General features: G+C 49.8%; 1 protein-coding gene across 7 annotated transcripts; it reads left to right on the forward strand.

Annotated features, from left to right (window-relative positions):
• The first annotated feature begins 14504 nt into the window (after positions 1–14504).
• Positions 14505–54427, forward strand: CHST3 (carbohydrate sulfotransferase 3). 7 transcript variants are annotated; one of them, XM_066348606.1, is made up of 3 exons: positions 14508–14771; positions 46956–47180; positions 48378–54427. In XM_066348606.1, the coding sequence occupies exons 2-3, from the start codon at positions 47041–47043 to the stop codon at positions 49654–49656; spliced, it is 1419 nt and encodes a 472-aa protein (XP_066204703.1). In that variant the 5' UTR covers positions 14508–14771; positions 46956–47040; the 3' UTR covers positions 49657–54427. The 7 variants fall into 7 exon arrangements, with proteins under 7 accessions (XP_066204709.1, XP_066204703.1, XP_066204705.1 ...); XM_066348608.1 differs by lacking the exon at positions 14508–14771 and adding an exon at positions 15400–15568; XM_066348611.1 differs by lacking the exon at positions 14508–14771 and adding an exon at positions 18807–18852.
• Positions 54428–55020: the final 593 nt, after the last annotated feature.

Below are 55020 nucleotides of genomic sequence, written 5' to 3' on the forward strand. Positions count from 1 at the left end.
GACTTTAACTCTTTCGCCCCGGGCCATTTAAATGCAATGCTAGATATCGGTGCCAAATTTAACAAAAAATGCAATTCTTAAATAATTGTGGTAAATAATTATTAAGTATAATTTCATTTGACGAGACCAAAATATCAACTGGGTGATTGGGGTCGTCAAGTAAACTTCGTCCTGGGTTCACCGCGGAGCGTGCCGTCTGCCGCGGGGAACCCCGGACGTTTTAAAAACTCGCTAAACAACGCAGTTATTCTCACCTAATTGGCCCATCGCAACTTGCAGGGGTCCCCAAACTTTTTACACAAGGGGCCAGTTCACTGTCCCTCAGACCGTTGGAGGGCCGCCACATACAGTGCTCCTCTCACTGACCACCAATGAAAGTGGTGCCCCTTCCGGAAGTGCGGTGGGGGCTGGATAAATGGCCTCAGGGGGCTGCATGCGGCCCCGGGCCTTAGTTTGGGGACGCCTGTTAGTGTTTCACATCATTCAGTTGGTGTTAATTTGAAATAAGTGTCAGTCAAAACTGTTGTAAAAACTCGTTGATTTAATAAATATACATATATATATTGTATAGATATAATTGGTAAGTATTTGATTTTATTTTTATCAATATTAAACTCTTTATTAAGTACTTCTTGCATCGGGGCTAGAAAGCAATAATATTTTATAAATATTATTGGGGCTATAATAGTGCATGCACGACAATTTTAATTTTAGAAGCATAACTTTCCAGAAAATTTTGTCAAGTGGAAAAAATATAGATACCTTTTGATTTGCGGTGGTAGTGTAGTAAATGTGTTATATACATGTAAATAAATATGAATTTTTAGTATACGTTTACTCTATGTCACACTGAATATATTTTAACACATATTTTAATATTAGTTTTTAATTGATCTTATTTTTATTTCTTATAGCCCATAGTAAAATGAGTGGTGCAAGCAAGAAAAAAACTCATCAATATTCGGAGGAATATTTAAAATTTGGGTTCATACCCGCTGTTCACGATGAGCAGGTTCCTTTTTGTCTTTTATGCCAGCAATGCTTGACCAACGAATCAATGAAATGAGGTCGTCTTGAGGCGCATTTGAAGGCAAAACATAGCGCTCATATTAATTCAGATTTGAGTTACTTTAAAACTTTAAAGAAAAATTTTGAAAAAAGAACAACATTAAAGTCTCTATTTACTGCTCATACTTCAACTAATAATTGTGTTCTTGAGGCGAGTTATCAAATTTCTTTATTCATCGCTAAAACTGGAGAAAATCACACTATAGAAGAGAATTTAATAAAACCGTCAATATCAGCATTTCTTAAAATGGTTCTTGAAAAAGATGACAAAGATTTAAAAGCTATGCCACTCAGTGACAATACTGTTAGCAGAAGAATAGATGAAATGAGTGAGGATATTGAAAAACAACTTATTGAAAAGCTGAAAACAAGAAAATTCTCCTTGCAAATGGATGAATCAACTTTGAGAGAAAGGCAGTATTGATAACTTACGTAAGATATATTGATAAAGGACATTTTGCTGAAGAAATGTTGTTCTCCTCATACACTGTTGTAAAGTAGTACAACCACTATGGAGGAAAGTATGGTGGTTCCTCAAAAAACTGCAAATAGAACTACCTTATGACCCAGCAATCCCTCTACTGGGTATATACCCCAAAACCTCGGAATCATTGATACGTAAAGACACATGTAGCCCCATGTTCATAGCAGCACTGTTCACAGTGGCCAAGACATGGAAACAACCAAAAAGCCCTTCAATAGAAGATTGGATAAAGAAGATGTGGCACATATACACTATGGAATACTACTCAGCCATAAGAAATGATGACATTAGATCATTTACAGCAAAATGGTGGGATCTTGATAACATTATACGGAGTGAAATAAGTAAATCAGAAAAAAACAAGAACTACATGATTCCATACATTGGTGGAACATAAAAACGAGACTAAGAGACATGAACAAGAGTGTGGTGGTTACCAGGGGTGGGGGGAGGGAGGATGCAGGAGGGAGGGAGGGAGAGAGTTAGGGGGAGGGGGAGGGGCACAGAGAAAACTAGATAGAGGGTGACGGAGGACAATCTGACTCTGGGCGAGGGGTATGCAACATAATTTAATGACAAGATAACCTAGACATGTTTTCTTTGAATATATGTACCCTGAATTATTAATGTCATCCCATTAACATTAATAAAAATTTATAAAAAAAGAAATGTTCTGTAAAAGATTAGAAAGCACCACTACCTCCAAAGATATATATAATAAGCTAAAAAACTACTTAGATGTCAATGATATACCAATGAAAAATATAACATCTTGTGCTGCAGATGGTGTTCCCAATATGATGGGCAAGAAAAATGGCTGCTTAAAATTGATGAAAGATGCGAATCCAGAAATGATTCTTGTGCATTGTGTTATTCATGATAAAGCATTTGTGAGTTATTTAGCCGATATCTTTGAAAAACTAAATATATTAAATAAGCAACTTCAAGGAACAAATAAAACTCTTGTCGATGCAAAAGCAAAGATATTTGGTTTCATTACCAATCTTGAGTTATGTCAGAAACATATTAACAACAAAAACTTTAAACAGTTTCATTGGCTCCAAAAATGTGAAGTAACTGATACCGCTTTACTTGTTATTGTCAATCATTTGAATATTCCATCGGCTGATTTAAAAGAAAGATTTTCTGATTTAAAACAAATTGATTTCCCAACATGGATGATGCAGCCAATGTTAGTGGATTTGTCTGATATATCAAATATGCAGTATCAAGAAGAACTTGCAGAATTGCAAAATAATGAGTCAGTTAAAGCTTTATTTAATATCAAAGGAGCGATGGCATGGCTTTCTGAGGAAACAGAAATCAAATACCCAAATTCAACCAAATGTGCAAGAAAACTATTGCTACCATTTCCATCTTCATTTTTAGCTGAATGTGGATTTAGTACTGTAAATGATTTACTGGTAAAAAAAAGAAATCTGCTGGATATAACACAACGTGGAGACTTGAGACTAAAGCTAACCAAATTGGAACCTAATATAAAATCTCTGTGCAGCAAGCATCAAGCGCAAGGATCACACTAAATTAAAATAATAAATTAATATAGAAAAATCTGTATTAAAATTATTTGTAATTTAAATTTCTGTTTTTCATTATATGTTTTGAAATTTTACTTACTGTGTTTTGTTAACAATTTCATAGTGATTTCTTCCTAGAACCTATCATTTATGTTTATTAAGTGAACAAATCAATTTTTTAATGTTAAAAATTATGTATGTTACATAGGGGGGGACATAAAAATTTTAGAAAGGTTAAGGTGGGGCATGGCACAAAAAAGGTTGGGAAACACTGCTTTAATCATTAAATGTGCCATCAGTGTTCACATTCCGCCAATTATTTTATAATTTTTTTTGAAAAAGTTTGTTTGAATCAGGATCCAAATAAAGTTCATATATTGTATTTGATTAATATGCCTTAGACTTTTTTTCAAAAAAAAATTTTATTTTTTTTTTGATGTGCACACATGAGAGAAACAGAGAAAGAGAGGGAGAGGGAGAGAGAGCAAAAGACAGGCAGGAAGGGAAAGAGATGAGAAGCATTAATTCATAGCTGTAGCACCCTACATATTCATGGATTGCTTTCTCATATGTGCCTTCATGGGGGTTGGGGGCTGCAGCTAAGCCAGTGACCCCTTGCTCAAGCCAGCAACTTTGGACTCAAGCCAGTGACCTTGGGGTCATGTCTATGATCCCACGCTCAAGCCAGCGACCCTGAGCTCAAGCTTGTGAGCCCCCACTCAAGCTGGTAACCTCGGGGTTTCAAATCTGGGTCCACAGCATTCCAGGCCAATACTCTATCCACTGTGCCACCACCTGGTCAGGCTTTTTTCAATTTTTAAAATTTGTTTTCCTTCCATCTCTTTTTTTTTTCCTTGCAATTTTTATTTGATTTTTGTTGAAAAACTTGAGTCTTTAATTTTTTTTTAATAGGGACAGAGAGAGAGACAGATAGAGGGATAGATAGGGACAGACAGACAGGAACGGAGAGAGACAAGAAGCATCAATCATCAGTTTTTCGTTGCGACACCGTAGTTGTTCATTGATTGCTTTCTCATATGTGCCTTGACTGCGGGCCTTCAGCAGACTGAGTAACCCCTTGCTCGAGCCAGTGACCTTGGGTCCAAGCTAGTGAGTTTTTCTTTTTTACTCAAGCCAGATGAGCCCGCGCTCAAGCTGGCAACCCCGTAGTCTCGAACCTGGGTCCTTCCGCATCCCAGTCCGACGCTCTATCCACTGCGCCACTGCCTGGTCAGGCAAACTTGAGTCTTTAGAGTGTAGAATTATTCATGATCTGGATTATGTCAGTCTTGATTATATCATTTTAACAATGTTTTTGTCCCTTAAATTAGAAATTACATTATAGGCTTGATCAGATTCGAGTTCATTTTCCCTCTTCCCTCTCCTCTTCCCCTTGCTTCTGCTTCTTTTTGGCCAGACTATTTAATAGGTAATATTTGTTCTTGATCAGAAAATGCACAGTCTGATGATCTCCCTTGTTGTGATATTAGCAGCCACAGGTGATCATTGCCTGGATTGTTTAACTAAGGATGCAAAATGGTGACATTTTGATTCTATGATTCTTTCTTTGTTTATTAGCTGGGATATTTCACAAGACGTAATGTCAATCATTCCCCAACCTTCTTGGTTTTCTGATGCCTGTTATCCAGTGGATTATCCAAAAAGAGGTCAAGGGAACAATATTTCTTGGGTTTTTCCCTGTTCACAACAGTTTGACTTTTATGCGTAAAGATCAGTTTCACTCAGTATAAAATCCTGAAATATGTCATTATTGTCTTCTGGCACAAAATGCTGCCGAAAAGTCAGATGACAGTTTGGTTTTGCTTCCTTATAAGTGACCTGGTCTTTTTGTTTGGCTTTCTTTGCTCTTCTGCTTCCTCTTTAAAGCCCGACAGTGTTCCTAGTCTTAAGTCTCAGGGTTGATTTGCCCAGGTATACACTTTGCCTCCTCAGTGTGAAATCTTAGGCCATGCTCTCTGTGATAAACATTTTCTTGAATTATAGTTTTTTTGAATTTGTTCTATTTCATGGTTTTGGGTTTTTTCAGGGTTCTTCGTGGATCCCTGTTACATGGATGATGAATCTTGCTTTCCTTTGTGCTGGATCAATCATTTACTACTAATCTTTTTCTTTCTGTATTTTATTTCTATATGTTAAAAGTTCCTCCTTTCTATCTTATTCTTCTCTTAAAATATTATCTATTGTGGTTATTCTCTCTTCTGTTTCTTCTTTTTTCATTTTCATTTCTGAAATGATTTCTTATTCTGTTTTTATTGATTTTTTTAAGCCACAGAGAGAAGAAGGAAGAAAGAGAGAAAGAGAGAGAGAGAAAGAAAAGCATTCTTTTTTTTTCTTAAGCATTCGTTTTTTTGTTCCATTTAGTTGTATGTTCATTGGTTGCTTCCTGTATGTACCCTCACTGGGGATTGAACTCACTACCTTGGTGTTCAGGATGAAGCTCTAACCAACTGAGCTAACTGGCCAGGGCTCTTATTCTTTTATATTTAGTTATTTTATAACTTTTATCATCATTCTTTTCAAAACTCCCCCCCATCAATTAACTTCTGAGCTCATCTAATTTTTATTTATGTCACTTCATAACTTCTATGATTTTTAAATTTTCTCTAATATTGTTTTTGAAATATCAAGCTAAAATTTTCATCTCTTTTGTGTACAGGCTTTTCTGGCAGGCCTTTATTATTTGTTATTTTGCTACTTATTCTCCCTTTTCTAATAATTTGACACAGGATTCAGCCTTGATGCTTTTCTGATGCTCCTTTTTAAAGTAAAATAAAATTTTCAGTACATGGGGTGAGTAAAGTAGTTTTTTTGTTTTATTTTGTTTTAATCAAGTGAGAGGCAGGGAGGCAGAGAAACAGGCTCCCTCATGTGCCCCGACCAGGATCCACTCGGCAACCTCTGTCTGTGGATGATGTTCTGCCCATCTGGGGTCTCCACTTCGTCGTTTGGCAACTGAGCTATTTTAGTGCCTGAGGAAAGGCCATGGAGCCATCCTCAGTGCCTGGGACCAACTTGCTCATTCAAGCTATGGCTGTGGGGAAGACGGAGAAAGAGAGAAGGGGTTGTGGGGTGGAGAAGCAGATGATTGCTTCTCCTGTGTGCCCTGACCAGGAATTGAACCCAGGACTTCCACACACCAGACTGACTCTCTACCGCTGAGCCAACTGGCCAGGGTCAAGATAGTTTTACAGCTTCATGGATCTTGGGCTCCTGATTTTGTTGAGTCTACAAAGTAGTTCTTCTAATTTTGTCGCTACATAACAAATCACCCCAAATTTAGCATAAACAACAGACATTTGTGTTCACAGGTTCCGTGGGTTGGAAATCTGAAACAAGCACTGTGAGGATGGCATGTTTGCATCGTGATGCCTGGTCTCTCGGCTGGCAGACTGAGTGCAGGGGACTTGAGAGGTAGGGGTTGGGGTCATCTGGAGGCTCAGTCACTCATATGTCTAGTGGTGGATGCTGGCTGTTTGATTGAATGCCTACATGTGATCTCTCCATGTGGCTTGTTGGGCTTCCTCACAGCAACGTGGTTGATTTCCAAGAGGAAATATCTTAAGAAAAAAAGATGGACATGCATGGCATTTGAATAGTCTTGGAAGTGAATGGCCTTTACTTCCACTGTATGCTACTGGTCAAGCCAGTCATAAAGGTCCAGACAGGGACATAGATCCCAATATTTAAAGGGACAAATATCAAGGCCACATTATAAGAACATCATGTGGGATGAGGAAATAAATTTTTCAGCCATCTTTGCAAAACAAAATCTGCCTCAATGAGATACACACACACACGTCTGTGTATGTTAATTTTATATAATATCTATATACACACACATAGCTTGTACTTTCTGAGATCCTTGATCCTTCATCCTCCAACTCTACTCTTATCTGGAGCTTCTCTTTGTCCCTAATGTGCCTGTTCTGGTCAGTTTGGTTTCTAACCTCAAAGTCCTACTGTGAGACTTTGTCATTAAAGGGAACTTCAGATAATCAGTTTCAAGAGTTTATAGGGGAAACAAAAGTGAGCTTATAGAGCCCAGATGACTCCCACACCATCAGACCTCACTGCGCAGCAGTCCCTTGGTACTCACAGGCAAATTGCTTTCTACCGCATTATTTCCCAGACTCAGCTGCTATTGTACTGGCCTACCATATTTTGAGTGCTAGTTAGCGAGTGGGGCAGCTACCTGTTCTCAGGGCCATCCGAAGTTCAGTTCTCTTCCTTCTGCTTCCTTTCACATAGATACTGAGCTTTCATGAGGGCACTCACTGCCTGTGGGTTGTCCCTACCCCCGCTGTATTCTGAGCTTGTGGGTTTAATTTGTCACCCAGTTTTGCTGTAGGCATTGTCTGTGGCTCTTCTGATTTTTTTATCCTAATTGTTTTGGGTTTTTTTTGGGTGGTGGTGGTGCATTAGTCTATTAGGGCTGTCTAACAAAATACCACTGAATGGGCAGCTTAAAAGCAGAAATTCATTTTCTCATGGTTCTGGAGGCTGGAAGTCCAAGATCAAGGTGCTGTCAGGGTTAGCATCTAGTGAGGCCTCTTTTTTTAATTTATTTTTCAAATACAGTTTCCATTTAATACATAAATGGAAACTGTGAGCAAGCAAGAGAGAGACAGAAAAAGAGAGAGAAACAGGGAGATAGATGAGAAACATCAACTTGTAGTTGTGGCACTTTAGCTGTTCATTGATTGCTTTCTCATATGTGCCTTGACTGGGGGGCTTAAGCCGAGCCAGTGACCCCTTGCTCAAGCCAGTGACCCTTTGCTCAAGCCAGTGACCTTGGGCTTCATGTCAGCAACCTTTGGGCTCAAGCCAGCAACCATGGGGTCATGTCTATGATACCATACTCAAGCTGGTGACTCCGGGGTCTCGAACCTGGGACCTCAGCGTCCCAGTCCAATGCTCCATCCGTTGTGCCACCACTGGTCAGGCTACATTTAATATTATTTTGTACTAGTTTCAGGTGTATAGCATATATTAGGTTAAACAAATATATACTTTACAAAGTGTCCCCCAATATTTAAAGTACCTACCTGGCACCATACATAGTTATGACAATATTATTTGCTATAATATGCTGTACTTTATATCCCTGTGACTATTATGTAACTGCCAATTTGTACTTCTTTATTCCATCACCTTTTTCACTCAGCCCCAACCCACCTCCCCTCTGGTGACATCTTTCTTTCTGGCTTGCAGCCAGCCACCTTCTCACTGCATCCTCACGTGGCCTTTCCTCTGTGCGCGCGAGCGCACACACACACACACACACACACACACACACACACGGACGAGGTCAGGGGAAGGATACCTGGTGTCTCTTCCTCTTCTTCTAACAGCACCTGTCTTGTCAGATTAGGACCCCATTATGACCTCATTTAACCTACATTACACCCTTAAAGGCTCTCTTTCCAAATACAGTCACTTTTGAGGTATGGCTTCAACATAGGAATTTTGGCAGGACATAGTTCAGTCCATAAAAGGGAATTTGGGGAAGGCAAAAACTATATACTGCCATCTTCCCAGAATAAGAGAGGCTTTGGCTACAGTTCATACAGGCCCGCCACCCAGGATGGGGAGCAGAGTGGGAAGGAGTGGAGAGTGCTCTGGGGCGTGAGAGGAAAGTGTCCAGCACGTGACAAGGCCCTCGGTGGCTGAGCTCCTCCCTACTTCTCCCTCTCACCGCCTCCTGACACCTGCTGCCTTACCGGTTATGCTCTGGGGACAGAAAATGGCTTCTCAGTTTCCATGAACACACTATCCTATTTCTGGTCCCCTCCCCTTTGCTCACACAGTCATGACTGCCTACAATGCCTATCCTCGCTTCCTACCCTCTTCTATCTATTTCAACCAGGAGTGCCTATTTAGCCTATCCTTTAACATTTACCCGGGCAATTTTCTTCTCTAGAAAGTCTAGGTGGCTGCAGGGACTCACCTTCATGCTCCAGTAGCGTGCATGCATATGCACGCACACACGCACACTGTCTTGCCACCCACCTATGCCTCCTAATTGCACTTACCTCACTGCATTGTAACTTTTTTTTTTTTTTTTTTTTTACAGAGACAGAGAGAGTCAGAGAGAGGGATAGACAGGGACAGACAGAGAGGAATGGAGAGATGAGAAGCATCAATCATTAGTTTTTTGTTGCGCATTGTGACACCTTAGTTGTTCATTGATTGCTTTTTCATATGTGTCTTGACCGCGGACCTTCAGCAGACCTAGTAAACCCTTGCTTGAGCCAGAGATCTTGGGTCCAAGCTGTTGAGTTTATTTTTGCTCAAACCAGAAGAGCCCGCGCTCAAGCTGGCGACCTTGAGGCTCGAACCTGGATCCTCGGCATCCCAGTCCGACGCTCTATTCACTGCGCCACCGCCTGGTCAGGCTGTAATTGTGTCTTTATGAGTGCCCCCGCTAGACTGAGAGCTCCCTAAGGGCAGGCCTATATCTGTGTCACCTGTGGCAGCTTGGATCCCTGCTCTCAAGTCTTCATTGCTCTTGTCACAGAATTTGTTATCTATGCCATCAGCATGGCATAGATAGACTTAGAATAGACTTCTCTGCTTAATGACTGTAGGTTGGGCATGGGATTTCTTTGGCCAGTGATGTCAGCAGAGCCTTTAAAGTGCTTGGGTGGTCTGACTTATCTCTTGAGCTCCCTTGAGAAGAATGTGTCCTGGGTAGTCACTGGTCCAAAGAGAATGTAGAAATATGAAGGGTAGACCTGAACCCAACCCGAAGTCTGGACGCAAGCCCAGCCAACCTGTGACCTGAAGCAGAATCGCTGCTGGCCCACTGACCTGTGAATGAGGAAAATAAATACTGGTTGTTGTAGGTCGCGGAGCTTTGGAGGATGTTGGTTTTGCAGCATTATTGCAGCAATAGTTGACTGTGACATCATCTATCCTTGTTTTCCCACGCCTAGCACAGTCCTGGGCCAAAAAGAAAAGTCTGTTAAGTAAAGAAACAAATAGATTCTTTGATCCAATACCTTTGCAGTATGGATCTGCTCAGGTCACCACTACCTCTGTTTCAAAGGGGATACTAATGGTTTCTTTGTAGGGTTGGGTGAGGATTAAGTGAAATAAGGTGGGTAAAGCTCCTGGTACTTTGTGCTAAGCAAGTGACTCTCTTTGTCTTTCTCTCTTTTACCCCTTAACATCTTCAAGGGGCTAAAATGATCAGAGGCAGAGGCAGCAAAGATGGGGTGGGTAATGGGGAGAGGGGTGAACTTACTGTAGGCTCTTCAGCCTCTCAGCCCTTTAACTCCCATGAGGGGACCCCATGATAGTCTTCCTCTTCCCCTCCTCCTTTGCCCCCCAGGATTCTTCCCTGAGTCACTGCCAAGAAAGTCTTCCTGGACCAGAGAAGAGGATTTGCCCCACCCCAGGTCCCAAGAAGCACTCAGCAAGTCTGTGGCCTGGCCTGCAGCAAGGCAGCCTTGGAGCAGGGAGCTCGCACTTCCTCTCTCGGAAGCTAACTGCTACACGAGAGGTGTGGCTCCTCCGCAACGACCATGCTGCATTGGAGCCCAAGCTGGCCACATGGGAGAGGAAGGACATGTTGAGGAGCATGAAGGTGCTACACATGGGACTAAAGTCCTCTTGGGCTTCCCAGCCAGCCCAATGGCCCGCTGAGCGCAGCACAGTGTCTTAGCTGACACCATAGAGAGCAGAGAAGCCTTTCAGACCTATCCAACCAGCCCACAAAATTATAAAAAGTACACATTTGTTGTTTTAAGTCATTACGTTTTGCAGTGGTTTGTTACACAATAGGTAAATGGAACTCTTTGAACCATTTAAGAGGAAGTGTCAGAAATCATAACCCTACATATTGCAGTGTGTATCTGTAATGAACCAAACATCATCTTACAAAACAGGACCAAACTCAGGAAATTTGACATCGGCTATATTTAGTCCCTATTTATATTTTGTCAATTATCTAAATAATGGCTTTTGTAGTAATATCTTATTTTACAGTTCCAGGATCCAGTTCAGAATTATTCATTGCATATAGTGGTTGATTTAGTTAAATGAGGCTATATAAGAAGTCACCCCAAAACTTAGTAGCTTAAAATAACAACCTTTATCATCTCACAGTTTCTGTGGGTCAGGAGCCCAGATATGGCTTAGCTGGACTCTTTGACTCAGGGTCCCCCAAGGCTACAATCGGATATCGGCCAGGGTGACAGTGATTTCAAGGTTCAACTGGGACGGGATCTGCATCCAGGCTCACTCGTGATTGTTGGCAGGATTCAGGTCATTGCAGACTGTTGGACTGAAGCCCCCAGATTTTTGCTGACTGTTGGCTAGAGTTCTCGCTCTCTTAGTTCCTTGAAACATGGGCCTCTCCGTAGAGCAGCTCATAGTTTGGCAACTTGCTTCATGCAATCAAGAGAATTGAGAAAAACCAGAGAGATAGTCAGAAGTCACAGTCTTTTGTAACCTAAATTGGAGTCTTTTGTAATCTCAGAAGTGATGTCCCATCACCTTTACTGTAGTCTACTCATTAAAATCAGGTCACTGGGTCCAGGTACAGTCAAGGTTGAGGGGGGGTGGATTTCACAAGGATTGTGAACACCAGGAGAAGATGGTCCTTGGGGACCATCTTAGCACCTGTCTACCACAGCACTCTTGTCTCTTTAGTTTCTACTCACCTGGAATGATTTTTTTTAGCCTTTTTGTTGTCTTTCACTTTGGTGACATTTTAAATATTATAGGCAAATTGCTTTGTAAATGTCCCTTCGTTTGTGTTTGCCTGATGCTTCCTCGTGTTTAGATCCAGGTGATGTCGTTGTGGACAGCATACTTCATCCTCAACGTCGGGTTCTTCTCAGCGCATCAGCTCAGGAGTCACATGGTGTCCACGTGTCCTATTCTTAGTGACTTTACCTTGGGTTCCTTTGTTAAAATGGTGCTCAGTCTCCCACATTCTCAACCACGGTGCCATTCCGCCTCTGGCCTGGAAATTTGAATTTTTCAAATAGGGTTAAAACAAACAAACAAAAAACAGAGACCAATTCTCTTGGCAGAATAATCATGGGAAGAAGTTAAGCCTAGAAACTATTTTAGGGTGAAAATCTCCACTGTGTGAGATCAGACCTTTACCCTTATAGCTCTCATTTGTACCCAAGATGCTCTCACTGAAGGCCGGAGTGTTGGCTGTCATGCCAGCCTGACGCTGGGAGAAGGAATCCCCTCTCACACTCCTGTTTCATTACTCGTCCCTTCACCTAGAAAGTCCTGTCCCACCTCTTTCTTTTTCTTTTTCCTGCAGAACTTGGTTATCTCTTGAGCTTAGGCCTGAGGTCTTCAGCTTCAGGAATAAGGCTGCGGCATTGCACAATTCCAGGGGCCAACAGTCCCATCCCATCCCACGTGCCTGGTGCCCCCTGCGGTCTTGTTCTGAAGAAACTCCCACTGCAGCGCAGCCTCAGCTCACATAGCACAGTGCTCACTAGTGTTTATGGAGACATAGGCTTGTCTTCTCGTGACAGAATTTGGGACTAAAGGTTGTTTACCTCTGTGGGCCCCGATATTCAATGTGTGCTTAACAAGCACTGGGCGAGCGCAGGGATTTCCTAGGGCCCACTAATGCTCCCCTGCCCCATCCCTCCCTCAGCAGCAGAGTCCCGTTCTCTATAGTGTGGTGGTGACACAGGTGTAGGTCTCAGCCTTTGTAACCCCTGAGATGCATCACAAAGTTCTGGCAATCAAATCCAAGACTCCATTCTATTCCACAGGAAGGCCTCCCTTATAAGGCCAGCAGGTGCAGTTAAATGTAGCTTCATGACATATTTGTGAGGCAGAAATGGAGACCTTCCCTTCTGAGCAGAGGTGCCGGAGGCTGGAGAAACCCCTGTGTCAAGATACGTGCTCTGAAAACCAGCTGAAAGGTACAGGCTACTTCGAGGGCAGGGGCCGGTCCCTATGAGATGATCCGAGGGAAGCCAGGAGAGCTGGTGAGAGGGGATCAGGGAGCTTCTCCAGGACGGGAGCTGAGGTCTAAATTCTCACCAAATCTCTGTCCCCTACAGCAGGTCACAGAACTGTTCTTAGTAGAATCTAAGGAATAGTCAGGTTTTCCTGCTGAAAGAGACACCAAGGTCTCAGCTCACAGTCCGGAGCATGTGGCCCACATGCCCTCCAGCTCACAGCCTGGTGCAAGCCTGGGCTGGGCTGGACCCAGATGATGAACAGGGACCTCTGGCTTCGCCCACCTGTGAGGACTGGCTCCAGGAAGCCTGTGGGGATGTGCTCAGTTCTATTTGGGTTTCTCATCAACAAATGTTGAGAATGACAGAGGGAGTCCAGGTACAGATGTTGAGGTTTTGCTTTCTTGGATTTTACCATTTCTCCTTTACAGGAAATGACTATTGTGTCTAAACCCTATTAAATGCCAGGACCACTGGTCCTAGAGAGGCCTGAATTTATTAGCTCATGTTCTAATTGTTATTAACTCAGGAGAAAAGCCTCGCCAGCGGGAATCAAAGCCTGGGAGGCCCCAGCATCACCAGGGTTCAGACAAGTAAGAGGGAGGCTTGGTTTGTGTGCCAATGCGGAGCCGTTTACCACACTCTTGGAGAAGCTAGCCTAGTTAGTACCCCAGAGCTAGTGCTGCTCAGCTGGGCACTAGTCCACCCACAGAAGGCGACCAAGTCCCCACTTGTCCAGCAACCCCACCAGCTGCCCCGAAGGTCTGAAGATAATGTGAAGTGGTCCCAGCTGGCCCATATGGACCCTACTTCCTTCTCACTTCCCCGGATGTCATAGAAGGTGCATTAGTCTTTGGAAGCCTGGGGGACCATCATTTGACCCTCTGGCCTTCCCACCCCCAGCCCCGGCAGAGAGGACGGAGAACCCGTGCAGCCAGAGGGGTCTCTGAGGAAGGACAGCAGGGGAGGCTGATAATGGCCTGGGGCTATATCTGGCCAGAGTGCAGCCTAGAAGATCACTATACCGCCTCTCCCCCACCTACCCACCCAGGGCCCAGCACAGCAACTCCTCCCAGCCTCTCTGGGAGGGGGTGGGGATCCGAGCGGCCCCAAACGAGTCCCCCGGGAGGGGCGGGCCGAGGTGCAGTGCCTGGAACAAAGGCCCATAGAGGGGTCCCGGAGAGCAAGATTCCCCCGGGGCGGGGGCGGACCCCCTCCCCACTCAGCTCCTCCCTCTCCTCCCCTTCTTCCACCCGGAGGCCCGGCCCGCATGAAGCCTGAGCTGCGCCAAGTTCGCCAACGGTTCCCAAGTTGTCGGCACGCAGGGGTGGGAGCTGGGTGGGGTGAGGAAGAAGAGGAGGAGGAGGAGGGCTCCCCAAGCGCCTTGGACGCGGTTCAGGAATCCGCCGCCGCCGCTAGCCGCTCGCCCGCTCGGGCTCGAGCGGGGAGGGCGCCAGGCAGCACCGATCACTCGCTCTCTAGCTGGGCAGGACGGCGCCCGCCTGGCGCCTGTTCTCGCCCGCCGTGCGAACCAGCCGGGCCGGGCCGCGCCTCCCTCTCTCCCTCCCGCCCTCCCCGGGGAGCGTGCAGAGCCGGGGCCCCGAGGGAGCTTGTTCCGCTGAGACAAGGGCAAAGTTGCGAGCGGATGCTGCCGGCGCCGGACCCCAGCCGCGGAGAGTCGGATCCGCCCCCGCCGGAGGAGGCTTGGCGGCTGGGGTAAGTGGGGAACTGGAGTCCCGGAACCGCCTCCAGGGCCCCGGGGAGGCCGCCCAGCCGTGCGCCCCCTACCTTCCCGGTCCGGGCGCGCGCGCGCCAAACTTTGGAGGAAGGGGCGAAACGCAGGGTGGGAGAGGGAGATACTGGCTCGGGAAAAACTCCACGCAGGCATCCACAATCTTCAGACCCACTATAGCCAGATTCACGACTGCCAGGTACACACAGCTCATCCTCACTCTACCCAGAGACACCACTCACACGCTCTGAGCAGGCGCCACACCGACCAGGGACACGCCGAAGACTGAAATGTCCAATTCCGGGAGCGCGGCGGCTTGGATCTTTAGACCAGTGTGTCCTCCTGCCCTTAAATAAATCCACGGTCTTTGTCTGCTATCCTTGCAGCCCCCCCCCCCACTTAGAAGCCCCCCAAAAGCGATGGACATGGACCCTGAGGCCAAGAAGTAGGGCAAGGACAGCAGACACTGCTGTCGGTTTTCGGGGTTCATCAGGTGCGAGTTCGGAGTGGAAACTTGATGTCTGGGTGATGTGTCTGGGTGCTCGCAACCCTTCCGGGGGCGAGGCCAGGAGAAAGCAGAGAGTGATTCATAAACTTAGACCTGGCGTGCTGGGGTCTGTGAGCAGAGTGGAAAAGGCTGGCAGGCCGGTGCTGAGCTGGACAGCCAGCTGGGTGGTGGCAGTGACAGGGCCTGCGAGGGAAACTAGAACCTTCCCCCAGCGGATGTGCTTCCTCAGAGGACTTTTCTCCAGAGGACCGACTGAGGAGATTCCAGTCCTAGGTGTGGATATGTAAAACACGTGGGGGTGTTTAAGATTCCGTGGTCACAGAGAAACCAGGGTGGTCCTGAAGCCTTGTTTATTTTCATTGCACCTGAAGTTGTGTTTGTTGCTGGATGTCCTGGAGGCACTAAGGTCCCAGGATGTTTCAAGGACTGTCTTGGACCTGCACAGTACCTGGTACATAGTGGGTACTCAATAAGTAGTTTGACAAATAATGACACCGGTAATTAAAATCTGTTAAGGACTCGCTGTGAGCCAAGCCTGGTGGCCTCAGCTAGGTTGGAATTGGTCTTCCCACAGAGGAGGGAATTCTGAGAGGTTCCAGGGAACCCTGCTTGATCTGTGAGGGGAAGTGGCCCACGCTGCTTGGTCCATTGTACCCTCTGAGCTGGCATCGGGGACTTGAGTTTCGTCACTGGTATCTGCTCCCCTAAGAGGAGCAGGAGGAAAGTCTTCATTTCTGCAGTCGACTAAGCTGGGGGTGTGGTAGTGTGTCTCTTCCAGGCTTCTGACGGCCAGATTGGAGTTGTCTAGTGAAGGGTCTAGGAGCCGTGTCCTCCTGCAGAGGCTTGGCTCCATGGTGGCAGCAGGTGGAGGGGCAGTCTCAGGCCCTGTACGGAGTGAGCATCAAGTGGATGCCTCTGCGCAGCTGGCAGAACTTCCCAGGGGAGCGGCAACGTCTCATGTTCCTGGAACCGTGATTGCACGCAGTCTTGGGAATGGTCCCGTACTGGCACGGGACTGAGAGTGTGCAGGCGTGTGGGGCCATGTGATTGCAAAGATGTGTGTCTTTCCCCACCCCTCTCCCTCTGTGACCAGGATGCATGTAACTCAAGCTTCTAAAGAGTCTTAATGCTGAAATTAGCAAACTATGTGAGCAGCACCCAGGACTGTGGCCCCAATTGAGAGAGGAAGTAATCTGGGCTTGGCCACCCCCAATTTCAGGGGGGGCGCTGAGCCAGTTCCTTCCTGATGTCACCTTTCCACCTTAATTATGTCTCCTGTGAATCAAGCGCTCTACATACATGTTCTCATTAAATGAGGGCTGACATACCTATGAGGTTAGCATTTTATCACTATTTTATAGATTATGAAGCTGATGCTCAGGAAAGTTAAGCACTGTAACTTTCAAGGTCACATACCTGGGGAGGGACAAAGCCGAGATTTGAACCAAGGCAGCCTGACTGGACCCATGCTCTCTCCACTATGCCAGGCTGTTGCTAAGCCCCTACTGGTTTTCCATGGCAATGAGGAAGCAGCACTTACACGGCCCCGGGGCCTCTGCCTGCAGTCCTCTCTTTTCCACACGCTGCCCAGCCTGGGTTATACCATGGCTGTGGGAATCGAAGGCTGGGTGGTCCCGGGCTGCTGGAGCTTTCCTGAGGATCTGAAGTCAGGAAAAATGGGGACTTGGGAGTGATCTCAGGAAGATGTTGCAGTAATTCAATGAGAGGTGATTCATGGCTTATCGTAGAAGTGGGGACAAAGCTGCCACAAGTCACAGGTCTGGGATTGGGAGAAATTGCCAGGTAAACATCCTCAAATGGATTACTGTATGTATTCCTTTCCCTTTCTGGCCCTCGCCAGGACAGAAATCTATGACACAAGAGAAATCAGCGCTCACCTTAGGTAGTAAATACAAAGTCACTTAGGTAGTAAATACAAAGGGACATGTCACGACTGTCTTTCTCACCCTTGCACCAAGCGCCTGGAGAGCTGGACTTCTGTGCATTGTCTGAGCCTCAGGAGAGCCGGTCAGTGGGGAGAGGGAGGTGATAACCACATGGCTCACCGGTCCTCAATTTATACTTTCTCACACAGATCCTGCCGAGGGACACAGTTACTGTCTCCTCTTAACAGATGAGGAAATAAGGCTCAGAGAGGTGCATTGGTGCCCAAGGTCCCAAAGCTAGGGAACTGCAAGCCGTGCCGCCTCAGGGACACCCCTGCCGGCACTGGGGAAGCTTCTTCTCAGTCTGCTTGGTATTCATACCTCTGAGAGGCCAAGAGGGATTACCTTTGCTGGTACAGGGTCCACACTGCTCTGCCCACCCCACTTCTGCCCCAAAGCCTCTGCTCCAGTTTCCATAGTATGGGGAAAGCTGGCAAACTTAAACGAAGAGCTCTCCTCGCACCCAGGACGCCGACCTGGGCGCGTCTTCTGAGTCTTCGCAGTGCCCAAGCCCCTCTCCCCACTCCAGTACAGAGTGGACGTGCTGGCCAGGATGGAAGTTGGAACACTGGGTGTGGGGAGAAGCTCCCCCACCCAGGGGACAAGGACTATTCATCTTTGTACCCCTGTCTCCGTCCTATATCTGACACATGGAAGTACTTGGGAACACTGACAGATAATCGGTGAAGTCCAGGGACAGGCTCTGAGTCCCTCCGCTGAGAGGTTATGAAGCAGGGGAGCCAGGGGAAGCCTAGTCATGAGGAAACACTCAGAGGGCACACAGGAGGAAAGGAAAACAGCTCTCCTTTTCATTCCTTAAACAGAAGTACTTGTCCTTTTTTCTTCTCTGATGCTAAACAAGCTATAAAATGCTGCTCATCCTGCCCTGAGTGTGTGAATGCCACAGCTGGGCATGGGGCGATTCCTGTTGACTGGACAGTTCGGTCTGCGCTTGAAGATGGACCCACATCTCCATTGCTTCCAATATGGCTGGTTGCTCCTACACCCTCCACCCCATCCCCCCCGGTGTGGGGGGGCAGGTGGCCCAGGAGCCCCTGACTACCAGTAACTTCATGTCTCCACCCTCCACCCCATCCCCCCCTGGTGTGGGGGGGCAGGTGGCCCCGGAGCCCCTGACTACCAGTAACTTCATGTCTCCACCCACCACCCCTCCCACCCCACCCTCCCCCTCCCTGCCCGTGTCCCCACAAAGATGGCTATGTGCTGAGAAACTGTGGGTTTTTCTGGGCCCTGGGAAATTTATCACTGGGGTTCTGGAGGACTCTCTGAAAAGGATTTGGAAGAAAAGTGTGGAAAATAAATAAGCCCGTCCCCAGCTCAGCCTCCTGAATGCCGCAAGTAAACAGCCTCTCAGGAGCCAGCCTGGGCTCTGTTTTGGCCTCCCCTGCCCTGGTTACACCTGGCTCGCTGGCTGCAGGCTCCAGCTCCCTCCTTCCTGCCCCTCCTAGTCCAGCCCCTCCTCCTTCACTTTGGGAGCTTCAAAAGTCAGAAAGCACACCCACCATTGGCCTGTCCCAGTGTGGCCGGACAGGGGCTCGCTGGCGCTGTGGCCGGGCAGGAGGAGCTGCAGCTCAGTCCTGCTTTGTCTAAGTAAGTCCCAGCCTCTGGCTCTGCAAGGCAGCGGGGGTCTCTAGGTTGGTGAGTTTGACTTTGGTAATGGAGAACGGTGGGGGCTTGTTCGAGTTTTGTGACATCTGAGGAAGCTTTGCATCTTAAATGTCTGTTTAAAGGAAATGGACCAGTGCTAATTTTCCTTGTTGTGTCCTTCCAAGGTGAGGCTCACATGTGAAGAAACCCTTAAAAACCATACCTGTGTATGGTAGGGCTTCTGGACTAACTAGAATGTCAAGGTTTTTTGCTTTTGACCCAAGTCATGTCAGCTTAGGGTGCTGGGAGTGTGAGTTTTCACAAATGGTTTCAAGAATCTCGAGCACTATTTTAAGTTACTATGTCTGTGCGATAGGAAACGAATTTATGATAATAATTTAAATTAATCCAGTTGTAGAACCCAGCCCCCAGGGAGAAGGGGAGAACCAGGGTTCTGGGATAGGGACAGTTCTCTGGTGAGGTGACAGCTGAGGGCCCCCTCAGGTCCTGGGAGTGCTGAGGGGCCTTCCTATTGTATGTGGCTAAGCCAAGTTTGGCCAGCAACTGAGAGCACTGCCTGAGGCTCTGGGTACGGCCTCCGGGTGGGAGTCCCTTCGTCCTGCTGCTGCCGAGCTACTAAGCAGGGACTTGGGGATGAGCCCCTAGCTTGCAGCCTTGGGGGAAGAGAGGCTGCACACCCACAGACTCACAGGCCATCAGTGTCAGGAGCTGAAATACGCACACACGTACATCAAATATACCCACACACACACAAATATTTCTGTAAACAGGCACATTACACACTGAAACAACTCATGGAGGCATAAGTGCACACAGACACACACAAAGATAAACACAGGGACACACTTATTCCAAAACTCAAATTATATAATGATTAGTCAGCATGCCCGCAGTACTGCTTTAGTAGCTATGTGACCTCAGGGAAGTTACTTAACCTCTCTGGGCCTTAGTTTCCTAATTGGTAGGAGGAGGAATGGTAATAGGTCACAGGCGATACAGCTGTAAGTGAATTAATATCGGTGAGGAGTTTAGCAATGTGCCTATGTATAGTGAGAGTTAGGATTCCCATGAAAGTTGCTTCCTAAGAAGGCTCCAAGCCTAGCCCGCCAAAAGCCCCCTCAGGTTGCTCTGCGTTCCATCAGCTGTGTGCAGGGCCAGCCTGTTTGCACATGGCATGCTCATGCCTGTGCCTACGAGCCCTCACAGCTACCTGAGAGCTGGCCCGGGCCTCTCTCGCTTCTCCTTCTCCCCCCTTTTCAGCCGCCTCACCATCTGCAGGGGTTTGGAAAGTGCTAAAGTGTTTGAGCCAAAGCAGAGCTATCTGAGGAAATATTTTGAAAACAAACTGCCCCCCCCCCCCCCAGGCTGGGACTGCACTGATTTTCAGCAAAGAATTTCACAACTCTGGCCATGTGGGCAGATGCGACTGTGGGGGAGGGGGAGGGGAGAGACTCCTGGCTGTCCCCTGGAGAAGGGCCTATTGCTGCAGGGTTGAGGACAGACGTGCCCAAAGAGGCCCCAGGTTAGAATTTAGATCTGTGAGTCAGTCATGACAGGAAGTCACTACTGACCACAAAGGTCAGGCACCCTGTCTTATTTTTATTCTGAGAGATTCTATTTTTCTCTTATTTCCTCATCGTTTTACATCTGGTGCAGGTGCCAGGGATAGGGCACAGGAAATAGTGGTCAGTGAGCGTGCTCAGCACCATGCCTAGCACAGTGGGGCCTGCGCCCCTTCCGTTCTCCCAGGAAACTCCTGAGTAGGACTGCTGTTATCGCCAGTTTGTGGACCATCACACAGAACCAGACAGGCCACGCGGAGTAAGTTGCCAGCTTCCCACAAGCGAGTGAGGGCAAAGCCGGTCTGAGCCCAGCAGCCTGGCTCCAGTCAGAGCTCTTAACCTGCCACCGTGCCACCTGTGCGTGTCTGTCCTGCTGTGGCTGCAGCCTGAGAGGCCGAATGGCACACAAGAACTTTTCTATATTTTATTTCCTAGCTGTGGCCAGGGCGTGCCACTGTGCAGGCCGGGACTCTCTGGGGAGGCTGGCTTCAGGGGCAGCCACAGCCGCTGTGGGCACCACCAGTGATATTTGTGCCTCCCCTTCCCCGAGCTGACCTGGGCGGGGCGTTTCTGGTGGTACAGCGGTCTCTTTTGCAAGGCCAGCTATCTGCTGACTGCTGCTCCCCCTTGGCAATGACCTGGTCTCAGGAAGTGGCATAGAGGGCAGCAGGAGGGATTTCAATTAATAAGGAGGAACTGGCAGATTGAGGCCATTCCAGCAGGACTCCACCTTGGAGTTAGCACCAGCCTGCTCGGGGCACCTAAGGGCTTCCTTGGGCCCTGATATCTTCCAGGGAACGTTAGCCCTGGCCTCTTCGTTTACCAGCCTTCACCTTGCACTCAGTATTCCAAATTTCAAACTGTCTTCATTTCCCAGCCACATGCGTCCTGCTCTCTCTAGCTGTCCTAGCAGCTGCGAAACATGCTCTCCTCCCTTCTTTCCCTGTGGCAGCTCCCGTGCATCCTCAGGCCTCAGGTTGGACGTCTCCTTCTAGAGGCCCACGTAGGCCAGCAGCCCCCCCCCCCCCATGGCTGCCTGCACATCCCCTCCTCACACCTGACCCTCCTGTGTTACCGTTGCTGGTTTCGTGGTCTGAGCTCTGTGAGGTGGGACAGTGTCTGCCTTGTTCACCCTTGTGTTCCCAGTGTTTAGCACAGCCCCAGGCATGCAGTGAGTGTGCATACCCAATTGTGGAACCACGAGTGCTGGATGTGATGTGGGGCCCAGGACCGAGGGGGCGTGGGTCTGCCCTCCAGGAGCTACTGGCTGGGCGGATGGGACAGTACCCGTTCTCCCAGGATAGGACACTCCTTCCAGGAGCGACCAGTGTCTGGGCACAGGTGGTGGCAGTCATGATGGGTAGAAGTGGGCAGCTGGTGTGTACCAGAGGCCCTGTGTGGGACAGGTAAGGAATGGGAGAGTGGGACCCTGAACAGAGAGCTTCTCACAGTCATTACCCTGCAGGTGCTGGGCTGAGAGCCTGAGGGTGGGCCTGAAACCCTCCAAGAGGCTCCTGTGAATTAGGTGGACTGGTCAGTGCTTGTGCTATGTTTGGTCCTCACTACTCAACCCCTCACACCCCACAGGGGCCTCTTTCTCCTGTCCCCTTAGTGCAGCGGTCGGGAAACTTTTTGGCTGAGAGAGCCATGAACACCACATATTTTAAAATGTAATTCCATGAGAGCCATACAATAACCCGTGTACGTTACACATTATCCAATAAAAATTTGGTGTTGTCCCAGAGGACAGCTGTGACTGGCTCCAGCCACCTGCAACCATGAACATGAGTGGTAGGAAATGAATGGATTGTAATACATGAGAATGTTTTATATTTTTAACATTATTGTTTTTTTTTTCATTAAAGATTTGTCTGCGAGCCAGATGCAGCCATCAAAAGAGCCACATCTGGCTCGCGAGCCATAGGTTCCTGACCCCTGCCTTGGTGGATATCTGTTCAGCCTCTCCAGAGTTCAGCCCTGATCCCCAGGCAATAGGGGCCTCCCAGGGCTGAGTCCTAGCCTGAGCAGAGAAGGAAGCCCAGCCGGCAGGCTGCCTCCCTGGGGTCTGCCAGCTGCAGCCTTTGGGCTGTCCTAGCAGAAGTAGTGGGGCCAGGGTGCTGCATTCTCCTCTACACCACCCAGGGAGCACACATTGGGGTGCTCTGGCTGGGACATCACCTGTCCAGGTACTATGTACCTGCTTCACCTGACACTGTGCAAGGTGGGTTGGGAGAGCAGAAGGCACCTCCAGACTAGAAGAGGAGAGGAGGCAGGCACAAATAACCACTTTCAAATCCAACTGTGATGAGCCCACAAAGGTGGACATAAAGGAGGACTTGGGGAAGGCTGCACGGGAGCTGGGCGTTCCGATGTAGGAAGGGAACCTGGGCAGAAGCACTGCAATGGGAAGGTTCAGGTCAAAGGCAGGCTTGGCGAGGAATCCAGTTGGCTGAACTGTGATTTGTAGGATGCACAAAGAAGAGAGAGAGAGAGAAATGAGGCAGGATAGAGTTGTAGTTACATATGCAGGTTCTAGAGCCAGGATTGCATGGAAACACCGCTCCTCACTTACTGGCTATGTGACCATGACCAAGTTGCTTAACTTCTCTGTGCATTAGTCGTCTCTTGTGTAAAATGGAGATACTAACAGTATACACCACACGGAAGTGATAGAATAAAATGTGTGCCTGGCACTCGGTGAGCATCAGGAGCATCAGGAATAGATATCATCCCTTTTTGTTTTGTTTTTTAATGCAGCTAGAGAAGTAAATTGAGGTCAGATCATAGAGGCCCTTGAATGTCATATTTCCATTTGCTAAGCACCTGCTAGGTACCAAGTACCTTACAGACATTCTCACTAAGATCCACACAACCTAGCAAAGTTGTTAGCAATGTCTCCATTTTACAGATGCGGAAACTGAGGCTCAGAGAGGCAGAGTAACCACCCAGGTCGCCACTCAGCCAGGAGGGGTCAGAGTCAGTAACAAAACCAGATCTGGTCTTCTGTCAGTGTGAAGGTTGGACTTGACAGTAAAGGGATGTGATCAAGGCTGGAGTTGTAGCAGGAGCAGAGCATGGATGCTGCAGCTGTGGGTGCCTGGGGGAAGGGAGGACAGGAGGTAACAGAGATGTTGGGCAAGCCTGCAGGGCAAGGAGACAGGAAGCCCTGAGGCCACAGCACACAGCTCACCATTTAGAGCCAGGGAAAAGCCACTGAGTCGTTTTGGGAAAACATGACATCACTGAGTCTCACTGTCTGCTGCCCACATGCCAGTCTGCCCTCTTTGGTTCTCATGGTGATTTCGTGCTCAAAGGCCTATAAGGGGACCCTCACACCCCAGGTGGCAGGACCAGGCCAGCTCCCCATCTCCTGTCCTGGGTTCCACTCCCCAACCCAGGACAAAGTGCTGTCTCCCACTTTCTCACCTCTTCCCTCCCTCCCTGGGGTCCCCACTCATAAACCCAGCTGAGGCAGGAGCTTTCTGGAAGTCACAGTAGGCATGAAGAGCTCCCAAAACGTCCTCAATGCCAGGCTTCTGGTTGGAATTCTGGGTGGGGAGACTCTGGTTGAGCTTTTATTTTATTTTATTTTATTTTAATTTTATTTTATTTTTGAGAGAGTCAGAGAGAGGGACAGATAGGGACAGATAGATAGGAACGGAGAGAGATGAGAAGCATCAATTCTTCATCGTGGCACCTTAGTTGTTCATTGATTGCTTTTTCATATGTGCCTTGATGGGGGGAGGGGGTGTTACAGCACAGCGAGTGACTCCTTGCTCAAGCCAGCGACATTGGGTGCAAGCCGGTGACCGTGGGGTCACGTGTATGATCCCACGCTCAAGCCAGCGACCCCTCACTCAAGCCGGTGAGCCCGCACTCAAGCTGGCGACCTCGGGGTTTCGAGCCTGGGTCCTCCATGTCCCAGACCCAATGCTCTACCCACTACGGCACCACCTCCTCAGACTGGTTGAGCTTTTAGAGTTGCTTTTCCTTTGCTTGCTATTCTCTTGGAATTACTTTTAAAAAGGAAGCCTGGTTGAACTGTGTGCCCAGCACTACTCCAGGTCCTAGAGTCCTCTGCCTTTTTGGAACTTACTGTTGAGTTTCTGAGAGCTTCCTCAGGCTGAATGATTTGTTTGCATCTATCTGATTGCCTGAGATAACCCCATTTTTCAGATGCCAACTATGAGTCCCAGAGAGGTTAGGTGACTTGTCCAAGATCATGCAGCCAGAATTCAAACCCTCTGCTGGCTAACTCCAGATGTGCCTGTGCTCTTAGCCACTTCACCACGTAGCTGCGGGAGGTGGAGCATACTGAATCCATGCCTGCCAAATGGTGCCGCGCAGACAGGAAGTGCCAGGGAGTTTTCATTTCAGAATGTGGGCCACTAACCAGAGCTTCTTGGAGATTGTGGGTCTGTTTAGGAGATGGCAGAGGGTGCTCAGCCCTTTGGCCATGCAGACCCTGCTGACATGGCCTTTTAGGGTGAGACTCTGCCCTCTGGAGGGAGCACAGAGGTTCAGGGGGCGCCTGTCCTATTTTTGGTGGAAAAGAAGTATGAGTCAAGTGAGAGGCCGAGTGCCAGCTCCCTGAGCCCAGTCCGTTGGCACAGGATGTCAGGCTGCCACAGCTGCTGCTACAGCTCCCCGCCCTCCCCCGCCACCTGCCCTGCCGCAGCCCAGAGGAGGGGCCCTGACCAGCCCCGCACTGCCTTGAGAGAGAAGCATGACTAGTCCCATTTTCCAGGTAAGGACGCTGAGGCTTAGAGAGGTTTTCTGGCTCTCTTGAACATCCTGGGCCGGAAAGGGGAGGAACCGAGACACAAGTCTTTCTGCAGAGAGAGAGACAGGAGGAGGGAGGAGTGCTCTTGCCCTCTGACCGGGAGCAGGGCAGGCTGGCTCTGTGCTCAGGCCTGCCTTTCTGATTCATTCTGCAGTTACCCAGTCGCTGTGGTGCAGGGCAAATGACCCTCTGGGGTGAAAGGGAAGCTCTGATTTCATTTGGCCATGAGTCACCATTTTTCCAGAAGCACTTTCAAAGCTCTGGGGGCCCTCCTCAGGCTTCAGGTCAGGGGTTAGAGGGCAGGTTTCTTCTCCAACGCCCTGCTGAGGACCAACCCCACCCCGGTCCTGGCAGTGCCTGTCCCTGGAAGGGCCTCCATCAGAGGCCTGGCCTCAGTGGTCACCCTGCCTATGACAGGTCACCTTGCTCTCAATGGACAGGTGCCAGGCAGGCTCCCAGAGCTCTGAGGTTCTGCAGCCTTTAGGGGTCCCTCACCCCTTTAATGCCCTCATCCCACATGGTTAGCACAATTTCAGTTACCTTCCCCAGCGACATCTGGGAGTCCTCCCAGATCCCACCTTCTGTGAGGTGGCTTCTCCTGACATGTCCATGGGCCCCCACATTCACCCCTCCCTCTACAGGGGGAGGGGACACAAACCAGTTACTCCCTCCTCCCCAGCTGCAGGCCCAGCCACTACAGTGACAGTTTCTAGAGAGCTGCCACTCCCCTTGCAGGAAAGTAGACGTCAGACTATAGGGGTTGTTTTGCTTCTCACTGCTCCCAGTTTCCTGTCTGGCCTTGCCTCTGCTTATGCGCAAAGGCCTGTCAGAATGACTTGTCCAAGATGAGTCTCACCTCAAAAGAAATTTGCCTCTACTTCTACAGGTGGAAAACTGGTACTTATTTTATTTTATTTTTTTAGTTTAAGTTTTATAAAATAACATATGCCAATGGCACAAAACTGGAAAGGTACAAAAAGACATATAGTAAAATCTCTTTCCTGTCCCTGGCCCAGACTCCCAGGTCTCTCTGCAAAGGCAACCAGCATTATCAGTTTCTTGTGTGCAAGCTGCTTTTAAATTGTCCAGTTTTTTTTTGTTGTTGTTGTTGTTTTTTAATTTTTTTTATTTATTTATTCATTTTAGAGGAGAGAAAGAGAGAGAGAGAGAGAGAGAGAGAGAGAAGGGGGGAGGAGCAGGAAGCATCAACTCCCATATGTGCCTTGACTGGGGAAGCCCAGGGTTTTGAACCGGCGACCTCAGCGTTCCAGGTCGAAGCTTGATCCACTGCGCCACCACAGGTCAGGCAAATTGTCCAGTTTTAAGACAATTAAAATCATGCCTACTGGGCTTCCTGTTCTACCACTAGTCAAACTGAGGTACACCCTGGAATACAGCTGGAGTCCAGCTCTGCCCAGGACTGCTAGTATGACCAAGGCCTGGACCACTGCTAAGCAGTTGCTGCTTCCCAGACTGTGCCCTCACCCCAGCCCTCAACCTCAGCAGACACAGAAGACAGGAGGCCCTCCCAGCCCTCATCCCCTGTGATCTCAGCAGGCCCATCAGCTTCCTGGGGTGGCATTCTCCAGGCTCCTGGTTCACTCTGTTCCTGGCTGCTCCTCCTTCACTTTCCCCTCTCATCTGGCTGAGCGTGGCCGCAGCTTGAGCTGTGGGGTGGACCCCTGGGCCTGTGATCTGACCAGCTCAGGCCGCCTCTAGGACAGACGGTTCCCGGTTCCCTCCCTGCAGGGACTCTCACGGGCAGGGTCCACTCTTCACCCCATCCCTGAGTGTGACCTGAGGCTTCCTCTGCTCCCCTCTCCCTTTTCCTCTCCTCCCTTTTCTCCCCTTCCATCCTTTCTTTTCCCCTCCCCTCACCACCTTGCCTAGCACCCTTATTCCTCCCTCCCTCCCTCCCTTCCTCTCTCCCTCCCTCTCTCCCTCCCTCCTTTCTTCCTTCTTTTCTTCCTTCCTCGGTTATTTGTGCTGTGCAACAAACCTTAACAAAAAGGGGAACATGATAAGAATGGCCCGAAATAGACAAATAAATAGTGCCCGGAGAGCCCTTCAAGTTCCTGCCTCACACCTCTAGCTGGGTGACCTTGGGCAAGTGGCCTAGCTTCTGGAAACCTCCCTTTGTCACCTGGATAGCAGCAGGGAGGGTGGTGGCAAGGATCCAGGCAGTGCACAGGGCTGGTGTGAGCACTGGGAGGTGTAAAAGGTCTTTCTGAGGAGAAGGTGACAGATATGCGGAGGCATTGTTCCCCTGGGGTTTGATTATGGGCTGGGGGCTGAGCACGTGTGGGGTTTGCCCCCCCTGGGTAGAATTTCGCCTGGCACAGATGGGGGAAGGGGAGCCCCTAGACTGCAGCTTCCTTTTTTGTACTATATTTCCATACAAACACGGACCTTTGGTTGTTTTTTTTAATTAGTAACTTTATTGTTTTTCTAATAATTGTAGATGTATGCAAAATTCAAGTAAAATGGACAAATACAGAGAAGAAAACAACAAATGACCCCTCAATCCCACCACCCAGATGTAACGGGTTAGTCATTTGGTCTCTAGGTATCTACACCTAGCACAGGAAGCAGCAGAGGCACAGGAAGTTTTCTGATGTGGGGGAAACGCACAGTGTAGCTTCAGCCCAGTGCTGTAAGAGGCTGTGTCACCCGGAAGCAGCCTCATCTGTTCACCACCTACAGGAGGGCATCGTGCGGGGTGAGAGAACTCCTGCCGTCATCTTGAAAACCACCTGATTCAGACAGATTTCAAAGGGGAGCTGGTTGAAATTAGTATGTTCTGGCTCAAGAATAGTGGCTTTTGCCTGACCAGGTGGTGGTGCAGTGGATAGAGCGTCGGACTGGGATGCCGAGGACCCAGGTTCAAGACCCCAAGGTCGCCAGCTTGAGCGCGGGCTCATCTGGTTTGAGCAAAAGCTCACCAGCTTGGACCCAAGGTCGCTGGCTCGAGCAAGGGGTTACTCAGTCTGCTGAAGGCCCGCAGTCAAGGCACATATGAGAAAGCAATCAATGAACAACTAAGGTCTCGCAACGAAAAACTGATGATTGATGCTTCTCATCTCTCTCTGTTCCTGTCTGTCTGTCCCTCTCTCTGACTCTCTCTCTCTGTCTCTGTTAAAAAATAAACAAACCAAAAAACAAACAAACAAAAATCTAAATTCCTGCTCTAGCCAGATAGCTCAGTTAGAGCATCATCCTGACACACAAAGGTTGCCAGTTAGATCCCTGGTCAGGGCACGTGCAGAAACAGTTGATTATTATATTTAAAAAAAAAAAAAGAATAGTGGCTTTCAATCTCCGCATTTTGTTCAACCCAAACCTCAGACAGAGGCATGCACATAACTGAAATAAGTCTATGAAACCCATATGTCTTTATTACACAGGATGCACTCGGAGAGTTTCTGTTCTACACAATTCTGTTTGATTCTATTAAAAAAAACAAAAGCTTGTCCGACCTACCAGATTGATTGCACAAGTTGAAGTTTGCAAAACACTGCTCTAGAACAGTGATTTTCAAACTTTAATGTGCCTTAGACTCACCTGCCACGCTCCTGAAATAGCTTGCTGTGCCCACGCCCAGAGAGTCTGACTGAGGAGGTCTGGGAGAGTCCCAGAGTGAGCATTTCTACCAAGTTCCCAGGTGCTGCTGCTGGCCCAAGACCCCACTTTGAAATCCCACCATCCTAGAACATTTTTTGAGGCAATGTACTCCTTTGGCAGAGACTACCAGAGGATTGCTTTATGCAACAGATGAAAACTGCTAATGGCCAGCACAAAACGTGTGGGTCTCTGACACTTTTGAGGCACTGTCTTTGGGATCTTAGACCCCACCCTCTTGAAATCCAGCTCCCACTATTAATATCAAGTACTGAATGTAGACAAGGTCTGCTAAGCAAAGGGACATTTATGCCCAGCCCTGGTTGAATTACCTGCCTCTTAAATCCCAAACTCATAGAACATAAAACCCTCCCAGCCCTTTTGAAAACACTGTTCTTCTATAGGCAATGAAAGGTGCCATTTACCAGGTGGATTTCACCTTTCTGGGTTTTTTTTAAAGGGAAGAAAGTGAGGCAAGCATGAGCGCCCCATGGGGAAGGCTGTCCCCCACTCTGACTGGGGGCTGGTAGGTTTCATTGGCTGGTCTGGAGTCCCAGTTCTAACTGGAACCTCTTCCTGCATTTTAGGTGAGTGCCCACACCAGCACCCCCACTTTCTAGCCTGCTGACTTGAGACTGGCCTATGTTTTAAGCTGCCTCTGCTCTTCCTACCAGCCCCCACCCTTAAGCCTCCCCCTTCATAGCCTGGGGGGGGCATGGCCCCCTCCCCAGCCTTGCAGGCCTCCAGAAGCCAGGCCTCAGCTGGGAGCAGCCTCTGTGAGGGAGGGAAGTGTTAAATGGGCACAGAGCCCCTCTGTTCTGTTAACAATGGCCCGTTGATGACTGGATTCTGCCCATTCGTCCCCCTTGATTGGACTTTGGGGAGGAGGAAGGACTCCAGCCCCCCAGGCAGTCATTTCTGAGTGTGAGGTTGATTCAGAGGCCTCAGCCTCTGTCTGCCCACAGAACCTCGTTCTTCAGGCCCTGATGGAGCAGCGAGAAACCCTCTCACCCCTCCCATCCCATCCCAGGGCAGTTGGGGCCCCAGGAGCGATTCAGTTCAGTCTAATCCAACAATCATCTATTGAATAGCTCCTGGGCCCTGAGGTTCAGTGCTAAGTAGCAGTGGGAAATAAGAATAACTGCTAACATGAATTCAGTGCTTATAGTCGACCCCACCCTGGCTGCCCAGCAGAGTCACTGGGGAGTTTATAAAAATTTCAATGAACAAGACACACCCTCTGAATCTACAGGAGTGAACCCTAGGCACTGGTATTTTGTAGAAAGTTCTCAAAGTGACCCTCATGCCCGACTGGAATTAAGCATCACAGACCTCTTGTTAGATGGTGCTAAGCATTTACCTTGTAGTGTCCCACTTCATGGGGTAGGTGCCGGTGAGGGGCTGAATAACACCCCCCCCCCCAAGATGTCTGTATATGAATCCCCTGCACCTGAAGATATAGTACCTCACATGGTCAAAGGGACTTTGCAGTGTGATTAAGGACTTGAGATAGGAAGATTACCCTGGTTTACCCAGTGGGCCCAATGTATCAGAGGGGTGCTAATAAGAAGGAGATTTACTACAGAAGAGGAGGTCAGAGTGACACATCAAGACAGTCAACCAGCCATTGGCTTCAAAGATGGAGGAAGGGGCTATAAGCCATGGAAAGCAGGCAGCCACTAGAAGCTAGAAAAGGCAAGGAAGCCTAGAGCCTCTGAGGAAACACAGGCCTCTTGACACCTTGATTTTAGGCCAGAGAGACTGATCTTGGACTTAGACTTCTGACAGAACTGCAAGATAATGTGTGTTGATTTAAGCCTCTGAGTTTGTGGTAATGCATGGCAACAGCTACAGGAGACTTATACTACTTACTAACCCTGCTTTACTCTCAGGTGTGTCTGGCCCCTTAGTCATGTTCTCTGTACCTCACCACACTGCTCCCCTTTGTAGCTAGAGAGACATGGGTTCAAATCCCAGCCCTGCCACACTCTATCCTTGTGTCCTTTGCTAATAAGTAGGGCCCAGTTGGCCAGAGGGGGGCTGTGGAGACCAATTGGACAGCTAGGCTGAGCCAGGTTGTCCCCAGGTGGACTGCCACATGGAGAAGTTTGAACCTGATTCTGGAGGAAGCCCACAGGACGTTACCCTGACCCCTCTGTGGCATTTCCCAGTGCTGTGGCAGGCTGTCTCTGGGAGCTGGCCCCCAGGCAGCTGCCGTGTAGAAACACAGGTCTGGGACAGGGACAGCATTCTACTCATTGTTCCCCACTGCCAGCAACAGCTGCTTATCTGGGACGGCCCGCGGGCTCCCAATTCCTGGGAGGTAAGATATGGCCTTATGCTTCCAAAGCATGTTTCTTCAAGACTATTCAAGAACCTTGAATTTAGAGAAGTGTGAGACATAAAAAGGTCTTGAGAGTTGTCCAAAGTCACATAGCAGTCGGTGACAGGTCCTGGCAGACCAGTTCCTGGCCGGGACTCTGGGCTGCCCACTGCTGTACTGCTCCCAGTTTGGGCTAATTGCTTGCTCAGTGATACAGTTAGTGGTTGTATTCATGGACTCTGGAGCCAGGCTGCCTGCGTTCAAATCTCAGCTCTACCTTGCAACTGAGGACAAGTTGTTTGGCCTCTTCTTGCCCTAGATGGTGGTGGTAGTTCTCTCGTTACCTAGGAGGGTACTGCTGTACCTTCCTCCCAGGGTTGTCCCAAGGACTGAGCACGTGTGTATGCAGTGTTTGGGACAGTGCCCGTTCATTATGTATTAACTTGTTATTCAGCTCCGCTAGGACAGAGGCCGTCTCTCCCTGTCTCAGTTCTCCGCACCTCCTCCCACACCTGCCCCAGAATGAGGACGGGGCTAATGAGTTTACTTGTTGAATGTGAGCTTTTTTCATCTGTTGGTTCACTAGATACTTTCCCCAAATGTTTTCACTTTTTAAAAGCTCCACCTTAGTTCTTGTAATGCCGGTGGCCAAGGTCAAGCAGGTTCACACTGGATTTGGGGAGACAGTAAAGAAACTGCAGAGTCAGAAAGTGTTAGGGCCATTCTGTTTAATAGAGTCTCACAACAGTGGACAAGCACACATGCAGGGGAAACCGCCTCTCAGGCAAACAAACAGCAATATGGCCCCTCACAGTGGTGGGCAGGCAATCCACGCATTCAGTCCCCAGTCTCTCCTGAGTGCAAGCATCCATAGCCTTAAATGCACACGTGCTTCTGCCACGTGCTCATGCACTAATCAAGCCAAGTACTTGCAGCTGGTAACCCCGCAAGCAAGCCTAACACAGCTGCCCCACATTCCACCCCTTTAGGGTTACTCACCTCACAATAGGTACATTACACATACAGTATTCCGAAAATGACAATTACAAAGGTGCCCTTCGTAATGTCTCCTTGAGCACTCTGCCCAGGGAGTAAACTGGAGGCCCACCTCCAACTCCCCACCCCACGGTGCCAACGAGGCCACCCATTGTAGGTGGGGGGCCTGTACAGTAAAGGGCCATGTCCACTGAAACCAAAAATGTCCTTGGAGCATCTCTGCAACTGGGCGAGAGCAGCTTCCTGGGGCAGGAGAGCGTCCATCAGAGCTGCCCCCCATCGGGGTCTCATACTGTCCAGACGCGGCATGTCCATCCATCAAGGGAGCCGGTGCCCCCTCTGGTTGCATTCCAAGAGTCAGTCTATGATGGACAGCCCAGCTGTCTATGCAGATCACCAAGGTCAAGGTCCATTACAAGCAACAAGGTATGCATAGGGCCTCAGGCCTCCCCCTCATCCCTGCTGTCACGGCAGCTCTGAAGACGCTGCCCCAAGGAGGAGCACGTGGCAACAGTGGCCAGTCTCTCCACCTCTGCTCCAGAGAGCGTGATGCCATCCACCCCTATGCCCCACAGTCGCAGCAAGCCTACCAGGGGCTCAGTAGGTACTTTTTGCTGCCGGGTTTTTCCCATCTGGATGACCTCTGGCCACGCTCCGAGTGTGTGGACGGCAGCTTCAGCCGGAGCCTCCTCATCCTCAGAAGAGGGGCTGGAAACACCTGCTCCTGCCGGCACAGCTCCACCTTCAGCTCCTGTAGCTGCTGGCTCTCGGCCTGGAGCTGGGCCCACAGTTAGTTGTTCCTCCAACAACTGCTGCTGCCAACGTTCAACTTACAGAGCAAACTGTGCTCACGAACCTGTAGACTGCTCCAGTTCCAGGGGCCGGCGGTGTCTGCAGCTCTCGAACCCAGTCGGCCTCCTCCTCCAGCGCTCGCTCCGGTTCCAGGGGCCGGCGGTGTCTGCAGCTCTCAAACCCGGTCGGCCTCCTCCTCCAGCGCTCGCTCCGGTTCCAGGGGCCGTCGGTGTCTGCAGCTCTCAAACCCGGTCGGCCTCCTCCTCCAGCGCTCGCTCTGGTTCCAGGGGCCGTCGGTGTCTGCAGCTCTCAAACCCAGTCGGCCTCCTCCTCCTCCAGCGCTCGCTCCGGTTCCAGGGGCTGTCGGTGTCTGCAGCTCTCAAACCCAGTCGGCCTCCTCCTCCAGCGCTCGCTCCAGTTCCCGCAGTCGTTGCTGCTCGTATGCAGCTCATCCTGGAGCTTTCAGCCTCGCTCAGCTTCTCGCACAGATCTCTTGGTTTTTCCTTGCACGATTGTAAAATACACCCAGCCCACGGTCCCCAACAGGGAGCCACTGGGTACAGCCACTCCTCTATTCCACCCCTCAAGGGTGTCGGCAGCTCCATACCAACCTGCTCCGAACCCTGCCCGCTACGCCAGATGTAATGCCAGTAGCCGAGGCCAGGCAGGGTCACATTGGATTCAGGCAGATGGTAGAAAAACTGTGGAGCCAGAAAGGGTTGGGCCATTCTGTTTAATAGAGTCTCACAATGGTGGACAAGCACACAGGCAGGAGAAACCGCCTCAGGCAAACAAACAGCAATATGGCCCCTCACAGTGGTGGGCAAGCAATCCATGCATTCACAGTCCCCAGTCTCTCCTGAGCGCAAGCACCCATAGCCTTATATAGGCCATGCACATGTGCCTCTGCCACGTGCTCACGCACTAATCAAGCAAAGTGCTTGTAGCTGGTACACCGGTGAGCAAGCCTAACACGGCTGCCCCACACCATGTATGAGATACTGGTTCCTGGTACAGAGCTCCTAAAACCCTAAGTGATAAGAGCATTAGCAGCGTCTCCTGTTCTAATGGGGTTACTCTGGTTGGGGGTGAGGTGGAGCAGCATTATGGAACTGAGCCCTTAACCTGAGAATCTGTGAGATCTGACACTATCTCTACATAGACAGTGTCAGGACTGAGTCCAATTGTAGGACACCCTTCCATCTGTCAGAGACTTGGGGACCCACACATTTGGTGATCAGAGTAATGTTTCTTGTAAAAGAAAAGGAGACACACAGGAAAGAAACACACAGTGGAGAAGAAGAGGGTTTTTTCTTTTATATCATGGTATATAAGGGAGCAGATTTTAAATGGACCCCACAAACACAGGCCTAGAAATTCCCCCAGGCTTGTTACATCCTGGGTAAAACAAGGAACATAGGTCTGTGTTCATCCGGCACCATCCCTGGTCAGCAAGAGATGGCAGCCCCCGCCCACTGGGCCCGGCCCCTGAGCCAACACACACAGGCAGGCGCTCCTGCTCTCTGCGCAGCCCTGAGGAAGCTGGGTTCTAGGAACAGCTCTTGATCTTGGCTGATCCTAGATTAGAACCACCTGGGGAGCTTTAAATACTCATGCCCCAGCCAGACCCAGACCAATCTGGTCATAATCTCTTGGGGTGGGACTCAGGCTTCAGTCATTTCTGAAACTCCCCAGGTGATTCTCACCTGCTGTCCGGGTTCAGATGCAGTGCTCAAGCTGACCACGCAAGTGCAGCGCGCCACACCGCCCCTCCCGCCATGGCCCGCGTCACCAGGCAGTCCCAGCACTCTTCTCCTCAGGATACCCACCCCCCTTTCTGACTGCCGCACTCCAGGCAGCCACTTCCGGTTGACCAGCCTTAGCCCCCCACATTGAAATTGATTTGTCCTCCCAGCTGAGAAGCCTGAAACTGGCAATGGCCAAGTTCAGGTGTTTCCAGGCCACAGAAAATAAGCTTGACCTCAGAATTATTCTCATCCTAGGGCTCCAGGCAGCCAATACTAATCTATTGGTTTAGGTTCATGGGATGAGAATTATGTGCTGTCCTCAGTTTAACAGCACTGTTCGGTTCAAGATGCTGTACACCTGGTACAGTCGCCCGGTCTCCCGCCCCCTGTTGCTTGTGCTGGGTTAAGTTCATCACAAAGTTTCTTAGACAACCTGTCACTAAAGTAAATTTTAAGTGTTAGCTACATACAGTAAGTCCTCAATGTCATCAGCAGGTTTTTGAAAGCTGCAACTTTAAGCGATATGATGTATTCTGTATTTCCCCATGTATAAGATGCTCCCGTGTATATAAGATGCACCTTAATTTTGGGGCCTGAAATTTGAAAAAAAACATATTACATAAAGTTATTGAACTCAAGTTTTATTCATCATAAAATTAATACAACTCATCTGTGCAAAAAAAAGGTGGGAAATGGCCTGACCCTGTGGTGGCGCAGTGGGGTAAAGCATTGATCTGGAACACTGAGGTCCCCGGTTCAAAACCCAGGGCTTGCCTAGTCAAGGCATATATGAGAGTTGATGCTTCCTGCTCCTCCTTCTCTCTCTCTCTCTCTCTGAAAATTGAATAAATAAAGTCTTTTAAAAAAAAAACGCGGGAAATGCAAGTAAGAATTATTTTCCATCTAACCCGCTTATTCCAGTTCAGGGTGTCAGGTGGAGGAGCCTCTCCCTGCAGGTCAGGACACAAGGCCGGCCCTCACTCTGGACAGGACACCCTTCCGGGGCAGGGTGCATTCACACTCACACACATACACACACACACACACTCAGTGGAACAATTGAGAAATGCCAATCACCCACACGCACATATTTTAGATGTGGGAGGAAACTGGAGGAGCAGAGAAAAGACATGAGAACATGCAAACTCCATGCAGACAGTGGCCCCAGCTGAAAATCAATTTATTTTTCTTCACATTATAATGAAATGATATTGAATGAAAGGATGTTATTCAGGGACCTGCTATATAGGGCAATGGATTGGAACACCACTCCATACACTCTATTTCATAACCATTTCCTTTTATTTGGAAAAGATAATAAATAAAAATGGTAACAAATTCAGATACTACAAGAGGGTATAAGTGAAAAGTGGGTCCTCATTCCCGCCCCCATTTCCCAGTTGCCTCAACCACTTGCCAACTTCTGGTTTCTCTCTCTAGAGATATTCTAAGCACGTCCCAGCATTCAGGGGTATCCACCCCGATTTTCACAGATCGTAGTACAGCACACACTCTTGACCCTCACTTGTATTACTTAATCCTGAACAGCATTTCATATCAGCCCATACAGAGCGACCTCTTTCTTTTTAAGCATTGCAGAGTATTATACCGATAAATGTACTGCCATTTATCTAACTGGTGTGTTGTTGTTTTTTGATGTTTGTTTTTGTTTATTCACAGACATTAAGGTCATTTTCAGCTTCTTGCAATTATTAACAGTTTGCTATTGAATGTGTCCTTATAACCGTGCAGGTGTATCTGCAAGATTAATTCCTAGAAGTGGAGTTCTAGGCCTTCATAGGGTCAAAAGTGTGCATATTTAAAATTCTGATGATTTTGCCAAATTGCCTTTAAAACAGACACTCCTATCAACGTTACGAGAGAATGCTATGCCTTAGGACAGAATAGGCTATGCTGCAGTAACAAACAGACCAGCGGCTTAGTCCACAAAGGCTTGTCTTTCACTCGGACCACATCTGATACAGGTTGGGTGGCCCTCCAAGCAGCAGCTCAGGATCTGGGTGGCTTCCAACTTGTATTCAAACCAGTTGGCAATGTTGGCACATGTGGCCTCCAGTGTTGCCACAGCAAGAGAAGAGAGGGCCAGAAAAATGTGTGGGACCATTTTAAGGACCAGGACTTGAAGTGGCTTACCTCACTTTAACCTGCATCCCACTAATCAGAACCTGGTCATGTGGCCTCAGCCTACCTGCAAGGGAGGCAGGAGAAGGGGAAGGGTGTGAGGGAACTGGATGAGCACCAGGCTGTTTCCCCAAACTTCACCCACGGTATATTATAAAACAGTTTGTTCTTCAATCTAATATGTGGAAAAAATGACACCACATATCGTTCCAATTTGTCCTTACATGCTTTCTTTAGGCAACTGGCCTCAACCTTTTTCCGTTCTAATACCCATAGCAGATGGTGTCCACACTCAAGACACATTCCAGTGGACTTGCCCAAATTTTCCAAAAAACCCCCAAAAATATTCTTTGGGGAAGCCTGAAGACTTTTTAATTTTGGCTCTTATTCATAAAAACATATAAAGGCATGTGAGTAATAATGTAAAATTAGCCATGTAAAGATGTGTGCAGAATGGGTTGGCAGTGGTTCTGTGTAATTTCCTAGGCTCTCTGCAACTCCACCTCCACTCTCGTTCATGAGAGCAAAAGCCAAGAAAGGGGAAGGTGGAATTATGAGAACCTTGCATCCATTGCAGTTCTTTTTTTTTTAATAAATAAATTTTTATTAATTTTAATGGGGTGACATCAATAAATCAGGGTACATATATTCAAAGAAAACATGTCCAGGTTATCTTGTCATTCAATTATGTTGCATACCCATCACCCAAAGTCAGATTGTCCTCCGTCACCTTCTATCTAGTTTTCTTTGTGCCCCTCCCCCTCCCTCTCCCCCTCTCCCTCCTCCCCCCACCCCATAACCACCACACTCTTGTCCATGTCTCTTAGTCTCGTTTTTATGTCCCACCAATGTGTGGAATTCTGCAGTTCTTGTTTTTTTCTGATTTACTTATTTCACTCCGTATAATGTTATCAGGATTCTACCATTTTGTTGTAAGTGATCCGATGTCATCATTTCTTATGGCTGAATAGTGTACCATGGTGTATATGTGCCACATCTTCTTTATCCAGTCTTCTATTTTTTTTTTTTTTTACAGTGATTAAAGCCTTTAAGCAAACTCTTGCTTTTCAAAAAGCAATGTCCTGGGTAAATTTTGATGCGTTAACTGTTCTTAGTAACCTCACTATTAATCATAATCTGAGGTGTTTCGTTCAGTAAAGGGGTTTATCTGCTAAGTGAAAGGCTTGGAGGATGGATGTACAAGACATATGTGCTTGAATAGAGGGTTTATATGCAAAGAGATTTGGGATTGGGGCTGGCACTGCTGGGGGGTGCCAGATAGTAGAGTGCCAAGCTGACGAGTGCTGAGGAATTCTGTGTGATAGCCAGTAAGGATTCTGCAAAGTTGGGAAGGCAAATCAGTTTTATCTCACGTGCCAACTTTAATGGATTGGCACTGCATTGAGAAGGCTTATGAGGCAACATCTAGTCTCAGCTAAAGAGGATGATGATTGATTATGATGTCTGCTCCAGGCACAGGATGGCTGAGTGGTAGGATGTGTGCCATCCCCACATGAAGGTTCTTGAGTGGGTTAATGAGAGCCAGCGTGATCAAGTTGGGGAGGGCCATTACTAACCTGGGAGATGGGAGACCTACGCAGTAGTTCGTCTTGTCACCATCCAGTTGTATGCCGAGGCCAAGCATTTCCACACTCTGAGCCCAAGTTTCTATAGCTAAAAAATAAGGAAGGGTAGATAAGAAAATTTCCAAGCCCTTTCAAGTGCTGACATTCTGCAGTTTTAGGGAAAGGGCCATGATTTTCAGGATTGGTGAGGTGGTATAGGACAGATTTCTCCTGGACCTTTTGGAAAGACATGCCCCTGCAGACTTGAACAGTCGAAGGCAAGAACAACTAAAGTTGGAAAGCCAAGCTTCTTTGTCTAGGTTGCTGGCCTGAGCTGCTGCTGACAACATGGTTCTGTCCTGGGGCAAAATCCACTGCCATTCAGCTTACCGGCTGCCTGACAGCTCTTCCCAACAGTCAGAGTACAGAAGGTTGCCCCGCAAGGGTCTGTTGTCCCAGCCCTACCCCATGGCTCCTGTCATTCCTGTGGCCACACTCTTGTCAGCGTGTCAGCCCTTCCGGGCCATGCAGGGCCATGTGGGATTTGTGAGCCAGCTCTGGCCCCCAGGAAGAGAGCATCCTAAGGTTCTGCCTCTGGTGTTCCTGGGTCTCCCTCTGGCTGCCCTGCTGCTGCAGGGCTGCAGACGGCTGCAGTGCCTGGGATAGGGAAGGCCACTAAGTTTATCTCCAGGTGAGGCCAAGAGTCCAGAATGAGATACCCAGAGCCAAATGCCATCCACAAACAAGTGGATGGTGGCTCGAGGAACACTTCCAGCTGGTGGTCAGGTCAGGTTATCATTGTTTCCTTTACTTGGTTATTTTTAGGGCACTGAGACCCCCCCCCCTTCCAATACTCGCCACCCATGTGCAAGCCACAGAATATTCTGCATCTGTCAAGACAGGGCGAGTGGTCTTACTAGTCCCACTTACCACCTCTTCAGCTTGGGTTAAGCATTTCACCAGCATTCTCTCATTGAATTCCTGTGTCCACTGAGTTTACAGTAGATGCTATAAATGTCCCTGTTTGCAGATGAGGAAACCACTCAGGTTTAAGTTTCTTTCCCAAGGTCTCAGGGCTTCAAAGACAATAAGCAAAATCAAGGAAGTCAAGTGTACCCACAGCTGCAGAGAAAATCACACTGAACTTGTTCAGACTTTTCCAGGGTGTCTGTCTTTCTCTATAGCTACATATTTGGTGTACACATACACATTTTTTATAAAATGGAATCCTACTTTAGATACTGGTGTGTCCTTTTTCAGTGCAGCATCATGATGTGAACATCTTTCTGTGCAATAGATTAACGCTCTTTTATCAATGGCATCTTCTGTGTGTCCAGTATAACACCAGCACTGGGGGAGAGAAGACCAGCCTCCAGGAAACCACAGCTAACTCTTCAAGACAGTGTATGAATCCATTCATTCACTTCACAAATATTACCGAGCCCTGCCATGTGCCAGGCACTCTACCAGAGGCTGTGCCGGGCACTGCGGGTGCAGCGGAGAATCGGACCACTGTCCAGGGAAGAGCCAGGGAGCCTCCTGGAGCCCTCTGTCCCCTACTCCCCACTGCTTCACTGCTTACTGAGCCATTGTCTTACTGTGGGAAATACACACACCAGAAAATGTACTGTTCTAACCATTTTGAGATGCACAGTCCAGTGGCGTTAAGTGCACCTACACTGTTTTACGCCCATCACTACCATCCAGCTCCAGAATTTTTTATCTTCCCAGCCTGACACTCTGTCCCCGTGGAATACCAACTCCCCGTCCCCTCCGCCAGCCCCAGGCAACCACCCTCTATCTTGTGTCTCTATGAGTTTGAGTCCTTAGGCACCTCATGTAAGTGGAATCATAGAATACTTGTCCTTTTGTGCCTTGCTTATTTCACACAGGGTACTGTCTTCAAGACAGAGGCATGTTGTACATTGCACAAGCATCGTGCCAGCTTCTTAATGTCTCGCGTATCTGTCTTCTCTCTTTACCCCGCTCTCCTGAACCACTGCAGAAAGAACCAACTGGTCTCTCAACCCCAAGACCTGCCCTCATCCACAGCATTTTCCACACCGCTTCCAAAGTGATCTTATATTTCTTTTTTTAAGTTTCAGGTTAGATTTTAAAACTTACTTAAGTGATACATGTGCATGGTCATCAAAAATTCACACAATTGCCTGACCAGGCGGTGGCGCAGTAGATAGAGCATCGGACTGGGACGCAGAGGATCCAGGTTCAAAACCCCAAGGTCGCCAGCTTGAGCGTGGCCTCCTCTGGTTTGAGCAAAGCTCAAAGGTCGCTGGCTTGAGCAAGGGGTCACTCGATCTGCTGTAGCCCCCCGGTCAAGGCACATATGAGAAAGCAATCAATGAACAACTAAGGTGCCGCAACGAGGAATTGATGCTTCTCATCTCTCTCCCTTCCTGTCTGTCTGTCCCTATCTGTCCCTCTCTCTGTCTCTCTCGATCTCTGTCACACAAAAAAATAAAAATTCACACAATATGAATGAAAAGAATATCAGTTTCTACTCCAGTGTTTTGGCTGTGCAGCATTCTCAGCCCTGTGGCTTGCTTTCATTGTGCCCATGCACTGCACTTGGTCAGCCAGCCCTATCTGGGGGGACACTCAAGTTGCTTCTGACATGTTGGGGTTCCACATCTGGGTGCATGTCGTTGGCCATGAATCATGGATCTTGGAGGTTAGCTCCAAACAAGCCAACAGACTCCCTACCAGGCTGCCTGGCTCCATGGTTATGGGCGTCCTGGACGCCAGCCTCCACCTCAGCTCTTCGGCAGCCAAATGCAGCAAAGCCCGGAGTCGTGGGTCAGTTCCAAGCTGGCCCAGGGCCTGGGATTCAACATTAGAGGCATGGGAAGTGCCTCTGCTGATGGGAGGCCGGGGACTGGTCTCTGGAGCCCTGTATTTCATGCAGCTGCCGGCCTTGGGGTGTGCACAGGACATGCCACTTCCATAGCTGAGCTGGCCCCTGTGAAATGGCTGTGTCACATGGGGGTAAAGAGTGTGTCCCCCCATGTCTCCACACAGCAAACAGGGCTGAGGGGCAGCTGGGGTCTTTTCCAGCCAGGGCTGGTTCCCTGAATCTGGCAGTCCTCAGCCACATGGTCTATCCCAGGGCTCTGGCCACAGCTTCTCACAAGCTCTTGGATGTCCACTGCCACTCAGGTGACATACCTTCACCTTTGGCTGCTTCTAGTCTGTCTTGGCTGAGGTTGGACAGGTGCTCACGGGAGGGTATAGATGGGCTTGTTCTGGGAGAGGAAGCTGGAGCCCTGAGCACAAGTGTGCATGGCGTGTCATGATCGCCCTGAGCTGCTCAGGCCTTCATTCATTTCTTCATTCTCTCCTTCCTTCTCTCCTTCCTTCACTCACTGGTCCATCCAGCAGCCTCTGGGCATTTACACACCTGTCAGATACTAAACTGGAGATATTGGGGGACCTGATCCTTCCCAAGCCATCTCTGGATGTGGCTATGTGAGACACAACCTGGCCTGGCAGGCCACTGGACAGGCTTGTGTTCTCCAAGTGAAGATTGTCCACAATAAAGGCCCAGCCCAGCGTTTGAGCTCTGGCTCCATCCTGACTCTGTCTCCACTCTCCAGCGGATTCAGAGACAACTCACAGAAACCCTCCCAAGCTCCCCCCTCCCAGGTGCCTGGCAATATGGCATGGTGTGACAGCCCCTGGGTTCTGGGACTGCCTGTGTGTTGACTCAGTCTTCCCACCATGGGTGTCACTGCTGCCATGCCTGCCCCTGGAGCCCCCTCCCTCTCAGCTCTGCCCTCCCCCAGGCCCCCTCTCTGGGGCCCCTCCTCCCGCCTGTGGAAGGGCCATGTGAGCAGGGCCTGCAGCAGCTGAGGCCCCGGTCCCTGCCGGGCTCTTGGCCCTGAGCACTAAAGGGGAGTGGAGTTCCGCAGCCTGATGCAATGTCTGGCAGGGCCTGCCCCTTATCATAGCTCCATTCACAGCAGACGCAGGGACCCCGCCTTCCCCAGGAGGAGCCAGGGGTGGGCTGTGTCCACTGGGGCCTCAGTGGAAGGCCCAGGGAAGCCAAGGGCCTGGCTGGGAGCCACCCAAGTAGAAAACTGTTGTCTAAGGGCCCCTTGCCAGGCCAGGAGAGAGGCCTGAGCAGAAAGGCCCCCTGGGGGAGAGCAGGATAGGGATGCCTGAGCTTAGAGTTTAGGACCTCTGCTCACCGCCCACTTTCTTTCCAGTGTTCCCTCACTAAGATTTGTCCAGGGTGCCTTTGGCTGTTTTCTGTTCTCCTGTCATTAAATACAGCTGTAGAGACTTGAACTGCAAGCCACAAAGTTTAGTTTCTTTGTCCTCAAAACAGTATCTCAGATTGATATAATTCAAGAGACTGATATATGTGAAGTGCAAAGCCTGAAGTTTCGTCTATAGTACACACTAGCACATGCCCATAGTATATGCCTGTAGCACCCAGTCAGCACATGCTCATAGCACACACTGAGACACACATTCATAACCCACACCCATAGGACACACGTACAGTACACACTGAGGCATATATTCAACACAGCACACAACTGCTTTTCTTCACATTTCCCATGAATTTAGAACAATTAAGCATCTAACACTGAGCTAAATGCTCTGGAAGACCTTCTTCTGTTCGTCCACAAGAACTATGGCACACTCGCTCTGTGCCCAACGCACAGGGCAGGGCACTGGGGTTCTGGGCAGACAGGCGGCGCTGTCATTTGGAACTGACATTAGGTGGCCAAAATAGGCAGTAAGCAAGTCTATTTTCGTCAAAAAGGCAGTGAGAGGGAAAAGGATGGGGAGGGGAGACAGTCAGTGGTTAGGCTGGTGGTCAGGGCAGGATTCCAGAGGAGGGGACAGTTGAGCTGAGCACTGGGTATAAGTGGGCTGAGGGCAGCTGTCCCACCACTGTCCAGGCAGAAGTGGGCTGGCTCGTGCCCCTGACCTTCACCATTGACCCAGGCGCGCTGGAAATGTGTCCTCTGCTGGCATCCACCACCTTTTCCTCGGGCTGTCACACCACTGCCGGGTGCTGTGGGGAGGAATGCTCTCAAGTGCCCCCTGGAAGGCGGCACCCACCAGGAGAAGGAGAAAATGTTGCATTCTGCCCGTGAGCGAGCAAGGAAGCAGGCTGGCCTGGGCACCACGGGTCTGGGAGGGAGGCGGTATGAAGTTCTGTCCTGTGTCTCAGATGTCACAGACCCACTTCTCTCAGAGGGCTTCCTGCAGGGCAGGGTCTGCCTTGAGTTTTGCAGGTGACCCTATCCTGGCCCTGTCCACCTTGCTCATGACTCTGTGACCCCCTGGCACCTGTGACCCTCCCTACCTCCTGCCCCAGGGGACCTCCCACATTGCCCCAGGGACCTCTAAACCTCCCTCATCTGCTGCCTGTGCACCCACTCACCGCCTTCTGGGCCGGCCAGAGGAGCCGGCAGCCTGCCTGTGTTTCCTGTCAGAGAGCGCTTGCACCCTTGCTGCTTCCTTATAGGGCAGTGCTGGGAGAGTTCCTAGGAGCCCTGTATTATGGGGGGGGGGTGAGGCTGGGATGGCCCCTCCAACAGAAACAGTGCCTGGGAGAGAGGGGAGGAGGAGGTTCAGGAGCTTTGTCATCAAGGCAACCAAAATTCTAAATTTATCAAGGATGTTAGACTTAGAAGGGAGAAGACAGCTCCCCTGTACCACCCCTACCTTTTCTTCCCTCTCTAGTATTTACTGAACTCTTACCATGCACCAGATACTGTTCCTCACAGCAACCTTATGCAGCAAGTACTACCCTATTCATGCTACAGGTGAAGAAACTGAGGCCCAGAGAGGTTAAGTCACTTATACAGGGTTACACTACATAGTAGACACTCAGGAAGGACTGGAACCCAGTACGTCTGGTTTTAGTGCCTTCTGCTTCCCTCACACCATAAGACCCAGGCAACTCTCGGCTGAGAGCTAAGAAGGCAGAAAGTCGGGATTTCAACGCCTGTGCCCTGCAGACTTAGTGTCAGGTCTCACTCTCTCAGTAGGACAGGAAACCTCGCACCCACCACAGGCTTAAACAGGTGCATGGGAAACATGGCCCTGCCAGTCATTCTGCAAATTCATGCCAACAGTCTGCCAGGCACCAGTTCTGCCATGTTTACTCATGCTGGGCAGCTGGTGTGTGCCGAGTGCCATTCTAGATGCTAGTCCCGACTTCAGGAAGCAAGACAGACAAACAGACCATCAGCTGGAAAGCCCTACTATATGTGCTACAATGGGGGTCACTGGGAGCATTAAGAGGCTTGAATGACCTGGAGAGGCAGAAGTGACCAGGCCACTGCTGGAGGGAACTTGGGCCAGTTACTTAACCTCTCTAACCTCCATTTCCTCATCTGTAATATGACTTCCATAAGAATTTGATGCAGAAATGCAGATCAAGTGCTTAGCATGATACTTGGCACAGAGTAGAAAGCATTCAGTAAACTTTGGCTATCCATAGCATTCTGCTCGGCCCTTCCACACAGAGTGTGAGTTTCAGGAGGGCATGGACCGGCTCTGCCCATTCACTGCTGCATGGAGCAGAAGCAGGCGCACAGTAGGTGCTCAGGAAATATTTGATTAACGGGTGCATGGGAAAAGGCCCAGAAGAATTCCATGAGGTAGGAGTATCCCAGTTGCCCTGGAGCTATCCTCGCAGCCCTCTTCTCTCTTGGGTCCCTCTCCACCCACCCACACTCAAGAAGCACCCCCAGGACCCCATCAGGGAGAGCTGCCTGTCGCTTTGCACAGCTGGGAACCTCGGGGTACACAGGGCTCACGTGCAGAATCCCCTAAGGACAGATTTCCTGGCTGTCCCTGAAGCTACTTCCATGCGTGGCTACCTGCAGCCCCTCCCGCGCTCCCTCTCCTGCATGTCGATACCAGGTGCTTCCCTAGCGAAACCCCACCTTTTCTGGATGGAGGGATGGTCCTGGTGCCCTGCACAAGGTCACAGTAAGAGTTTTTCCATGCCTGAAGCAGACTGTCTCCTTGGAAGGAGGGTCCTTCTGGAGAAAAAGATAGACAGACTTTTAGGAGGGGTTGTTGTGTGGAATCCGGGGCTCGTGGAGCAGGAAAAGTGTGTGGCAGCCAGGAAGAATGAAAGAAATGGTGACTCAGGCTCTACTGGGCAATGCTGCATTTGCTCCAGCTTTTAAAAATATACACACTTTCTATGGAATCTCCATTATTCTTTTATTCTTTCTGTCATTTAGCAATCATGCATGAGTGTCTCCCTGTGTTCCTGGCCCAGTGCTAAGGGATAATGAAAAACAAACTTCCTGTCCTCCATGAAGGGCTGATCAGCACTGAACAAGTCGTTACAAGGAGGGCTGCTTTATGACAAGTCTCAGGTCCTACTGGGAGTCTTTGTATAGTGATGGGGCCAGGGAGCCCCATCCTGTCCCATAGGAGGCTGCCCCAGGAAGCTGAAACCTGAAGACCAAGGCCAATTTGTTAGAATTCATGTGCTATAGTGGGTTTTCTCCTTTAGTTAAATTTTTAAAATAACACATTATAAAATTTCTAATAGTGCACAGTGTTATGTAGCAAATGTAAGACTCATCCCATCCCTCTCTCTTGACCTCCCAGCCCTTGGTTAAGAGGCCTTGTGTATCCCCATGGTCACTGTCTATTTGTATTCAGTGTACATATTTTTCTCTCATGGAAAAAATTTTTTTTCAAATGGGATTATACTATATCAGAAGTTCTCAACCTAGGATAATTTTACACCTCCCACTCTGCCCAGGGAACATTTGACAATGTCTGGAGACATTTCTGATGAATTTTTAAAATTGATTTTAGAGAGAGAGGAACAGGAGAGAGAGAGAGAAACATCGATTTGTTGTTCCACTTATTAATGCCACCATTGGTTGATTCCTGTATGTGCACTGACCGGGGATTGAACCCACAACCTTGGCGTATCAGTATGATGCTAACCAACTGAGTTACCTGGCTAAGGTGACTGGAAACATTTTTTATTGCTACATCTGAGCAGAGAGGATGCTCTTGGCATCTAATGAGTAGAGGCCAAGAATGCAGTTAAACATCCTACAATACACAAGAGAGCTCCCACAACAGAACTGTCTGGTCCAAAATAACAATAGTGCTGAGGTTAAGAAACCCAGTTCTACATAAACACATTGTGTCTGAAGCTTGCTATATATATAAAATTACAAAGATGATAGACAGATAAGTTATTCACATCAGCATTTGTAGATTTTCCCCTGTTACTTTTTCCTTAGATGTTTGCACTCTTGCTATTTGTATTACAAGGAGCATTCTTTTCCATATACTTGCCTTTGAATCATGTGTGAGGTCAAAGGATAAACTGATGGAGGTGGCATGGGTGAATCAGAGAGTTCATTAGCATTTTGAATGACCTGATTTCAAGTCTCTCTGGGGCAGAGTCCATTAGAAGGGTGTATCTGGGATTCTGGTTGCTGAGCAGGACCAGGATCCTCAACAGTCGGTGAAAAAGCTCCTCTGCATTCTCCTCTGCAAACAAGGGTGTCCTGACAGCCCATCTCTCCACAGGATGAGGGTGTCCCCCACCTGAAGACAACGAGCCAGGTCCTGAGCGCTGCCCCGGAGCTGAGTGCCCACGGCCCCACCCTTCCCCATGGAGAAAGGACTTGCTTTGCCCCAGGACTGCCGGGACTTTCTGCACAGTCTGAGGATGAGGAGCAAATATGCCCTTTTCCTGGCTTTTGTGGTGGTTGTTTTTGTCTTTATTGAAAAGGAAAATAAAATTATATCAAGGTGAGGGATGCAAACACAAGTCTTCCCCATCAAGGGGGCAGGAGAGAGGTAGCTACAGGGCACTCTGGACCTGCAAAGGCAGTGAGCAGTGACCAGTGACCACCAGGCCCCTCCTGTGCCCGGCAGTGGGTTATACACAAGTCCTCAGCGGTGAGATTTGGGCTCTGGCCACAGGCAACCTGTGTTGAAATCCTAATTCTGGCCCTTTCTAGCTGTGACAGCTTCAACACATTACTTCACTTTTCTGTCTTCAGTTCCTCTTCTATGAATCATGGCTAATGATGGGGCCTACTTTACTGTAAAGATTAAATAAGAAAACATAAAAGCTTTTAGCTCAGTACCTGGCACATTGCTGGTGTCCAGTACTTGCTCGATGTATTTTATTATTAATTAACTTCCTGTTCTAGGATGATGCCTCAAATTAACAGCACATCCCCTATGCCAATCCGAAGTCATGGATGAGGGTGAACCCATCGTTAGGCAGGGCCCTGCTACAGACACCCTGGCGAGCAGGGATGCCACGTGCAGCTGCCCAGGTTGTGAACTGCTCAACTCCAGGGGTGTGCACTCACGTACACTACACTGCGGAGGCTGCCCCCTAGTTCTCAGTGTAGGGCTGTGTGCAGGGGGCCTGCCAGACACAGAAAGATTTCTTAGACCTGTTCTCCCAGGCACAATCCCTGCAAGAAAGCATCAACCAAAACGGGTAGGAATTGGACTACGTTGGTGCCCTGCCTGGCCTGTTCCAGTCTGTGCCTCCAAGGCCTTGCTGCAAGTCCCTGCCACTCCCACCTGATAGGTTCTGGCCACCTCCCCACTGGTAAGGTGCAAGGACGGGAGAGAATGCCTCTAGGTGCAGCCCTCAGCCAAGGCCAGCAGGGCCCTTCCCTCCTCGGAGAGAGGGCACCGGGCTGTGTTCTGCACTCTCCCAGGGCCCCCAGTCAGAGTGATCTGCCTACAGGAGTAGCCTGCTCCTCTCTGATGGACTTCTCCTCACTCCACTTCCCTACCCCTCTACCAGTTTGTCCCGTAACAGTATCCCCGGACCACTACTTACCCTCAAATCCTTGCCTCAAAGTCAGATTTTGGGGAAAGATCGGGCTTTTAGGACAGGCTTTGGGCGATCGGCCTGGGAGGCTACACAGGGAACGGAGTCTCCGGGCAGTTAATGACCCTCGTCTCCCTTCATCCTCACAGGGTCTCAGACAAGCTGAAGCAGATCCCCCAGTCCCTGGTAGATGCCAACAGCACCGACCCAGCCCTGGTCTTGGCGGAGAACGCGTCCCTCTTGTCCCTGAGCGAGCTGGACTCGGCCTTCACGCAGCTGCAGAGCCGCCTGCGAAACGTCAGCCTGCAGCTGGGCCTGCAGCCCGCGGGGGAGGCGGGGGCCCGGGGGGAGGTGCCGCCGCCCCGCCCGGCCCGGGCCCGCCCCCGGCGCCACGTGCTCCTGATGGCCACCACGCGCACCGGCTCCTCCTTCGTCGGGGAGTTCTTCAACCAGCAGGGCAACATCTTCTACCTCTTCGAGCCGCTGTGGCACATCGAGCGCACGGTGTCCTTCGAGCCGGGGGGCGCCAACGCGGCCGGCTCGGCCCTGGTCTACCGCGACGTGCTGAAGCAGCTCTTCCTGTGCGACCTGCCCGTGCTGGAGCCCTTCATCAGCCCGCCGCCCGAGGAGCACCTGACCCAGTTCCTGTTCCGCCGCGGCTCCAGCCGCTCGCTCTGCGAGGACCCGGTGTGCACGCCCTTCGTCAAGAAGGTCTTCGAGAAGTACCACTGCAAGAGCCGCCGCTGCGGCCCGCTCAACGTGACGCTGGCCGCCGAGGCCTGCCGCCGCAAGGAGCACATGGCGCTCAAGGCCGTCCGCATCCGGCAGCTCGAGTTCCTGCGGCCGCTGGCCGAGGACCCCCGGCTGGACCTGCGCGTCATCCAGCTGGTGCGCGACCCCCGGGCCGTGCTGGCGTCCCGCATGGTGGCCTTCGCCGGCAAGTACGAAACCTGGAAGAAGTGGCTGGCCGAGGGCCAGGACCGGCTGAGGGAGGACGAGGTGCAGCGGCTGCGGGGCAACTGCGAGAGCATCCGCCTGTCGGCCGAGCTGGGCCTGCGGCGGCCGGCCTGGCTGCGCGGCCGCTACATGCTGGTGCGCTACGAGGACGTGGCCCGCCGGCCCCTGGACAAGGCGCGGGAGATGTACCGCTTCGCCGGCATCCCCCTGACCCCGCAGGTGGAGGACTGGATCCAGAAGAACACGCAGGGCTCCCGGGACAGCAGCGGCATCTACTCCACGCAGAAGAACTCCTCGGAGCAGTTCGAGAAGTGGCGCTTCAGCATGCCCTTCAAGCTGGCGCAGGTGGTGCAGGCCGCCTGCGGCCCCACCATGCGCCTCTTCGGCTACAAGCTGGCGCGGGATGCCGCCTCCCTCACCAACCGCTCCGTCAGCCTGCTGGAGGAGCGCGGCACCTTCTGGGTCACGTAGGGGCCTGGGGCCCGCGTGTCCCTCCCGGAGAAAGTCCCGCCCTGCCTTCCTCGCGCCGGCCGCCTGAGCCTGGGGCGTTCGCAGAGGGTGGGGACGCCGCGCAGTGAGCAGGCCAGGCTGCCCCTGCTGTAGAATAGCCCCCAGTCAGCCAGCCCCCCACCGCAGCTGCGGGCTGGGGCTCCTCGCTGAGCGCAGGACAGTGCCCTGCCTCCTGAGGGCCCTCAAACCCAGACCAAGGGGCAGGCCCAGCGGCCCTGGCCTGTTGACAGGCTTCCTCTCTCTCTCTCTCTCTCTCTCTCTCTCTCTCTCTCTCTCACACACACACACACACACACACACACACACACAAACATACATCAAGCACACATAAATGCCTGTAGACCCTGTGTGCCAGAGACAAAGTATATATATAACAGCCAGAAAGGGCCACGGGCACTGAGCACAGTCCCTGGATTTCTACCCCCAGTGTGGAATCTGGCAAGGGCCCTGGGAGGGCCTGGAACAGCCCCGGGGATCAGAGAACGGCAGTTGAGGCTTCCCAAGTCAGTATATCCATAACTGGAGTAGCTGTGCTGGTTACTGACAGAATCAGCTCTGGAAAGAGCTACAGAACACACACGTATAAAGACAAATATCTGCTACACGTACACCACACACACTGGAAAACATCATAAAAACACAATTCCATATACATATATATATATAAACAGCAAGCTGTCCCAATGCTTTATGCCCACGGGGGTTCTAGGGTTTATCTGCATCACACAGGTAAAGAGGAGCCTGCAGTTATTTGGGAGCAAGGGAAGAAAACACGGTCACGGGCATGGCCCTATTTCCCAGCTAGGTTTGGGATGAATATTGGACCCAGAACTGCTGAGTCTACGGCCCCTGCCCACCTTGGAGTCTCAGGGCTACCTCCTCCAGCCCGTTCACATCCTTGCTGCTGGCAGGCAGGATGTTTTGAAATGGTGTGGTCGACCCTCGCATGATTGCAGCCCAAAGTCCCCATTCCAGCTTGGCTGCTGTCCTAGAGCATGTCTGTATGTGAAGATGCCTCAGGCCTCACTAGCAGAAGCAGCTGTGGTCCCTGGAAGCAAAAGGCACCCCATGGGCCCTGCCACGGCCAGCCAGGGCTCTGAGGGCAGCACCCCAGTGACAGTTCAGAGTGTTCTTGGGGAATGAGTCTCATCAGGATAGGCCCTCCCCTGAGGAGACAGGGGACAGAGGTCAGTCTCCTGGTTGGTCACCATGGATACATTGTTAGTGTCTGGCACTCCTCCTTTAGGGATGTGGGAAGACTATTGCTTAACTTGGGATGGGCTGGGTATTTGTTTTCTTTTTATTTTTTTTTAGGGTATTTATGGTTCGCTGTCTTGTTTGTGGCTATGTTTTTGTTTTTGTTTCTGCAGAAGGCCTCTTGGAAGCAATCTGTGCTTGAGGGCTGAAGGGGCTCTGGGAGGACCAGTGGGCAGCACTCTGGCTCCTGCTGGAGGAAGAGCCTCCCCTAAGAAGGCTCAGAGCTTAGGTGACCACTTGACTACCCAGAGTGCCCCATGGGCTTTTCTGTTTGAATGCCACGTGAAACAAATCTCAGAAACTACCAGCATTTTTGCTGCATGTCCAGAAGTAGCATAAATTAGCAGCCCTCACCCCTGCCCTGAGAAAAGGCCAGATTTAGACATCTCTCCCGGGTGCACTCACACTTTCTGGGTGGGCAGGACCTATGACCAAGCAGCAAATGTCCCTAAAGTGGAAGCCTTTCCCCACTGCTCCTCCAATCTATGGAGCAAAACTCAGTACCATCTCAGAACTTGCAGGAAGCTGTAACCGTCCACTGAGGGCTATTTCTGATTTCCTGGTCAACCTCTCTGTCAGATCATCACGTCGTCAAATCCAGAGGGCTGAGTTCTGGGTTGAGTATAGACCTGAGGGAAACACAGCAGCTGAGCCCAGCTGGTGTTGCTATGGGGAAGGAAGGGTGTGTCCTGGCTGGAAACTGCCTTTTGAAAAGGTGAGGATTGCAGCCATGTTATGGGGTCCATTGTAAACAGTGTGTTTGAGCTGCTGGGTTACGTGTGACCGTGGACTTAGCCATCCAAGGAGGTCTCCACTCTGGGTTTTCCAGTCCAAGAATAAGTTGTGCAGAGGGAGCTGGTTCTAATTTGGGGTCCAAAGGGACTCCAGCTCTGAAAACTTGATCCTGGGACCAGTTTTTTTCTGGCAGGCCCAGAAGTGCTGGTGTTTCTTCCCCAGCCCCTGTCTTGCTCCCTGCATTGTTCCCCCCTGGGAGCAGTGGGGCAGGCTCCTCTATCCAGGGTTCTTCATGGGGCCTCCCAATATGGACAGCAGATGTTTTTCTTTCTATATCCAGGGGCAAAGCCTCCACCCCTGAGCTCTGCGGACTATACCAAGAATGGGCCTTTGGGACCTCTCAGGACATTGACAATTTGTATACTGCAAGTTGACTTAATTTATTTATTTTGTGAAAAGGAAGAGACAGAAAATACCTTATTATTTGCAGGGACTCAAAACTGTACTCAAATCAAGAAATACAAACTAACTGTAATAATAGAAACTATTCACTCACTTCACACACAGGGACACTCCAAGATGGTCAGAATACAAGAGGGCTCTAAACCAGAGCTGCAGGAGTTTTTGTTTAAGGAAATCCCTTGGTTTCTTCTTGTTAATTTGAAGATGCAACAGTAAAGCCCTTTCTGCCATATGACCTTTGCCCAGGTGTCTGAAACAAGACGCAACTCAAGTGAGTGTTTCCTCCCGGCTCTGGGAACCGTGGGGGTTTGGGGAAGGACACGGTGGGGGTGACTGCCACCTTTACTCCATGGGACCTAGTTGGAGTCATGCCTTTGGGGTTTTCAGCATGGCACTTTCCTGGGAAGGTGGTCCAGCAGGAGGCTAGTGCCTCCGTTTCCTGGTGTCTCTGCCCCTGCTGATGCCCCTGGAGCCTTCCTATCCACAGCACCCACCTGCCTGGGGGCAGAGGGAACACTTGAGGCCTCACCTCACAGCAACTGCTTTCCCAGAACAAGAGGCCCATTCAGCAGTGAGCATTTACTCATTTTTTTCTTCTTGAAGAAGATCTCTTTAGCCTGGCCTATATAAATAGTGCAGAACATTCCAGGCCTTGGTGAGACAGGGCAGTGTCTAACACCCACAAGCCATCACCACATTGCCCACTCCTGGCTTCTCCTCTGCGCCTGTTTGTAAACCTTGCATTAGATGAGGGCGGGGGGTGGGTATCTCTGGGAGCAGTTGATGGGGGCAGGATTCCTGCAACCCCATGAGGAGGGAAAGAGAAGCACATGGACAGCTCTATCACAAGCCCTGCAGGTTATCACTAAGGTTGAGAGATGTGAGTATATTATGCGATGCACTCACTTGAAAATAAACAACTCAATGAACAGGAAACAAATGTTTAATAAAAAGTTTAATCCCTGTCTGCCAGCACTCTCAGCCAGAGGCTGATCTAGTGGGATAGCCGCTGACCAAAATTCCAAGAGCAGAAACACCCACTTAGCCCATTACAGTGGCATCTTTCCCTGCCACCTCTGCCATCTGCCCGATGATGGAACAAGTTCCAGCAGGAGGTCAGGGAACACCTGACCCAGAAGATAATGCTTGGCCTAGACAGCAGACAGGAGATGTAAGCATCAGATGGTCCTGACCCTAAAGGTCTCTTCTAGCCCTGGGCCATCCTCTCCCACACTAGGGTCTGTTTTAATTGACTGTAGGGCCTGTCCTGTGATAGGCCCTGGATTAGGAAGGACAGGAATAGAAGATTGGGTGGCTGCCTCCCCAAGGCAGTCGCCTCCCACTCTAATCCCCAAAGGCTGAAAGCAAAGGCAGTCTCAGAAGGATGAGTTCCTGAGTCAGGGAGAGCTAAAGGGCAAGAGGGGGTGAAGGAAGGATTCCCACAGAGGCCAGGTGGGTCTTGTCAATCTACAAACTGAAGGAAGGAGCATCCGCTGAAATCCAGGGGCCTCAACTTCTGAGTTTGCTTGGGAGGATTCCCAGCTAGACGGGAGGGAGAAGGCCCAGTTTCCTGGATGCAGCCACTGCCTCAACTGCCACGGTTTCAGGAAGAGTCGTCGCTCCTCTTTACCTCAAAAGGATGAAGCAGAATTGGCAATTTCAGATGTCTAAGAGCTTCAAGATCCTTTGGTCTTGTGTCCTTTGTCATTCCATGATTATGCCTGGGTGACTAATCAGTTATGTGTTTCCAAGGTACAGACATGGTGCTATCCCACACGGGCCTAGTTCATATTGAAGATCACGTTTTTTATTTTGGAAATAAAGTATCATGTACCATGCTTCCCCTAACACTTCACTTGACATGGGCACCCCTGGAACCTCCATCTCATCTGTGTGTCCTGGCCAAGTCTGCGTGACTCCTCTGCTCCCTCCTGGATCCTGCAAACTCTATTTGCCAAGACCTCGCCCTGTGTTGTGTTTCGTGCCCACATGGTACAGGAAACTCCCTTCATGGCCATGCATGGCCATGGAGAGTACATGTGTCCACACATATGTGTATGTGTAGTACGCAGCTCATTCTGCTTGGCCTGTCTGCTCCCAGCCCCCTTGCCATCAGTGTCCCAGATGTTCTTGCTGTGTCTACAGTCTGCCAACTCCTGGAACACAGGAGCTGCCCTTCAGAGAGCTGGCAGCCACCACCAGTCAGGGTCTGCTTTGTGGAACAGAATGTGAACCCATCACTTGATGGCTTACTTGACTTATTTAATTAAAAGTGAAAACATGCAATTAGCAAAATCCGAAGTGTCTCTGCCTTTCTGTTGCATTATTCTCAGCATCAATCATAAAAACTAACAGGAACAAATTAGCAGCTGTAGAAACAGGGTGACACTGCCCCTGCTGAGGAATGAAAGGCACAAAAGAAGTATGGCCAAGTGCAGGGGGCTTGATGAATGTTCTGTCTGTCACCAGGATGGCAGAGCTGGTGGTGCCGTGCTTGCAGCTGGCAGCAGAATGAGGCCTGGGGTATAAATACCCAGGCAGTGGGGGCAGGGACAGGAGTATTAGCTAGACATCAGGGCATTTGGGGCAAGCCCAGCTTTGCCACTATCTTGCCCTGTGACCTTGGGCAATAATTTCCTTATCTGAGCCCCACTTTCCTTTAGAACAGCGGTTCTCAACCTGTGGGTCGCGACCCCGGCGGGGGTCGAACGACCAAAACACAGGGGTCACCTGAAGCCACCGCTGCTTTAGAATGAGAGATACAATCCGTAGTTTACCCCTTTGTTTGTTCCAAAAAGCCCTTTAGAGATTCAAAAGTCAGCCCTCTCACCCAGAATGTGTTGAGTGGCTTCACATGTTGAAACAGCACCT

Source organism: Saccopteryx leptura, chromosome 9, assembly GCF_036850995.1.
Source record: "Saccopteryx leptura isolate mSacLep1 chromosome 9, mSacLep1_pri_phased_curated, whole genome shotgun sequence".
NCBI classification, from domain to species: Eukaryota; Metazoa; Chordata; class Mammalia; order Chiroptera; family Emballonuridae; genus Saccopteryx; species Saccopteryx leptura.

What these genes read in the sequence shown, in the direction of transcription:
- CHST3 (XM_066348606.1), top strand. Translation starts at nt 47,041, where the DNA reads ATGGAGAAAGGACTTGCTTTGCCCCAGGACTGCCGGGACTTTCTGCAC. An exon ending in GAAAATAAAATTATATCAAG is followed by an intron (nt 47,181 to 48,377) that starts GTGAGGGATGCA and finishes TCATCCTCACAG; the next exon opens with GGTCTCAGACAAGCTGAAGC.